The following is a 72,089-nucleotide window of genomic DNA, read 5'->3' as shown; positions in this document are numbered from 1 at the left end:
GCCCAAAAGGAAGATGAGACATTCTTCCAATGTTGGAAGTGGTTCAAGGATCTTGTTAGTTCATGCCCACAACATGGCTTTAAAACATGGTGCATAACAATTTTCTTCTTTGATGGACTGACATCTTACAGGTGCCAATTGGTCGAGATGATGAGTAATGGGGAATTCATAAACAAAGATGTCGATGATGTGTGTGATTATTTTGACAAACTTGCTGAAAACGCACAAGGACATCTCCCCAAGACCTAACACCACTTCTAAACTTTCTCAATCAAAGGAGAGAGGCAATGTATATATTTTGAAAGAGAAAGATGATATAAATGCTAAAGTAGCCAATCTCACAAGGAAAATCGAGGCCATGAAACTTAAGAAGGATAAGGCTAGGGAAGTTGTTTGTGGTATTTGTGCTTGCAACATACATAGAGCTAAAAATTGTCCAATAATACCTGCTTTTTAAGAGGTATTGAATGAGCAATCAAATGCTGTGAACAACTACCAAAAACCTTTTGGTGGGCCAACCTCAAATACATACAACTCCAATTGGAGGAACTATCCAAATTTCAGATGAAGGAATGGACAAACGGCTAATGCTCAAGGGGCTCTGTCTCAACTTTTAAATTAAAAAAAGCCTTAAGAGGATCCAGTTTTAAAACAGATCCAAAACCAAAAGCTTTTCAATTAAGGCACATAACAATCCTTCTAAGACCTTTCTAAGGCCATTCAACGGATTGAGTCACACATAACGAGTGGGGAGAAAGGGATGTTTCTAGCCCAACCCCTCCTTATTCCAAAACCACAATGTGAAATTAGTGACCCAATCTCTTCAAATCAAATGGAGTAAGACAAGTCTATCATCACTCTTAGGATTGGAAAGACAATTGAGAAAACTATTTCGATAAGGGTTGAAAAGCCTAAGAACCCCAAAACAGATGAGAACGATGGACCTAGCATTGCCCTACATGGGTTAGAACCAGAACCTTAAAGTAAGCTGATCACGTCATTTCCTCAACGGTTGATTGTAGCAAAACATCTCTCTAACTCTCAGGATATTCTAAAGGTGCTTAAGCAAGTGAAAGTCAACATCCCTTTACTGGATGCTGTTAAACAAATCCCTTCATATGGCAAATTTTTGAAAGATATATGCACTACTAAAATATGGCAAAACATTCAAAAGAAAGTCTTTTTGACAAAACAAGTAAGTGTCATCCTCAAGAAAAATGTGCTATAGGAATACAAAGATCTCGGTAGCCGAACCATTACTTGTGTAATTGGGAACTACAAGATTAAACACACACTTCTTGACTTGGGGGTGAGTGTTAACTTGATCTCCTACTCGGTCTACAAATAACTGGATTTTGGTGAATTAAAACCCACCCGGATAACATTACAACTTGCAGATCGCTCAGTTCATGTACCGAGAGGGATAACTAAGGATGTGTTGGTCCAGATTGACAAATTATACTATCCAGTAGATTTTATTATCTTGGATACTCAACCCATCATGGATAAGATCTCTCAAATTTTTGTCATTCTTGGTCATCCATTCCTTGTTACAGCAAATGCCGTCATTAATTGTAGGAGTGAAATTATGAATCTATCTTTTCAAAATATGACATTGGAGCTCAATATGGTTTTCAATATGAGCAAACAGATAGAGGATGATGATGATGCACACGAAATTAACATGATTAACTCTTTCGTGGAAGATAGAGCACTTTCAACTCTATACTCTGATACTCTAGAAACATGCTTGGTCCACTCCTGTGATTTGGGTGATGATACGATTAAGGAGATGGATGCCATGCTTGATGCTATACTAGTACTTGAAGTTAATCGGTGGAGGCCACAATTTGAAAAATTACCTCAAACCAGCGAATTGCCTTTACCGTCTAACCTCAAAGCACCAAAGCTTGACCTAAAATCATTGCCCACTGATCTTAAATATGTCTACTTAGTTAAGATGAGACATACCCGGTGGTGATTTCTTCCCACCTTGGGAAAGAATAGGAGAGTGCTTATTTCTACTCTCATTAGCATAAAGGAGCTCTTGGACGGTCGATTGCGGACCTCAAAGGAATTGATCCCTTGATTTGTACTCACTACATTCACCTTGAGGATAATGCGAAAACCTGCCGACAACCCCAACATCGATTAAATCTAAACATGAAGGAAGTGGTTAAAGCAGAGGTACTTAAGTTGTTGGATGTAAGTATCATATACCCTATATCTGACAGTCAATGAGTGAGTCCAACTCAAGTGGCTCCTAAGAAGTATGAAATCACCATTATAGCCAATGTCGATAATGAACTCATGCCAACTAGAGTTACTACTGGTTGGAGAATGAGCATTGACTACAGAAAGTTGAATACCGTCACAAGGAAGGACCACTTTCCTTTACCCTTCATTAATCAAATTTTGGAAAGGCTAGATGGTCATTCTCACTATTGCTTCCTTGATGGGTATTCGGGCTACAATCAAATAGAGATAGCCCTTGAAGATTCATATGTCCCTTTGGCACCTTTGTTTATAGAATGATGTCATTCGGACTGTGTAATGCCCGCACCACTTTTCAGCGATGCATGTTAAGTATTTTTTCTGATATGGTGGGATAATATTTAAAGGTCTTCATGGAGGACTTCTCTATCTTTGGTCCATACTTCAGTGAGTATTTAAAAAATCTAAAAAATGTGTTGAAGCGATGTGAGGAGAAGAATTTAGTTTTGAATTGGGAAAAGTGTCATTTCATGATTCCCAAGGGAATAGTGCTTGGACATATAATTTTGTCTAAGGGAATTGAGGTAGACAAGGTGAAAATTAACCTTATCTATAACCTACCTCCACCTAAGAGCATACGTGACGTGCGATCCTTCTTAGGACATATTGGATTCATCATACAATTCATAAAGGACTTTACTCATCTCTCTCATCCTTTATGCAATCTACTTCAATAGGATGTACCATACGAGTGGACTGAATAATGCCAGGAAGCTTTTACTAAGCTCAAGGGCATGTTAACTACTACTCCTATCATGCAGTTACCCGATTGAAGCATCCATTTTGAGATTATGTGCAACACGTTTGACTATGCTATTGGGGTATGTTAGGCTAGAGAAAAGACAAGAAGCCCTACGCTATTAATTATACAAGTAGAACCCTAAATCCTGCCTAAGTGAACTACTCTACTACAAAAAAGGAACTCTTAGCCATAGTGTTCGCTTTGGATAAATTTATTTGATCGAATCCAAGATCGTCATTTATACTAATCATATGGCGCTAAAGTACCTTCTCTCTAAGAATGATGCTAAGCCTCGCTTGATAAGATGGATCCTTCTACTCTAGGAATTTGATTTGGAAATACGAGACAAAAAGGGAGTAGAAAATGTAGTGGCCGACCATCTTTCAAGGTTTGATCTCCCCGATCTCCTTGAGACGACACCCATAAATGACATGTTCCCTGATGAATAATTGTTCAAACTCTCCCAACTACCTTGGTTTCTTGATATTGCAAATTATCTTGCCACAGGTTTTACGCCAATACATTAGACTACGCAAGATAAGAGGAAATTCTTCGCCGAGGTACATAAGTTTTTGTAGGATGAACTTTCTTTGTTTAAATATTGTCCAGACCAAATTCTAAGGAGATGTGTGCCAAACAATGAATATCAAAATGTCATCTCCTTTTATCACTCTCAGGCCTGTGGTGGTCACTTTTTTGCTAAAAAGACCATGGCCAAAATTCTGCAGTATGGCTTTTATTAGACGACTATGTTCAAAGATACTCATGAGTTTTGCAAAGATCATGAGCATTGTCATAAATTGGGAGCATTGTCCCATCAAAATATGATGCCTTTGAACCCCATTCTGATCATTGAAGCATTTGATTGTTGTGGAATCGCTTTCATGCGACCATTCCCTTAATCCTTTGGGAATATTTACATTTTGTTAGCAATGGATTATATCATTAAATGGGTTGAAGTGATCCCGTGTCGGAACAATGACCATCGAACGGTCATTAGGTTCTTAAAAGAAAACATCTTTTCCCGGTTCAAAATGCCTTAGGCCATCATTAGTAATGGAGGTTCACATTTTTGTAATAGGCGAATTGAGAATTTAATGAAGAAGTATGATGTCTCTCATAAGGTGAGCTCTCCATACCACCCATGGAGAAGCAGGCAAGCTGAGATTTCCAACAGGGAGATTAAACAAATTCTGGAGAAAACGGTTAACCATGATCGCAAGGATTGGTCAATCCATTTGACTGATGCTTTATGGGCATACTGTACAACTTTTAAGACCCCTATTGGAATGTCTCCCTTTAGACTTGTCTATGGGAAAACTTACCACTTGCGTATAGAGTTGGAACATAGAGCCTACTAGGCTATCAAAAATCTAAACTTTAACTTGGACAACGCTGACTCGCTGTGCAAACTTCAGTTGAATGAACTCAAGGAAATCTAGAATGATGCATACAAGAATTCAAGAATTTACAAGGACAGGATAAAGGTGTTACATGATAGGAACATCCTTCAGAAGTCATTCTTAAATGGTCAAAAATTGCTCCTGTACAATTCTCGGTTACACTTTTTTCAGGCAAACTCAGATCTCGTTGGACCAACCCTTTCACTGTTACTAATGTTTATCCTCATAGGGTCATCGGGATAAAAAACCCAACAAATGACAATATTTTCAAAGTAAATTGATATCTTCTAAAACTATTTGTTGAAAAGTTTGATTCAAAGGACATGTCCATACCTCTGACTGATCCTGTGTATCGGGATTAGCCTCCTAGTCGGATGGAGGTGCAGTTAGGTTTATTGCTTTCATAGGATTTAACACTAGGATAGTATTCTTTCAGTTGTTTAGTCGTTATGCTAACCCTTCTTCACATTGAGAACTTTGGAAGAGCCACAATTTGCCTTCTTCAGGTATTACCTTTCCATCACTTCTCCATTCTTGTCATTGTATCATTTGGATTGCATGCTTATATCTTTTATATTGAGGACAATGTAGATTTTAGGTTGGGGGGTGGGGATTAGATAAACTAATTAGTTTTTCTTAGTTTTAAAGCAGAAACTGTGTTAGTTTTTGAGCAAAAACTGTGGAAAATTTCAAATTTTCAAAGGAAAAACCTATTTGAAAAGCGATAGTTTGTGCATTCTTTAAGAATGTTTTGAGTATGATAAGATGAAGATTGAATTTGAATTGTTGGAGTTTAGTCAATTGAGTAGTCTATCACTTAAAGTTCTTGCACTCAATTGATTAAGAGGAAGTTTGAATATCATGTTGCTCTAAATCACAAGACACATTCAATTTGCTTTCTAAGAGTTATACTAGAATTACTTATTGTTAGCATGTGAATGATTGATAGATGTGAAGATTAAGTCTGAAGAATTTCATCCACCTTAAAAGAAGAAAAGAACCGATTAAAAATAGTGAGATCGGCAAAAAGGTCATGTATGATGAAAGGAATGAAAAGCCTGAAAAGAATAATGATGAAAAGAAGGAAAAGAATAAATAAATAAATAAAAGACTGCCAATATAAAATAAAAACTGAAAAAATAAGGAAAATGATATATGTTTGGAATCAACACTTGATTATTCAATTAATCTTAAGGTGATGAGCATGGCTAACATTATGAAAGAATAGCATATTTATGGAAAGTTGGAATTCACTGAGCACATTGGAATGACTTAATATATGAACTTATGCTCTTGAATGATTAATGAAGGACGTATTTGATTGATTGCTCACTTTGTTTGGCTTTAGGTTTTAAAATTTTCACTCTCACTTCTTTAGATTATACTCATTCATACTTATCTACACAAAAGATTGTTTTCTGAAAGAAGTTTTGAACTTTGAGAATTGAAAGATTATTTCACTCATGTTTTGCTCAGGACTAGTAAAATGCTAGTTGGGGAGTGTGTTGAATGTCAAATATTGCATATTTTATACATATTTGTATTGCGAGGTGAATATGAGAGCTTGGATTGAAAAGAATGCTAAAAGCATGGATTTGATGCTCAAAGAATCACCAAGGTAAATGATGGATCTTAGAAGACCAAGAACGAAGAATTCACATGCCAAAGATTCAAGGAAACCAAGTACAAAGATGCAGAAAAGATTTGAAAGAATGTAGAATTTGCAGTGGAAAAGCAGACAGTTCGGTCCGACCGAACCCATGTTCGTTCTGACCGAAATCTCATAAAACAGTCTAGTGGCCAAAGAGAGAATTCAGAGCTAATTCGGTTTGACTAACAATTAATTTGGTTTGACTGAGACCCAGTTCGATGCGACTGAAAGTACATAAAAAGCTCCAGCGAAGAACGATGAATTTTGGAGTTAAGTTGATTCGACTGTAGATTACTTCGGTCCGACCGAACCCAAGCTCGGTCCGACCGAAATTGAAAAACTGTTGAAACAGAATCCTTTCCAGTTTCAAATTCAACTTTGGTTTGACCAAAAGTAACTTCGGTTCGACCGATGCATAACCCGGCTGTGTAAATTGAGACGGTTTCGCGATCAGATTGCGAAAATTCCAAGTCAGTGCATAAGATGGAGCTTCAAAAGTATAAATAGAAATCCTTAGGACGTTCCTAGGTATCTTTTAGGGTACAAGGAGTGGAGCTAAAGGGTGGAGAGCCCCAAGCAAGAGTTTTTTTTTTCTTCCTTACTTTGTTTTTCATGTTTTGTTTGAGAGATTTTGGTTTAATCATGTCTATGGTTAACTAAACCTCTTAGCTAGGGCTAAGAGGTGGAGCTTGTAGCATGATTAAGATGTTTATCTTACTTTGATTCTTATTTATATTGAACTTCATTGATTTATAGTTGATTTTAAGGAATATTTTCAGTTTTCCATGGTTTGTTGTGACTCAAATTACAATAGACACTACGATTGCTTTGAATATCTTCTTTTCCTATTTGAGATTGTGAGATTGGTAAATCCTGCTGTTCACCATCATCTCCTTGGCATGGTAGGGTGGTGAAATCCCTTTTAAATCTTCACAATCCTCCTCCATTGAGATTGGATCAATGAAATTTTCAGAGATTTAATCATCTCTTCTTCCAACTGGATAAGATAGGATTCTGATTCCAATTTTGTTCTTTGAATCAAGTAAGGTAGCATCTTGATAGCTACAAGTGGATCCTTGGCACTTTAGTTCCCACCTTTTAATTGATAGTTTAAACAATATTCACAATTACTCCCTTTATTTCAGATTTCTAATTTAGATCTTCTTTTAGTTCTAGTTCTAGTTGTTTTAAAAAATGTACAAGATTAGTCCCTGTGAATTCAACATCGGTCTCACTGAGTTATTAGTACATCGCGACCCTACACTTGTGGTTGTGAAAAAGTTTTTGGCGCCGTTGCCTCGGACTATGGCTACATTTTTCTGAATTTAATTAGTATTAGAATTTGGTTAAGATTAGGATTAACTTTCTGTTTTGTTTCTTAGTTAGGATTTTTTCTGAACTTGTTTTTAGATTATAACTTGGTTTTCTATTTTGTAGGATTCTAATATAGCAATCTCTGATCGGGTACCCTTTTTCTAATTCTCTCTCTTATTATTTTTTCTTTGTTTCCCTAGTTTTCTTTCTTAGGTTTAGTTTTTTTAGTTACTCAAAAACTTTTTCACCACCCTAAGTGCAGGGTCGCGATGCTATAATGATCAGAGTGAGACTGAGGTCGAATCCATGAAGTCTAATCTTGTGCGTATATTCTGAGAGTAATTAGAATCAAAACTAGGAAAAGATCTAACCTAAATCAGGAAAGTATGGAGTAATTGTGAGATGGTGAATTTAGAAACTTAAGAATTTAAAGGTAGGAAACTAGGGTTTTCAGGGATCCACTTGCAGCTATTAGGATGTTTAATTATTCAATTCAAAGCACTGAATTGGAATTAGAGTCCTATCCTATCCAATTGGAAGATATTCAATAAACTCAAATCTGAACTTCCATTGACCTAATTCTCAATGGATGAAAGTTGTGAAGATTGGAAGTGATTCCATCGCCTAACCATGCCCAGAGACTATGTAGACAATAGGGTATACCGATCCAACAACTAATCATGGGAGAATTTGTGAAAGATAGATGGAATTCTATCACTCAGCCATGCCCAAGGGACGATGGAGAACAACAAGATTTCCTATTTTCATAAACTCTGAACAGAAAAAGAAGATACTTCAAGCTATTGCGGATCCACTACAAGCTTCACCTCTTAGCGCTAGCTAAGAGGTTTAGCCTATCATAGACATGATGAAGCTAACATCTCCTAAGGAAAACTTAATGAAAAGTAATAAAGGAAAGGAAGAAAACTGAAGAAGAAGGAGACAAACCCCTTAAAGCTGGTCGCCCTCTCTCTCTCTCTCTTTCTTTGCTCCACGTCCCAAAGATGCCCTTTTATTGTGGTCAGCCAGGCCTTTTATAAGGTTTAGCACACCTTCCAGAACGCTTTGTAAGAGCTCACTGCGTTTCTTTTGCGCAGTGATTTTTGGAAAGGAACTTGTGCCACAACTGAAATCTGTACTCATACCAACTAAACCTCCCAATCATCCTTCTTGGGAGTGGTTAGTCCCCTCCCTGCTCAGGTTTGAACGGCCTTGATCGGCCTGAATCTCCATCTGCAGCCCATCTTACAACGTGGAGTTAAATCCACCCCAGCTCCTGTCGACGCATCTTACGGATGAAGATGCGACCTGATCGAAGGTGAAAAACCTTAGGATCTGATCAAAATCGTCCTAGTAGCATGATGGATGCTTCCGATCATCCCTATAGACGGTGATGGATCCTCAGATTCATCCCAGCGGACGGTCGCTGAAATGTCCATCTGTGGGATTTCTTTTCCTACCTTTCTGATCTAGTCCGATAGCGAAAAGAGGACTAGATCTAGTTATTTTGCCTCCCACACTAGATGAACAGTCTGGATCTTTTAGATGGAGTCGGGAGGGTGGCCTGCCAACATCTTCAGCGCAACCCCTATTGTCTTTACGCAGCGAACTAAAAATGGAAAAGAGAACTCCTTCCGCTTCACATTTTCTTGTGGTCAAACTTCATTTGACCACTTCCCTTGGCCTAGTACATTGTAGGAGCAGCGTTGTGTGTGCGCTCACTATTTGATTTGGGGTCCACTCCCTATTTTTTGAGAAATCTACACCGCCCATTTGTTTCTTCTCCTGTATTGAGGGGTTGAGACCAAAATTAAAGCATATCCAGATATCAGGTGGGCCCCAAATCAGTGATGAACGGCTTTGATGATTCTTGAGTATTAAATCCATGATCTTATCATCCTTTTCAATCTAAGCTCTTAAATTTTCCTTGCAACACAAACATGATTAAAGTAGAGCATTAAGCATTATCATGTATATAAAATCAAGTAATAATTGGGGTCTAATTTGCAATATTTGACCCTCAGCAATGAGTGGGCCTTTCGACTATAGTCCTACCTATGTAAGAGCATGCGGGGCCCATTAGGGGTAGATTTGAGTGGATCCCATCTAGTCATATCCATATTAGATTTGTGGAGCCCATAGTGATTTTATTTGCAATCCAATTTAATTGTGAATCCTCTATAGTGAATAAATGATGCCCACACCATGGGTTGACTTGTTATTCATATTGTGGCTACCCATCAAGCCTACCTGTATTTATATGTAATGGTCGTACAATGGGCCAACCCTATGGTTTATGTCGTGTTTCTACCATTAAACCACTGTTTAGGTTCCATAGATTGCATGTATTGAGCCCATTGTAGGTTTGTGTTTGGTTAGTTGTGAGCTGCCCTCTTAGGCCTTACTTAGGGATAGTTGTAGGGCCCACTTTAATGACCATTTTGGGCCCACTATGATTTTTTGTGGATCCTACAATTTGTTATCCCGTTTGGATGTCGATAGTTGTATGTTTTGGCTGCTTAGGTGCAGGCTTGCTGAGTGGGCCCATTAGCTTGAAAGACCACTTAAGTATAGCCTTATGGGCCTTGATAAACTTGGTTTCCAAGTAGGTTCCACGTGTTATGAATGATGAATTTCCATTATCATGTGGTGAAATATTTTACATATGTGTTGGTACAATACTTGATAATTTATGTAGTATTACCTTAGTGATTTATGCGATGTTTACGCTTATAATTGCTATAACACTTCCTTTATGTTGACATGGTGCTTTATTTATATTGATGTGACACTATTTTATATTAGATGTAGCATTGCTTTCACATTCGAGTTAACATTGCTTTATATTGATTTAGCCTTACTTTATGCTTGATATGGTATTACACACCTTATGTATATTGGTTATGATCGTATGATATCATATCCAATTCATATCATGTGTGCATGACTTGGATGATGGCTAATTCATGATTTTTGGCTTGTCTATGTGTGGCAAGGCCACACTGATGACTTTACAACTTTGGGCATTTTTAGGGGACCCATAAGAGATGGGGCCGCTTTACATGCATGCACGACTTGCATGACATGGTTGCATGACTCGAATGATGGTCTCATGCATTCATACATTGCATGATATATTTGCATTCACATCCTAGCGATATGAGGGTTGTGATCACCACATGATTATCGTGGTTGACAGCTTTAGTATGGACATCGAAAATTTGGTTATCTTTATAGGCTACGTAGGATGTCCCTGAGTGAAAGTCCATAAACCCTGGGGGCCAAAAGGATGCTCCAGCGTCGAGACCAAGTGAATAACATGAGCGCCCGAACACCGAATACCAGTAGGCCGCGTTTTCCATTGTGTCGTGGTCGGTTTGGAAGGGGGTGTGACTTTACTTGCCCGAGTGAAGGGGGCTATATGCTAGGTTAAGTCTGACCAGCTCATAAAATGGGCCCGCTATTGGCAAGTCGGGTGGAGATTGACATACCACTAATGATGTGGATAGTGAGGTCTCTTCCACTCGATGTGTCATGCGCGTGATGGGGCGGCAGGCTAATGTCAGAGTTTACTTAACCCCAATGATTCCAGTGATAATACCTATACTGAAATGTGGACTTATCGAGTGGAAACTAGGGTGCCAAGGATCCACTTGTAGCTATTACGATGCTACCTTACTTGATTCAAAGAACATAATTGGAAAGTCCTATCTTATCCAGTTGAAAGAAGAGATGATCAAATCTCTAAACTGTTCATTAAATTATCCTCAATGGAGGAGGATTATGAAGACTTGGAAGGGATTCCATCACCCACCATGCTTAGGAGACGATGGTGAACAACATGATTTACCAATCCCACAATCTTAAATAGGAAAAGAAGATATTCAAATCTATTGCAATGTCTATTGTAATTTAAGTCACAACAAACTATAGAAAACTAAAAGTATTCCTTAAAATCAACTAGAAATCAATGAAGTTCAACATAAACAAGAATAAAGCAAGATAAACATCATAATCACACTACAAGCTTCTCCTCTTACTATCTAAGAGGTTTAGTTTACCATAGACATGATTAAACTAAAATCTCTTAAAGAAAGCATAAAAACAACTAAAGAAGAACAAGAAAAACTATTGGCATTAGCTCTACACCCTTTTTCTCCACTCCTTAAATACTAGAAGATACCTAGGAACGTCCTAGGGACTCCTAGTTATAGTTGTATAGTCCCATCTTACACACCACGGAATTTCCAGAAATCGCCTTGAATTTACACACTCCGCATAAGCCCTGCATTACGCTTCGGTTGGATCGAAGTTGGCTTTGGTTGGACCGAAGTCATGTTTGAAATTTAGGTGCAGAGTATTTATGTCAGACTGAGTCCAACCGAAATCTCCAACCGAAGTTGGCTTCGGTCGAACCAAAGTTGGCTTAGGTCGGACCGAATTAAGCCTGAAAATCCTGATTTCTTGCTGGACAGTTTTCTGCAATTTCTGTCGGATTGAAGCAACAAAAGGACATGTAAATGTAGTATTTTCCTGGTCCTCTAGGGATATCTCTATCTAGTTGTAACTTGAATACCCATCCAGGAAGCAATAGTAGGAATGACCCACCAACCTTTCTAAAATTTGGTTAACAAAGGGTAAAGGAAAATGGTCCTTGTGACGGTATTCAACTTTTAGTAGTCAATGCACATTCTCTAACTAGTAGTGACTCTAGATGGCATGAGTTCATTATCCATATTGGCTACAATGGTGATTCCGGACTTCTTGGGCACCACCTGAGTTGAACTCACCAATTGGTTATTGGATATAGGGTATATGATACCCACATCCAATAACTTTAACACCTCATCCTTAACCACTTCCTCTATATTTGTATTTAGATAGTGTTGTGGTTGTCTAGATGTTTTCACATTATCTTCAAGGTGAATGCAGTGAGTACAAATTAGAGGGCCAATTCCCTGAGGTTCGTAATAGTCCATCCAAGGGCTCCTTTATATTCTTTGAGAGTAGAAATCAACCTACTCACTTGTTCCTTATCCAAATGGAAAGAAATCACAACTGGATATATCTCATCTTAACTCAAATAAGCATATTTAAGATCAGCAAACAAATGTTTTAGGTCAAGCTTCAGTACCTTGACATTAGACAGTAGAGGATTTAAGTCAATTAGAGGTAATTTTTCAAATTCAAGACTCCACCGATTAGTTTTAAGTATCGGCGTTGCATCAAGTAAGGCATCCATCTCTTTAATCATGTCATTATCCAAATCATTAAAGTGCGCCAAGCACATTTCTAAGTGTCAGAGTCCAAAGTCAAAAGTGACTTGTGTCCCATAATTGAATCTATTAAGTAAATTTCGTGGACAGCATTACCAGCCTCTTGTTGTTTGCACGCATTGAACACGTTCAGATCAAGTGTCATATTCTCAAAGGGCGGTTTCATAATCCTGTTCCTACAATTGATAATGGCTTTTAACATGACTAAGAATGGGCGGCCAAGGATGACATGAATATGAGTATTAACATCAATGATAGGTTGTGTATCCAATACAATAAAATCAACTGGATAGTAGAATTTATTGACTTGAACAAGCACTTCCTCTATCATCCCTCTCATTATACGAATCGAACGATTATCGAGTTGGAGTGTGGCCTTGGTTGGTTTTAATTCACCTAGACCAAGATGTTCTTAGATCGGGTAGGGGATCAAATTCATACTTCCCCCAAATCAAGTAGCACATGCTCAATCTAGTGGTTCCCAATCACACATGAGATGGTTGGGATACCATAATCTTTATATTTTTAAGGCACATTTCATTTGATGATGGCACTCACTTTTTCTATCAAAAATATCTTTTTTTGAACATCGTGTTATCTCTTGGTCGTACAAAGGTCCTTAAGGAATTTGGCATATGATGGGATTTGTTTTATGGCATCTAATAAAGGAGTTTTGATTTTCACCTGTTTGGGAACCTCTAAGATATCTTGAGTATTGGGTGAAGGTTTTGGTGAGATCAACAGTTGTGGGAATGGAGCCACTAACTTATATTCTTTTTCTGGTTCTTTCTCATGTGTACCATTGCTAGATTCTTCTGAGTTTTTAGGCTTCTCAGCCCTCATTAGGATACTTTTGTCAATTGTTTTTTCCACTTCTAAGAGTTGTGATGGAGTTGGCTTGCTCCACATATTAGGTGGAAGTGTTGGGGTCATTTATCTCACATTACAGTTTTGGGTTAGGTAGAGGTTAGGCTAGAAGAGTCCTCTTCTCCCCAACAACTAGTTGTGACACTAATCTTTGAATGGACGATGCAAACATTCCCAAGGATGTTTTAATATCTTGGAATGCACGAATTCCTCTTAATCATTTTACCTTTGGTTTGGATCCTATTAGGTCTTTTTCTATGTTTATAATGAAATGAGGATCGAAGGAAGGGACCCTTAGAGATTTTTATTTGCATTAGCCATTGGTCCATTCCTCCAACTAAGGTTCGGGTGGTTCCGTTAACTAGAATTATACGTGCATGTTTAAAATTGAAGCACTAAAAGGCCTTTGATAATTGTTCATGGCATTGGATTGCTCGTGTAATAACTCTTAGAATGTAGGAATTGTCGAACACTCTTGCATCAAATGTATGTTACTTGCGCAAATACTGAAAACAGTCTCCTTGGGTTTGACCACTTCTACTTTCTTTAATTTCATGGCTTCGACCTTTCTTGTGAGGTTGGCCACCCTAGCATTAACTTCATTTTCTTCCCTTAAGGTGTACATTCCTCCATTTCCTTTGGATTGAGTTGACTTTAGATTGGTGGATTTGGCTGAGGTACCACAAGATTGCATATTTTCAACTAGCATATCAAAATAGTCCCAAGTGTTATCGGGATCCTTATTCATGAATTCCCCATCACACATCATTTCTACAATTTGGCGCATGGGTGAAGTTAATCCATCATAGAAAAAGCTTATAACCTGTCAAATTTTGTAGCCATAATGTGGGCAAAAACTTAGAAGATCCTTGAACCTCACCCAACATTAGAAGAATGTTTCTTCCTCTTTCTAGAAAAGTTCATGATGGCCCTTCTAAGAGTGTTAGTCTTATGAACCTATAAGAAATTTTTAAGGAACTCTCAGGTCATTTTATCCCATATCACAAGAGATCTAGCGCACTTTTAACATTACAGACCTAAACGAGTATCATGGGCCGAAGCTAGATGAGAACTCGATGCCGAGTTCTTTTGAAGTGGAAGGGACTGATGTAGAGTGGGTCATAAACACTTTCATGGCAAAGATGGATCAGAGAAGGCCCGATCGGAGGCGTAAATGATTAGATATGATTTTGGGTAGGAGAACCTACTTAAGCCAACCAACCCTTCTATGTCGGGTTGCCCATGCCAGATTTTTGAGATTCCAACATATCGACAGGAAAAAGTCCCATTTAGTTTCATTTTTACCATAAATAGTAATTTTTAGTTTGAGTTTTTAATCCTTTTGAGTTATAAAAATCATGCCCAAAATGAAAAGGGCTTAGAAAACTTAGGAGAATAACATGGTTGGGCTAAATTTGACACTTAATATTTTTAGCCGAAAACCATGAAGTCTAATAGGAATAGACATCATCTATAAATAGTAAGTTTACTATTTAAAATAAGTCACATTTTTGGGGTGTTTGAGTTGGAGTCTAGGTTTAAAACTGTCCTAGGTTTGAGCTCCTTATTTAAAGAGTTATAATTTCATCTTTTATCAACAATCAAAATATTTTGAATTTAATAAGAATTATTCATGCTTTTATCGCTCATAGATTCGAGGAAGTTTTGTGAGGAGTCTAGAGAGCTCCATGGATTATGGAAGTTATCCCCTGAGGAGAACGATGATCGACCTCATCACGTCCCTCCCTGCGCCAATCAACCATCGCCACTCCCCTAGTAGCCCCCTTCTTCACTTCAAAGTGTTAGACGATCCGGATCAAAATTCCTTTTACACTTAACCATCCTATAAGTGATGGTTTAAAGTGACAGAAGGATTTGATACTCGATACGCTTGTGGCATTGGCCAAGATCTAATCTAGTTCCTCCATTTTATTTATTCCGATTGATGTATAGTAGGGGAGGCCTAATCGAGCTGATGTGTCTGCTTCTCCTTACTTGTATTGGGTTCACTTGAACATCGCTCCGATTTTCAGATTTTCACAATAGCTCAAATGCTACAACTGAAATTGCGGTAATAACTACTTTAGTTGAAGTAGGAATATGCCAATATGTTCTAGAGGGGGTGAATATGACTTTTTAATATTTTATGACAATTTAAAATCCTATCATTCTTATCCTAAGAAAATATGCATGCATCAGAATTTCTTCAGAGTAACTCTAATGGCTTCCAAGCTTAATAGAGGATCCAATCATAAAACTATTTGAGAGATAAACAAGATTGAAATGAGTTTATGATGGATGTGACTGTGTGTGTGATGTGTGATCTCAGATAGTCAAGTATGAAAATATTTAAGAAAATCACATAAATAATAGAAGACAATAGCAATCTCAAACATAGTCATTTTTATAGTGGTTCGACTACTTGTCTACTCCACTTCCGGCAGATGCACTCAACCCTTGAGTATACCGGATCTCACTAAAGGAGGTTTCACAACAGGTTCACCTCAAACCGGAGGTTTTAAATCAAGTTCACCTCTAACCAGTACAACCTACACTTAAGCTAACACAACGTGTCTACACGACACACTTTATGCTTCCATGAGCAAGAGTCAACACACGTCACTCGACTTTTAGGCCACACAAGCCAAGGACCTACACAAGGACCTAAGAGTTTATACTTTTCACAGAGCAAGGGTCAACACAAAGCACCCCCACGTACACTCCTGCCGGAGGCCTCCTATAATGACTTGCAAGGGGTGAGAAACACCTTAGACCCAATCCTACAAAAGGAATGATCACAAGGGTTCTTTGGACTCTAATGACTTACAAATAAGTAGATGAGCCCCATTCAATACGTTGATAAAGATCTCCTCCTTTGATGATGAAGAATCTTCAGCTTCCTTGAACTGCAACTCAGAAGATGTACCAATACATGGCGACGGGTTGGGTCAAGGTTATGATGGAATCCTACTCTATTAAATTCTTTTCTATATAGGAGAAAGAGAGATTTCAATTATCTATGCATTTAAGGTATCCTGACTTAATGATCTGCCATTAAGGTGGTAACTGTAGGATCCTTGAATGCGGAAGTTCATTCCCCAATCCACTCTATTGAATGTCAATGATGAGGGTGGATTGGAGGATGAACTTCCATGAGAGAAAAGGCTCAGGGTATATGATCTAGGGTTAAACACTCAAAAGCACTCTTTATTTTCTCTATCTAATAATAAAGGGCAAGCTCTCATTAAATAGGCAAAAGGTTCCAATGGATATAAAACGGTCACATTTTTTACAGAGTTCGATATCATCGAGCGTATACTCTCGATAGCATCAACTGGCCGCTCAATGACACGAACTCAACTGTCAAACGCTTTTGAAAAACTTTTGCCAACTGGTCGAGGAAATCGAACGGGCATCGATGTCATTAGATTTCGAACTCCGATTTCATCGACACAAGATTCGATTCCTCAATATTTGAAAATGTGAGAGCACTTGCCTTTGAAATTTTCAGGTAAATGATATGATCGAGCAACACTCGATATCATCGGAATTTGAATATCGATGATATTGAGGGAAGTGTCAATTCATCAATAATTCTAAGAATTTTTCCTATAAGCTTACTGGACAATTTGTGTCCAAATTCGATGACATCGACCATGCCTCAATATGATCAATATTTGAATATCAATTTTATCGAGTGACCCTCGATCCGAGAAAAAAATAACCTGAAAAACTTACTAAATAGAAATGTGTCCCAATCCGATATCATTGAAGGGCATCCGATATCATCGAGATTTGAATTTCGAGAATATCGAGGAGCTCTTCGACATATCGAGGATTACATAATTTACCTTAGCAGAACTTGGGACACAACAGACTTAATATCGATTTTATCGAGTCCACTCGATGGACTCGAGATTCAAATTTCGATGATATCGAACCGTCTATTGATACATCAAAAATTCCGTCCAGAGATCTTTTGTGGTTGCTGGACATCTTATGTCCTTGTTTCGATAATATCGAGTGAGCTTCGAGGACATCGACAACAGGGTTTGATTTCATCGAACCACTTGTCGATAAATCGATAAAGGTAAAAAACTTAAGAATTTTCCTGTTTTTGAAAAAAAAGTTTTCTAGTAAAAAACCTTAGCGTGTTCTATTCAATTTTAGTGGTTTTAATTACCTAGTGTTTTGATACATGGGATGTGAGGCTAAGATTTACCTGTGGCGAGTTCGAGCATACATCCAGTTGAGGCAAACGCTTGATCAATCTTCCTACAGGGCTCCTCTGTCTGGCTGACTCAACGATCACGCTAATTGACAAACCAGGGCACTTTCAACAATCACTAGGATGTCCTTAGCAAAGGGTTAATCGAGAATATTATAGCCTTATTTGTGATAGATATGTTTTCTCGACGGATCACATGTAAACTTGCCCGGTATGTTATCTCATTAATAGGCATGACAAATATAAACATGTGACATATGATGGTTGATTCATCTTTGTAAAGGCAGGCATAAGTGTAAGTGCTATAGTTTATATCCCTGTCTGTTGTCAAATTTGTGGTGCCAAAATCACTGTTATATATAACTTGCATAAGTGAAGCTCTCTCAAGGATCAACATTCATAAACAAGCAAAGCTCACAAGACAAGACTCAAGCTGCAAGACTTCAAGAAGAGTACAAGGCAGTTTGTAAAGAATTCAAGACCCTTTCAAGATTGAGCTACATCAAGATTTCAAGATTGATCTACATCAAGACTTCAAGGCTCATACTTCAAGGTCTTTAGTTCCTAATCTTTCAATGTCCTTACTTCATGGTTGAGGTTTGACTGACCATAGGTTGACCTTAGAAGTAGGTCATTTCGTTTACATAAATCGAATGTTTATTTTACATAAGTTTGGTCTGTTCTTCCACTAGTCCTAGGCCTTCTTCGACTAGTCCTAGGCCTTCTTCGACTAGTCCTAGAGTTGCTTCGATCAGTCTAAGAAATTCCACGATCAGTCGTGAGTTTGTTACAAATTTCGGATAAAATCTGCTAGGCTTCGACTAGTTCAGGAATCTGTTCGACCAGTCGAAGGAACAGTGTCGACTGCATCTTCGACCAGTCGAAAAACTTCGACTCAAAATCCAGCGATGTTTTTCAGGTTCTTCGACCAGTCGAAGGAAACCTTCGAAGGTGACCTACGACCAGTTGAAGGAGACCTTCGACTAGTCGTAGAACGGTCAAAGCTTATCGCGCCTGATTTTTCAAATATCTGTTATTGCTTCGACTAGTCGAAGAGCTCCCTAGACCAGTCGAAGACGCGATCTGCTCACCTATAAATAGTGCACGAATCTTAGAAGAAATCATCGAATTAATTAATCCATTCAAGCCAATCTTCGTCGAACTTCTGAGAGATAATTCTGTGCTCCATCTAAGCTAAGTGTGCTTATTTAATATTCTCTTTCCTTAGCTTTATTTAATTGATTTTGTTTCTGCTATTCCAATCTAATTTGATAAGAGGAATTGTTATTCCTTTTCTTTGGAATCAAAATCAATTAAGGCAAGCCCTATTTGGTTTAATTTAAAATCTATTAGAATTAGAACCATTGTAATTGAGTACTGGACATTGAACTTGGACATTCAATCATCTACTTTGATTTGGTTCAACCGGGCTGCTACAACGAAGGAGATAATCAGGTATTTTACATTTAATTGTAAATTCCTTTCTGTTTTGGTTTCTTTCAAGATTTTCCAGAAAAATCTTGTTGTATTGGTTATCTGAGGAGAGCCAGGAAAACTCAGAAGTGGGGTTTTTTAATTGTGTAAGCCCACAGACAAAGACACAATTGTAAAGGTTTTGGGTGAACCTGGGAAAACCTATTTTGTTAGTGAACGCTAATATCCCCTGTGTGAGGATATTATGAGTGGAGTAGCATTCTGTGTGGCTGTTGTTTAATAGTTGGTGAACACACAGGCGAACCACTATAATCCCTTGTGTTGTGGTTGAATGTTTATACTTCTGATCTTTAATTATTCTTTTGTGGGATGTATGTATGGTGGTGAATGTTGTAATCATTTAATTCAAGCATTGTGAGAATTTTGTAATAATTTAGAATTTATTTTCTGCTATTCCTTTATCAGCTTGATATTTAATTTCCTTTAAAGGTTGTTCTAGCAAGGTTGCCCTGCCATTTTTATGGTGTATGGTTGTCCCTAGAACAATACATTTGTGATTACAATTTATTTCAATTTAGTTTGTATTTATTTCTATATTCCTCTTCAGTTTGAGATTTAATACAAAGATCTTTCTAGAAATAAGGTTGTCCTACCATAAAATCTGGTTTTTGGTGTAAGGTTGTCCTTAGAACAACATTTGTATTAACCTCTCAAGATTTGAATTTTGAGGTTATTTTACTTTCTTACATTGTGATTTATTTTGGCTATCATATTCTTTTTAATTCCACTGTTATAAGTTTTATTTGGCATTGTCCTATTCACCCCCTCTAGGACATATAGCTAGGCCTTTTCAAGTGGTATCGAGCCTAATAGCTCTTTTTAATTCTTGGATTTAATTCCCGAGCTAACGATTTAAGCTATTTAAGATGTCAAATTTTGATAGCCTTTCACCACAAGGCCTCCACCCTTTGATGGCTCCAACTATGCCTATTGGAAAGCCAGAATGAGGATCTTTCTCAAATCAATGGATGAGAGTGTGTGGCAAGCCACAGCAACTGAATGGAAACCTCCTATCATGGAAGTTACTGGGGTTGATGGTTCAAAATCTATGAAAGTCACACCATATTACCAATGGACCACTCTTCAGAAAAGTGAGAGTAGAGCAAATGCTAAAGCACTAAATGCAATTACTTGCGCGCTATCACCGGATGAGTTCAAAAGAATCATTTCCTGTGATACTACAAAGCAAGCTTGGGATATATTAGAAATGACACACGAGGGTACTACAATTGTCAAAAAATCTAAAGTCCAACTCCTCATAACCAGATTTGACGAAATTCATATGGAGGAAAATGAAATGTTTATGGACTTTTACACTAGATTGAATGACATTGTAAACTCAATGTGGGGTCTTGGCTATAAAATCCCAGAAAGTAAAGTGTGTGCAAAAATATTACGCTCACTTCCTGAACGGTTCAATTCTAAAGTAACCGCGATCCAGGAACTTCGTGATACGGATAACATGAGGGTAGAAGAACTAGTTGGTTCTCTATAAACCTACGAGTTAAACTTTAAAGCTCCTAAAGGTAAATCTATCGCACTAAAATCTTCTAAATGTAATTCAGAAGAAAATTCTGATTCAGAAGATGATATGGCTCTTTTAGCTAAGAAATTTTACAAGATTTTCAAAAGCAAGAAAAGGGTTTATTTTTAAAAATCAAATGATAAAAAGAAGTTTAGACCCAAATCTCGAAAATCTTTGAAAGATAGTCAATGTTACAACTGTCAAGAATATGGGCACTTAGCAAATAAATGTCCTAAAAGGGACAAACCCAAGAAGAAGGGTATGTTGGCTACATGGGATGAATCATCTGATTCTGAAGGTTCTTCTGAATCAGAAGATTCTGAAACTGAGTCGGGCAATGAGGTTAAAGCTCTTATGACTCTAGCCAAATTCACATTTTCAGATAATGACTCAACAAGTGAAGAAAATCTGAGTAGTAAATGTGAAAATGAAAATGATCTTCAAGACGCTTACAATGCCCTATATAAGGAAAGTTGTAAAATTGCTGTCAAACTTAAACTTCACAAAGAAAAGTTTTCTAAACTCAAAAAATGTTTTGAATCACTTGTCTTAGAAAAATCACAAATTTCAGATTGTTTTGAAAAATCAAAATGCGATTTGAAATTCCAAAACTCCCTAATTATTGATTTAAAATCTGAAATTGAGAAACTTAAAACTGAAGTATCTTCTCTTCTGAGTCTAAAGGACACATGGAAATATGCTCAAGGTGATCCAAAGTTAGAGAAGCTTTTATCCGGGTCAAGAAAAAGTGGCGATCTATCCGGGTTGGGCTATGATAAAAATCTACCTTTTAAACAAAAGTATATTCCTCCTATGTTTGTTAAAGGAGAGTCCTCAAACTCAAAAGGGAAAAGTACTTATCAAGATTTTTCTAGAAATTCAAAAACTTTTCAAAAACCTAGATGTAGCCATGTCAACTTTAATCAGAAACGAAATCCACTAGCTGAAAAGATAGTTGATTTACTCAAGGAGCTCTTAAAATCTAACTTTATAGGTCATTCCTACAAATATACATAAAAGAAGACCAACTATGTTCCTAAACCCAAAACAGTTATGAAATGGGTTCCTAAAGTTACCTGCTTGGTTGCTCACACTGCTTTCAAAGTAACAAGTCATTCAAAGTGGTACCTGGACAGTGGATGCTCCAGGCATATGACAGATGGCAAAGCTTTATTCATGGATTTGAAAGATATGACTGATGATTCAGTCACATTTGGTGATGGTAGCAACTGCAAGATTATAGGCCAAGGTACGGTTCAACTTTTTAATCTTCCTGTGTTTAAAAATGTTTTATATGTTGAAGGCTTAAAACATAACTTGCTTAGTATATCTCAAATATGTGATAATAACCATAGTGTTCGGTTTTCTAATCAAAGCTGTGAGATACTAAACAATAAGGGTTCTGTAATATTAACTGGACGTAGAACGTCTGAAAATTGCTATATTATTAGCGAATCCAGCTCATCTAATCAAACATGTTACATGGTCCATACAGACGAGACTGATTTATGGCACAAACGTCTTGGACATGTACATTATCGAAATTTATATAGATTGAGCAAACGAGAACTTATAAGAGGTTTGCCCAAACTTCAGAAATTAGAAAAAATATGTGGTGAGTGCCAGATAGGCAAACAAATAAATAACTCACACAAAAAGGTGAATTCAAATACCACATCAAGACCACTCGAACTTCTCCACATGGATCTATAGGACCTACCAGAACAGAAAGTCGTGGTGGGAAAAAGTATATCCTGGTAATAGTTGATGACTTTACCAGATTCACTTGGGTAGTCTTCTTAAGGAATAAATCTGAAACCCTTGAAGAAGTAAGAAAAGTTTTCAAAAGGATTTAAACTGAAAAATCTTCTCAAATCAGTAAAATTCGTAGTGATCATGGATCTGAATTTGAGAATATCAATTTTGAGAAGTTCTGTACCGACCAAGGAATATTACATGAATTCTCTGCTCCCAAAACTCCACAACAAAATGGAATTGTAGAAAGAAAGAATAGGGTGCTTCAAGAAATGGCTAATGTCATGTTGAATAGCATGAAGCTCTCTAAAAATCTTTGGGCTGAAGCAGTCAACACAGCTTGCTATATTATTAACCGAGTCTACACTAGCAAAGATAATAATAAAACGGCTTACGAATTGTGGTTCAATAAAAAGCCTACTGTTAAATACTTTCGAGTTTTTGGCAGCAAGTGCTATATTTTACGTGATCGTGAAAATTTGGAAAAATTCGATACGAAGAGTGATGAAGGTATTTTTCTAGGATATTCCTTAAACAATCGAGCTTATAGGGTTCTGAACAAAAGGACTGGTGTGATTCAAGAATCCATTAATGTTGTCATTGATGATCACTTAAACACGCCAATTTCTAATTCAGATAATGATGAAGTACTAATCATTGATAAACCCGATACTTCATCGAATCAGACTGATTCTAAGTTGAGGACTGTTAAAGATCATCCAACCACACAAATTCTTGGAAACCCTCTCACCGGTGTTCGCACCCGTAGACAACTTGAGGATATATGTAATTATGTATGTTTTACATCCCAAATAGAACCATCTAACGTAAAAGAAGCTTTTGTTGATGAGAACTAGATTGTTGCGATGCAAGAAGAATTCAACCAATTCATAAGAAATGATGTTTGGTATCTCGTACCAAGACCTAAAGATAAACACATCATTGGAACAAAATGGATTTTCAAAAATAAGTCTGACGAGTGTGGAAATATAATTAGAAACAAGGCTAGACTAGTGGTACAAGGTTATACTCAAATTGAAGGGATTGATTTTGATGAAACTTTTGCACCAGTAGCACGTCTTGAATCTATCAGACTATTTATATCCATTGCATGTTTTAGAAAGATAAAGATCTATCAGATGGATGTGAAAAGTGCTTTTCTAATTGGCGATTTACATGAAGAAGTCTATGTTGAACAGCCAATGGGTTTTGAAGATTCCAAAAATACTGATTATGTATATCGGCTTAAAAAGGCACTTTATGGATTAAAACAAGCACCTAGGGCATGGTATGAGAAACTAACGAAATTTCTTTTAAGTCATAATTTTCAAATGGGATCTATTGATAAAACTCTGTTTGTTAAAAAACATAATGATCATATCTTAATGGTGCAGATTTATGTTGATGATATCATTTATGGATCAACTTGTACTGACTTGACTACTGAGTTTGCAGATTTAATGAAATCACAGTTCGAAATGAGCATGGTTGGGGAATTGACTTATTTCCTTGGATTGCAAGTAAAGCAACAACCTAAAGGAATATTCATTTCTCAATCTAAGTATGCTTTGAATCTAATCAAGAGATTTGGATTTGAGAATGGCAAGAATTTCGATACTCCTATGAGTACTACCCTGAAACTCTCAAAAGACTCTAATGGTAAAAATGTTGACTCAAAACTTTATCGGAGTATGATTGGTAGTTTGTTATATTTAACTGCTAGTAGACCTGATATTTCTCTAAGTGTTGGTATTTGCGCAAGATATCAATCTGATCCAAAAGAATCTCACTTGATTGCTATCAAGCGAATTATTAGATATGTCACAAGTACTGTAAATCTCGGTCTCTGGTATCCTCATGAGACCAGTGTCCAATTAGCTGGGTACTCGGATGCTGACTGGGCTGGTAATCTAGATGATAGAAAATCAACCAGTGGTGGTTGTTTTTACATTGGAAATTGTCTAGTTTCTTGGTTTAGTAAGAAATAAAATTCTATATCACTTTCAACAGCTGAAGCTGAGTATATCGCAGCTGGTAATGCATGTACACAGCTTGTTTGGATGCAACGAATGCTAAGTGATTATGGAATTAAACAGGATTCTATGTTATTACATTGTGATAATTCCAGTGCAATAAATATTTCAAAAAATCCTATTCAGCATTCTCCTACTAAGCACATTGACATTAGATTTCATTATATAAGGGAATTAGTAAAAGAAAAAGTTATATCTCTAGAATATATTCCTACCGAAGATGAACGAGCTGACATTTTCACAAAACCTCTCGATAAAAGTAGGTTCAAAAAGATGAAATTTGATCTTGGCATGTGCATTTTAAAATGATTATTTATACCTACTTGTATTATAGTGTATATATTTGCTAGATTGAATTCTAATTTTTGTATAATTTGCAAGAAATATGAATTTTTGGTCATTCTTCGACCAGTCGTGAGTATTCTCGACCAGTCGACCTTCTACCAGTCGTAGATATCCACGACCAGTCGTAGAACTCGGGAATCACTTAAAATTTGGAGAATTTTACTTTCTTCCTTATTCCATTTTTTTCTCTCTAAGGAGCTGAGCTTCGACTTGTCGAACCCATCTTTCATGTTCTTCAAGGTTAGTGTTCCAAATCACGTTTTTCTTGCAGATTTGTGTCTAGATTGTTTTCTTTTCAAGATTTAAGCTTTGTATTTTGGATTTCATTGAGATTTGGGGTTTGGATTTTGAAAAATCTGTTTTGTGTAAACCCACTTCTTAATCCTTTGCAACTTCTTATTTCCTTGATATCCTTATTGCAAATGGCTTCTAGAGGTAGAAAAACTACTTCTTGTGGTCCTTCTTCTTCCTCCAGATCGACCATTATCTCTAAGCGTCATCTTCTTGTTCCTAATGATGATCTATCATATGTTAAGGACATTAGATTACGTAATGTTATTGTTGAACATCCTGTTGATGTTAATCATATTGCACCTTTTGACATCCTTCCTATGCTTGAAGCTGTAGGTTGGGTTAACTTATTACATTGGGGTGGGCCTGCATACCCGTCCATTGCCCAATCCATGTTTACATGTATTAGTGCTTTCTCACAGGATAATTTAACTTTTAAAATATCTACTAGAGAAGGGCCTTTTGACGTTGATCATCATTTAATTTCAGCCCTTATGGACATTCCTGTGAATGATGAGGGTATTCTTATCATAACTTAACTGATAAACCCTCAATGTCTGAAAAACGTATGCTCACTAGAGATTTGTGCAACATGGATGTTCAATGGACTCAAAAAGGGAATGCGATTCCCGCAAGGTATTTGTTACCCAAATACAGAATTCTCCACAAAATCTTTGTGTCTAATCTGTATCCTCGTTCGGGTAATAAATCTGACTTGACTTCGTTTATGGTTCGTGTTATCCATGCTATTTCTAATGGTACTCAGATTTGTTTACCATCCTTAATCTGTCATTTTATTCTTCAGTTTAGACTCCATCCTGGTCATAGTAACATTCCTTTTGCCTATTTAATGACTGTATTGGCTACACATATGTTAGTCGATATGCCGGTTGATGAGGCACCTATCCATCATCTGATTTTCAACAATACTAATATCAATAAGATGAAACTGGATCTCCTTCCTGAACAAGGTGGTGGTGGTGGTGGTGGTCATGAAGAAGCTGGTGATGACATTAATATGGATGACATTTTTGAGGAACTGGATTCTGACTCAACAAATGATCCAGATTTTGAACCATCTGATGTTGATGCTCGTCTTAGTGCATTAGAGGATAAAGTTGAGAATATAAATGTAAAGTTGGAAAACATGTCTGTTGCTCATGATTTACAATTCAAGTACATGCGCAAATATCTTAGGTGATTGAACAAAGGCATGCACCAACTTGATCCCTCTATTCCTGCTCCGTCATCTGGTTCTGACTAGTTTATATGAGTTTTCTGGTCTGTAATAACTTTATAACTTAGCACTTGGTTGACTGATTTTGAGTTGGATACTATCTATGTTTTATGTTGGATATTTATTCTATGTGAAGTTATGCTGTTTTGTTATATTCTCATAACTCCTCATGTTTACTCTCATATATCCCTTTATTTAGTTCTCCTTTATTGTTGTTTCCTTTGTCATATTATGACAAAAAGGGGGAGAATGGTTTGTTCTTAACGATGTGAGTATGTTTGAGGAGTAGCATTGATTATGTTACTCAGGGGGAGTGGGGGAGTATGTTTGAGCTTGTTGAATGAAACTGGTGCAGGTAAGCTAGTTGATATGACCTGGTTCATAACTCTTTAACCAGTTGTTTTACTTTATGTTTATCTTGGTTATGTGTTTTGTCACTAATTTGACAAAGGGGGAGATTGTAAGTGCTATAGTTTATATCCTTGTCTGTTGTCAAATTTGTGGTGCCAAAATCACTGTTATATATAACTTGCATAAGTGAAGCTCTCTCAAGGATCAACATTCATAAACAAGCAAAGCTCACAAGACAAGACTCAAGCTGCAAGACTTCAAGAAGAGTACAAGGCAGTTTGTAAAGAATTCAAGACCCTTTCAAGATTGAGCTACATCAAGATTTCAAGATTGATCTACATCAAGACTTTAAGGCTCATACTTCAAGGTCTCTAGTTCCTAATGTTTCAATTCACTAATTTGACAAAGGGGGAGATTGTAAGTGCTATAGTTTATATCCCTGTCTGTTGTCAAATTTGTGGTGCCAAAATCACTGTTATATATAACTTGCATATGTGAAACACTCTCAAGGATCAACATTCATAAACAAGCAAAGCTCACAAGACAAAACTCAAGCTGCAAGACTTTAAGAAGAGTACAAGGCAGTTTGTAAAGAATTCAAGACCCTTTCAAGATTGAGCTACATCAAGATTTCAAGATTGATCTACATCAAGACTTTAAGGCTCATACTTCAAGGTCTGTAGTTCCTAATGTTTCAATGTCCTTACTTCATGGTTGAGGTTTGACTGACCATAGGTTGACCTTAGAAGTAGGTCATTTCGGATACATAAATCGAATGTTTATTTTACATAAGTTTGGTCTGTTCTTCGACTAGTCCTAGGCCTTCTTCGACTAGTCCTAGAGTTGCTTCAACCAGTCTAAGAAATTCCTCGATCAGTCGTGAGTTTGTTACAAATTTCGGATAAAATTTGTTAGGCTTCGACTAGTCCAGGAATCTGTTCGACCAGTTGAAGGAACAGTGTCGACTGCATCTTCGACCAGTCGAAAAACTTCGACTCAAAATCCAGCGATGTTTTTCAGGTTCTTCGACCAGTCGTAGAACGGTCAAAGCTTATCGCGCCTGATTTTTCAAATATCTATTATTGGTTCGACTGGTCGAAGAGCTCCCTAGACCAGTCGAAGACGCGATCTGCTCACCTATAAATAGTGCACGAATCTCAGAAGAAATCATCGAATTAATTAATCCATTCAAGCCAATCTTCGTCGAACTTCTGAGAGATAATTCTGTGCTCCATCTAAGCTAAGTGTGCTTATTTAATATTCTCTTTCCTTAGCTTTATTTAATTGATTTTGTTTTTGCTATTCCAATCTAATTTGATAAGAGGAATTGTTATTCCCTTTCTTTGGAATCAAAATCAATTAAGGCAAGCCCTATTTGGTTTAATTTAAAATCTATTAGAATTAGAACCATTGTAATTGAGTACTGGACATTGAACTTGGACATTCAATTATCTACTCTGATTTGGTTCAACAGGGCTGCTACAACGAAGGAGATAATCAGGTATTTTACATTTAATTGTAAATTCCTTTCTGTTTTGGTTTCTTTCAAGATTTGCCAGAAAAATCTTGTTGTATTGGTTATCCGAGGAGAGCCAAAAACTCTTAAAAGTGGGGTTTTTTAATTGTGTAAGCCCACAGACAAAGACACAATTGTAAAGGTTTTGGGTGAACCTGGGAAAACCTATTTTGTTAGTGAACGCTAATATCCCCTGTGTGAGGATATTAGGAGTGGAGTAGCATTGTGTGGCTGTTGTTTAACAGTTGGTGAACACACAAGCGAACCACTATAATCCCTTGTGTTGTGGTTGAATGTTTACACTTCTGATCTTTAATTATTCTTTTGTGGGATGTATGTATGGTGGTGAATGTTGTAATCATTTAATTCAAGCATTGTGAGAATTTTGTAATAATTTAGAATTTATTTTCTGCTATTCCTTTATCAGCTTGATATTCAATTTCCTTTAAAAGTTGTTCCAGCAAGGTTGCCCTGCCATTTTTATGGTGTATGGCTGTCCCTAGAATAATACATTTGTGATTACAATTTATTTCAATTCAATTTGTATTTATGTCTGTATTCCTCTTCGGTTTGAGATTTGACACAAAGATCTTTCTAGAAATAAGGTTGTCCTACCATAAACTCTGGTTTTTGGTGTAAGGTTGTCCTTAGAACAATATTTGTATCAACCTCTCAAGATCTGAATTTTGAGGTTATTTTACTTTCTTACATTGTGATTTATTTTGGCTATCATATTCTTTTTAATTCCGCTGTTATAAGTTTTATTTGGCATTGTCCTATTCACCCCCCCCCCCCCCCCTCTGGGATATATAGCTAGGCCTTTTCAATAAGAATTCATGCCCTTACATTTATAACTTAACATGGATCACTCGAGAAAATTCAAACGCCAATACGCTCGGATGAGAGTAAGTTTAGTGTCATTTATTGTGACATGATATTGACACACGGAGGCCTTTGATTAGCACACATTAATATGCTTAAAATGAGTGCAAACACTTTCTATTCGTATATTTCCTTCGTGCACTTGTGGTGAACCTGACGACTCAACCGGCATGCTTTCAGGCCACAATATATAAAACATGTGGGGTCCTGTCGTTAATGGCCCAGATCTCGTGCATGCGAAAATAGGCATGCGCAATGAAAGAAGGATTACCAGAGATCATACGATGTTGGATCTAGCCGTCTTTTAGGTGGGGCCTATCCTTTGGTGACCCAAGCCAATGATCTAGATTCTAAAGGGACCCCTTATGGAGGCGGCCATGCATGACTATCTCTTCCCCATCAAATCAGACAATTGCAACCAATAGTCCTCATATTATGCTGGCCAAATCGAGATGCCACCATAATCAGTTGTGCAAGGCCATCATGGGGGCCACCATATCAACGATTCGAATCAGAAGAAGGCGCGCCGCACATGCAGACTTTGTTGGACCAATCAAACGTTTGATGGGCCACCGTAAATTTCCCCCTATTTGTTGTGCCCCACCAGACACGAATCAAACGCTTGATAGACCACAATAAATTTTCCCCACTTTGGTGTGTCTGACCAGACACGTTGCACCAAGCACGTGAAATTTCAGCTTCTCGTTTTTTTCAATGAATTTTTAACGTTTTTATAAACGTGTGACATATGATGGTTGATTCATCTTTTTAAAGGTAGGCATAAGAATTCATGCCTTTACATTTATAACTTAATGTGGATCACTCGAGAAAATTCAAACGACAATACACTCAGATGAGAGTAAGTTTAGTGCCATTTACTGTGACATGATATTGACACACGGCAGCCTTTGATTATCACACATCAATGCGCTTAAAATGAGTGCAAACACTTTATATCCGTATATTTCCTTTGTGCACTTGTGGCGAACTTGACGACTTAACCGGCATGCTTTCGGGCCACAATATATAAAACATGTGGGGTCCCACTGTTAATGGCCTAGATCTCATGCATGCGAAAATAAGCATGCACAATGAAAGAAGGATTACTAGAGATCATACGATGTTGGATCCAGCCGTCTTTTAGGTGGGGCCTATCCTTTAGTGACCCAAGCCATTGATTTAAATTCTAAAGGGACCCATTATGGAAGCAGCCATGCATGACTATCTCTTCCCCATTAAATCAGACAATTGCAACCAATAGTCCTGTTGAGAACTGGAGCCACATCTACAGCCGCGCATGACTGGTCGTGGGACCTGCTCGACCGGTTGTGGCCCCCTGCTCGACTAGTCGTGGACTAGCTCGACTCAAAGTCCAACGAGCATTAGTTTTTTGGTTTCGAGGTGCTCGAACGGTCGTGGGGTCCGCTCGACCGGTCGTGCAGTCTGCTCGGCCGGTTGTAGTTACACAGATTCATTTTCAAATATGATGCGGACTGTGGATTTTTGTGTTGCCTTTCGCAAGAGTGTGAAAGGGAGGTTGCCAAAACTATAAATTGGGGTCCCTAGGGCTATTTTAGGGTGAAGGTGAATATTGGGAAATATTTCCAAGGTGTGGGCAAGGGATTTTCTCTGTACTTCCAAGGGAGAGGTTAGTATATTGCCTTATAAACTCTGTTCATTTTTCATAGTGGAAGTTTGCATCCGTGGTTTTTTACCCTGGTTTGGAGTTTTCCACGTATATCTTGTATTGTGGTTTGTTTGCATTGCTTTGATCTGTTTCTAGTTTATATTTCTTCTTGTTTATCATTTGTGGGTGAGGCCTGAGATTGGATTTATGCTTACTGCGTTGTTGGCGTGCTGTGCAAAAACTGGTATCAGAGCTATTGGTTTAGTTTTTTTGGGAGAGATGACAAAAGAAGGGAAAACTAGAATTGAGAAGTTTGATGGTTCAAACTTTGCCTTCTGGAAGATGTAAATGGAGGATTATCTGTATCAAAAGTACCTCTATATTCCTCTAGGAGGAAGAGAGAAGAAACCAGAAAAGATGATAGATGATGAATAATTTTTACTGGATAGGAAGGCTTTAGGAACGATCCAACTCTCTTTGTCTAAGAGCGTCGCCTTCAACATATCTAAGATGAAAACTACAAATGAATTAATGGAAGCCCTAGTCACCATGTATGAAAAGCCCTCAGCATCCAACAAGGTTTATCTTATGAAATAGCTATTCAACATAAAGATGTCAGATGGTAGGAGCGTGGCTGAACATCTAAATGAGTTTAATACAGTCACGAGTTAGTTGGAATCCGTTGGCATTATTTTTGAGGATGAGGTCAGGGCTTTATTGATCTTATTCAGTTTGCTAGACAGTTGGGATGGTTCGATGATTGCTGTAAACAATTCTTCAAGGTCGACAAAGCTGAAATTTGATGATGTGGTTGGTCTAATTCTCAGCGAAGAATCGAGAAGAAAGGCATCAGGAGTTTCAAGGGATTTAGGGAATGCTCTAAACGTTGAAGGAAGAGGAAGATCGCTGAACAAAGGAGGAAATAAACATGGGCGTTCTAAGTTGAGGAAGAAGTCCAAGGGACCGAAAGACAAAGACGGGTGTTGGCATTACGGCAAGAAGGGACACATGAAATGTGATTGCAGGGCACTCATGAAATAAGAAGGAAGCTCTCAAGGTGGGAATGATTCAATGAATTTATCTGAGGAGAGTGACACAGAGGCATTGATCTTGTCTCTTGATGCGAGGAATGAGTCTTGGGTTATAGACTCAGGTGCTTCATTTCATGCCACTTCGTGTAAGGAAGTTCTGCGTAACTATATATCAGGTGACTTCATGAGAGTCTACATGGGTGATGATGAGCCGTGTAGTATTGTTGGAAAGGGAGACGTTCATATGAATCAGAAAGACGGAACGACGTTGAAATTAAAGGATGTTAGACATGTACCGAGTTTGAGAAGGAATCTGATCTCAGTGGGGTAGTTGGCCGATACCGGTTATGTGACGACATTCACCAGTGATTCCTGGAAGATCACAAAAGGTGCCTTGGTGATATCTCGAGGCAAAAAGGAAGGTACTTTGTACGTGACTTAAGGTTCGTATAGTTCACTCGCAGTCGCATCAACTGGAGTGAATGGGCAGTTATGGCATCAGAGGTTGGGACATATGAGTGAGAAAGGGATGAAAGTGTTATTGTCAAAAGGGAAGCTACCAGGGCTGAAGTCTATTGACTTGGAATTATACAAGGACTGCGTCTATGGCAAGAAGAAGAGGGTATGTTTTAAGAAAACGGGACGCACTCCAAAGACGCATCTATTGGAGCTGGTACACATTGATATGTGGGGACCGGCACAGGTATTATCTCTTGGTGGCTCACGTTATTTTATTTCTTTTATTAATGATGCTAGTAGAAAACTATGGGTCTATTTCTTAAAGTATAAATCTGATGTATTTGATGTATTTAAGAAGTGAAAATTTATGGTAGAAAATGAGACAGGTAAAACAGTAAAATGTCTTAGATCTGATAATGAGGGAGAGTACTGTAATAAAAGGTTTTGAGGTGTATTGTATAGTAAATGGAATCAAACATCAGAAAATAATTCCAGGGACACCGCAGCAGAACGGTGTGGCTAAGCGCATTAACAGGACCATCCTTGAGCGCGCCAGGAGTATGAGATTACATGCAGGGTTACCCAAGACCTTATGGGTAGATGCTATGAATACTGCCGCATATCTCATCAATAGAAATCCCTCAGCACCATTGGATGGTGGGCTACCAGAAGAAACGTAGACTGGGAAGGAAGTGAACCTTGCACATCTCAGAGTGTTTGGTTGCACTTCATATGTTCACATTGATGCAGAGCACTGAAACAACCTGGATGCGAAGTCTAGGAGGTGCACGTTTATAGGCTACGAGCAGCATGATTTTGGCTACAAGTTTTGGGATGTAGAAAACAGGAAAATTATTAGAAGCAAGGACGTACTCTTCAATGAAAAAGAAATGCATAAGGACAGTGTGCAGGAAAATAAGGCCGAGAAAAAAGAATTTGTAGAGATGGAAGAGTTACCGGACACGGGGTTACAGCGCCACAGGATAATCATGCACAGGAGCATTAAGAGGTAGAGCCGCATACACCGGTTGTGAGGAGGTCTACTCGAGAGAGGAGACCGACGGTCTGATACTCACCTTCCTTATATTATCTACTGCTGACAGATAACGGTGAACCAGAGTGTTTTGAAGAGGCATTACAGTCGGATACACGGGTTAAGTGGGAGTAGGCCATGGATGATGAGATGGACTCTCTTGAGTCTAATCTTACATGTGAGCTAGTTACTCTACCCAAGGGTAAGAAAGCACTTCATAACAAGTGGGTTTACAGACTGAAGGAGGAGCACGATGGTTCAAAACAGTACAATGCTAGGTTGGTTATAAAAGGTTTTTAACAAAAGGTAAGTATTAATTTCACTGAAATATTTTCACCTGTGGTGAAAATGTCTACGATTCGTATGGTCTTGAGTATAGTAGTTATAGAGGACTTACATCTAGAGCAGCTAGATGTTAAGACAACCTTTCTTCATGGGGACGTTGAAGAAGAGATATATATACATCAGCCGACAGGATACGTGACACCAGGAAAGGAGAACAAGGTGTGTAGATTGAAGAAGAGTTTATATGGCCTCGAGGCAGTGGTACAAGAAGTTCGACAGTTTCATGTCGGGAAATGGTTTCAGGAGTTGTCATGTAGACCACTGTTGTTACTTAAAGAAGTTTGATACGTCGTACATCATCCTTCTTCTGTACGTTGATAATATGTTTGTCGCCAGTTCAAGCATGAAGGACATCTCAGATCTCAAAAGACAACTGTTTAGAGAATTTGCCATGAAGGATTTAGGAGCTGCAAAACAAATCCTAGGCATGAGGATAAAGCATAACAGAGAAAACAAGAAATTAGTTCTGTTACAGGCAGAGTACATAGCCAAGGTACTTGATCGATTCAATATGGGAGGTGCTAAGCCAGTTAGCACTCTATTAGCCAACCACTTCAAGCTATCTAAGGAGCAAGGGGCAAAGACGCAGGAGGAATGAGACTACATGGCTAAAGTCCCATACATGTCAGCTATTGGGAGTCTCATGTATGCTATGGTGAGCACGAGGCCAGACATTGCTCAAGCAATGAGAGTTGTTAGCAGGTTCATGAACAACCCTGGGAAGGAACATTGGGAAGCTGTGAAGTGGATTCTTAGATACCTTATAGGTACTAAGGATGTAGGGCTGTGCTATGGTGGATCGAAAATCAAGCTACAAGGCTACGCAGATTCAGATTTGGCAGGAGATATCGACAGCAGAAGAAACACTACCGGTTATGTCTTTACTCTAGGTAGTGCTGTAATCAGTTGGGTCTCTTAGTTACAGAAGATAGTATCTATCAGTACGACGGAAACAGAATATGTTGCGGCTACAGAAGCATGCAAGGAGATGGTGTGGATGCAAGGTTTCATGGAAGAGTTGGGTAAGAAGCAAGCAGATTGTAAGCTGTACAGTGACAGTCAGAGTGCAATACACTTGGCTAAGAATTCAGTCTTTCATTCAAGGACCAAGCATATTGCCATCAGATATTACTTCATACGTTCGTTCCTAGAAGATGGATTGATTGCTCTGGAGAAGATTCATACAAGTGAGAATCCTGCGGATATACTGACCAAGGCAGTCACACGGGAGAAGCTGAAGCTCTGTTCAGCTTTGATTAGTCTTCAGGCTTGAAGACGGGGAGGTGGTGCACTTCGGATGAAGAAGATGAGGTTTATGGCGATGTGTGTCAAAGTGGGAGATTATTGAGAAGTGGAGCCACATCTAGGGCCCTGCACAACCAGTCGTAAGACCTACTCGACCAATCGTGGCCCCCTGGTCGACCAGTCGTGGACTGGCTCGACTCAAAGTCCAGCGAGCATTAGTTTTTGGTTCCGAGGTGCTCGACCGGTCGTGGCCCATGCTCGACCGATCATGGGGTTCACTCGACTAGTCGTGCAGTCTGTTCGACCAGTCGTAGTTACACAAATTTGTTTCCGAATCTGATGCGGACTGTGGATTTCTGTGTCGCCTTTCGTAAGGGTGCGAAAGGGAAGTTGCCAAAACTATAAATTGGGGTCCCTAGGGCTATTCTAGGGTGAAGGTGAATATTGAAAAATATTTCTAAGGTGTGGGCAAGGGATTTTCTCAGTACTTCTAAGGGAGTGGTTAGTATATTACCTTGTAATCTCTGTTCATTCTTCATAGTGGAAGTTTACATCCGTGATTTTTTACCCTAGTTTGGAATTTTTTCACGTATATCTTGTATTATGGTTTGTTTGCATTGCTTTGATTTGTTTCTAGTTTATATTTCTTCTTGTTTATCGTTTCTGGGTGAGGCCTGAGATTGGATCTAGGCTCACTATGTTGTTAGCGTGCTGCGCAAAAAGTCCTCATTTTATGTGGGCCAAATCGAGACGCCACCATAATCGGCTGTGCAAGATGCTAACTTTCTCTACAGTCCATCATGGGGGCCACCATATTAACGATTCGAATCAGACGAAGGCGCGCCGCACATGCAGACTTTGTTGGACCAATCAAACGCTTGATGGGCCACCGTAAATTTTCCCCTATTTGTTGTGCCCCACCAGAAACGAATCAAACGCTTGATGGACCACCGTAAATTTCTCCCACTTTGGTGTCTGACCAGACACGCTGCACCAAACACGTGAAATTACAGCTCGTTTTTTCCGATGAATTTTTAACGTTTTTTCACTTCGGCACCCGCGTGGCGGGCTTGAATTAGGTGAAGCACGTGTAACAGATAGTGGGTAAGGCCCTGACCGTGGGGCCCGCTCCATGTTTGTATTGTATATCCACGCAATCCATCCGTTTTTACGGCTCATTTCAGAGCATGGTCCTAAAAAAAAGGCATATCAAAACTTATCAGGCTCACAAAAGTTTTGGATCAAGCTGCCATTTATTTATTTATTTTCCTTCATCCATATCTGTGTGACCTCATCAATAGGTTGATGGGAAATAAATATTACAGCAGATCTTAGAAATTTTTTAATGGTGGGCGTTTAATCAAACCTGAAAAACGGATGGACGGCGTGGATACAAGATATACATCCAGGTGGGCCCACGGTCAGGGCCTCACCGACTAAGCTGGTACCCCTGCCTTACCTAATCCGCGCCAATGCGCACGTTTTATTGGCGTGTTATTTGTAACATGATAGTCATATCATATGCATGCAGCCGCCATCGTATTCGTGGTATATATTTATCTAAATCTAAACATTCCAAATAGTGGGACCCACTGTAGATGTGTCGTAGCCCGAAATCTCCTATTTATTGGAATTTGTTTAGCCTTTGTCTACAGATTTTTTTATTTTTTATTTTACCTTGGATTTTTTAAGACAATTTTCAGATGTTCCATCGAAGTATCTGAAGTTGAGTGTGATTTTTTGGCCTATCTCCATTTACTGTGTGTCCATGATTTGGACGGTTTAGTCACTAAATTTATGCTCCGTGTACAATTAATGTGCATTTGAGAGATCAACACTGCACGATCGATTAACAAACATTTTCATCCAATTTTAAGACGTGGTCTAAAAAATTAAGCAGATTCAAATCTCAGGTGGACCACACCATAGGAAACATTGATGATTGAGTACCTCTCCATTAAAATTTCCTAAGGGCTCTTAGTAAGGTTCTGCATAATGTTTATTTCCCATCCAACCTGTTGATAATGTTAAGAAGACCCAGATGGAGGGAAATATAAAGATCAGATTAATCCAAAACTTTTATTGCCCACTGAAAATTTTTTAATGGTCATTCATCACTGTTCCTAGTGGTAGAGATTTGGACAGCGTGGATATACAAAACATACATTAAAGTGGGCCCCACAGGATCGGGGTAAAACCCACTCGGGTAACGGCTAATCCTCTCCTCTCGAGATCAGGTTGGCCGGTGGCCAGATATTGTTATAATTATTATTTTGACGCGGATTTCCTGTGAAACCCATTCACGGGAAGTTCTGGGGCTGGAAACCTAGCTGGGCCCACGGTGATGTTTGTGACAAATCCACACCGTCGATCCATTTTTTGAAATTACGAGACCAAATTGAGAACGATCCAAGACTCAAGTGGGCGGTACTAAAGGAAAAGGTACTCAGGGAAATTCCTACCGTTGAAACCTCCCTATGATCGAAAGTGATGTTTACCTGCCATCATACTGTTAATAACGTCATTCCTACTGAACTAGAAACGCAAATATTATCATGATTCAAAACTTGCGGCCTCATGAATATTTTAACTGTGAAATTTCAATCCTCTTGTTTTCGGCATACTTGAGTATTGGATCAGGCTCATTTTTGGCCTCATGTCCTGAATTGAGAAAAAAAAAAAAAGAAGGTATGGACCGTGGTTTGGATTTCTCACAAACATCATGTTAGGAACCCAACTAGGTTTCCAGCGCAAGAACTACAGGAAATCCGCCTTATTATTTGGCTCTCTTTCAAAGGAGAAACAGCGACGGTCTTGCACTTGCCAACAACAGTTTACCCCACGTTTATGTGACATTTTGACCGTTCATCCACGGCTACATATCAAATTATGACTTGACCCTGAGAACAAGGCATATTCAAAACTCAGGTGGGCCACACCAAAAGAAAAAGTGGCCCCACAACTGTCACCTCCTAAAACGAGTGGCTACAACTATTCGAAGGAGTGAATTTTACGTGCAAATCACAGTGCCCTCAGAGCTCTTTCTTGCACGGTTCCTCACCACACCCTCCCTTTACTTTTTGTCTACCACACTCTCCCTTTACTTTATATATATATATATCAAATTTCTATTTGAATCATAGAAATTTATCTGGCACTGTAATGATTGGTATGGATCGATCCTAGGATCCTTAGGGTGGGACCACGCAGCTAATGGGTGTACACGGTCTATTACAAGATACGAATTACAATAAACAACTCTCTATGGAATTAGAATTACGTTGAGGGTAGGTTTCTCTCCGAATGATTGAGACGGTGCTTGGAAAAGTCATACGATGGTTGGATATTCACGTGGCCACTACACTTATAAAGTGCACCAAGTCTCCAAATTCATAACACTAAAATCGTCATTTAGGAACGGTTTAGGTGTTGTAAAAAACCTGGAACGGTTCAAAACCGTTTTGGGTAACGTTCCAAATTTTAGGGATGATACTTTAGGAACGGATTTAAACCGTTCTGTTGTCAACAGTTAGATTTCAGGAACAAAATTTTAGGAACAATTTTAAACCCTACTTTTCTTTATTTTTTTTTTTAATTTTTAAAACCTAGAGAAACTTCATTGATGGAGATCCAATGATAACATCTATTGCATCCTTTTGCTGAAGCATATACATCTAAACCTCAACAGTAAGATTATTTACAAAATATAGAAAAAGAAAAGAAAGCAGTAGAGACCATCTCAACACCAAAACCAAAATTACAAATTTGAAGAAATTCCCAAAAAATCCCTTAATTAAGAATTACAAAGTGGGGCCCAAGCATTCATCCCAACCCAATCAATCCTTTTTTGGCGATTTTGAAGCTTCCTCAGACTTCTTATGCAAGAGAATAGAGTTTATGTTTGGTAAAACACCACCATTAGAAATTGTCACACGAGCTAGCAATTTCTCAAGCTCCTCATCATTTTCGACAACCAAAAGAACATGCCTTGGAATCATGCGAGACTTCTTATTGTCTCTAGCAGCATTCCCATTTAGCTCCAAAACCTCAGCTGCCAAGTACTCAAGAACAATAGCCAAATAGACAGGAGATTCATGCAAGCTTGTGCCATAATCATAAGCCTCCACTTAGCTTTCTCTGATTTTCCTGTTCCATTCCCATGCCACACTCAAAGGAGACTGTCCACAGATTTTGACAAAACCCAGGCTATCTTAAGCACACCCAAAATGAACACCCATACCTTATGAACAAAGCAGTGCACAAATAGGTGATCAATCGATTATGCATCCTTCATACACATGAGGCAAATATTAGAAAGAATTAAGGATCTTCTTTGTAAGTTGCCGATAGTGAAGATTCTAGGAGAATATCTTATCATGCAGTTGGAAAGAATGAAGGGTTATAGAAAGGTGGAGAAAACCCTGTTATGGTTTTCTAATGTGTTAGTTTTTCTAAGCTGCAGTATAATGGGTGCTTTGTGTGGAATCCAGGTCCAGCAAGTGTAGGAGCCTTAGAGGCGTCATTAGGAATTGTTAGAGGAACACATTGATTAAATTCTCAGACCCTGATGGTGTGTGTGACTCCAATTACGTGGAGGCAACAACCCTTCTTAGGAGTTAGATTAGAATTTAATTTCATCCTGTCTCCAGAAATAATCAAGGGTGATTTGAGCAAATCTGATTGCTGCTCATGGAAAATCACCAATCTGAGTGAGGAAATGATGGATTATGCAATAGCATTCAAGTGGCATTCTTACAAGTGCACCTAGAAACAAATTCGAAAGCAGACAATCAGGAAAAAGAGAGAATTGTTAGAGATTGTCTCCTTGCAGTTTATGGGGTAGGGAGTAGACAGTTGTTTCTATGGCATGTGCAGGAAGTTTATTTTATTTTTATCATCAATATGCATCAGAATTTTCTAAAACTTACATGATTAACAGTAGTTTGCTTCTTATCTGTCACGCCCCAAACTCAGAAACCGGACTCACAGAATTTTCGATCACCGAATCCGGCGCCGACAGCCTCCATAGTGCCCCATTCTCGGCTCCCGACACCCATATGCCAGATTTCGATCCTACGATCCTACAAGGAGGATTTTCAATATGATTTTTTTTTGTAATGAAGCATAACCACAAGCATAACCAAGTCACAAAACAACATCGCCAGATATCCACTATATTAAAATTTTGAGTACAATGTAGAAAGGGAAATACAAGATGATTAAAAGAACTCCAAAATAATCTTCCATGCTCTTTTGCCCCAGCGCTGCTGCGATCCAAAGTCACCTACATGCAACGGTCATGCATAAGCTTACGAAAAGTTTAGAGGGTGGCATAAGTGTGTGCGCAAGGCAAGTGCTAAGTATGCAATATCAGAGTAATGTAGAAATATGCTGGTAAGTCCATGAATACTATCAGTCATACTAAGGCTATGAGATGCAAGGCATGAATGCTATCGGCCATACTAAGGCTATGCAATGTAAGGCATGAATGCTATCGGCCATATTAAGGCTATGCGATGCAAGGCATGAATGCTATCGGCCATACCAAGGCCATGTGATGTGAGGCCTATGTAGCCAAATGTCATATGTGAGATGCAATGCAAACATGCTAGTCCTCATCAAGTACATATATCAGTATAGTTCCTCTTTAGGATATCACCGGGGTCTAGTACACTCTACACTAACTGCCGCCTCCTTAGCCAAACAGTCTAGCGAGTGGAAGAGACCACACTATCCACTTGACTAGTAGTTTGCCAATACCTACCCAGCTCGTCGATAGCGAACCCATTTGCGAGATGGTCAAACTCAGCCTAGCTTACAGTCCCCTCACTTGAGCGGATAAGACCACTCCCTTCCAACTGACCACGACACAGTGGGAGATGCAGCCTACTGGTATTTGGCACTTGTGTGCTCATGAACCCACTCAGTTTAGATGTTGGAGCATCTCCTGGTACCAAAAAGGTTCTGAGAGTTTCACTCAAGGATATCCTATGTGCTCACAGTACTAGAGCCAATATTTCCGATATCCAATCCGTCCATCCACAATGTGCCTGTGGAGGCCACGCCCCTAATGTCGCTAGGGCATACAGTGATCATGTCACATAAATGCAAGATGCATGAGTCATACCATCCAGTCATACATCAGTCCTGTGTGTACCGCGCGATCATGTGGGGCACTCCATCTTATAAGGAGTCTCTTAAATGTCTTAGCCCAATGACATATGCTATGATTAAACACTCCTCATATCAAGCATGCATATGATGCGTATGGGCATGAATCATGGAGTTATACTAAGCATGTTATATGGCGATGAACTATCTTCATAACGAATATGCGCTCAGACGGCCTACACATAACAAGTATGGGCCCAACAATGGGCCTTAGGGAGAGTTACAATGTGGACATTTAACCATCATTTCTCTTACAATGAGGATGTCAAACCTCATTGCTCCAAAGGCATGACCCGCCATAATTATTATTACATATATCATGGTGGAATCACACATCGCAATGGACCTCATGTACATCACATTCAGCCCCACTCATGGTCCTTATATACATCACATTGGGCCTCAACCCATGAGCCATCAAATACATCACAAATGGGCCTCTTATACATTAAGTGGGCCACACTAATGGGCCTAATATACATCAAGTGAACCACATCAATGGGCCTCATATACATCAAGTCGGTCACATTGATGGGCCTCATATACATCAACTCGGCCACATCAATGGGCCTCATATACATCAGGTCGGTCACATCGATGGGCCTCATATACATCAATCGGGCCCACCGTTCTAGGTGAACTATCTACACCATACATCTATTTTTAGAGATCATTTTAGAACATTACCCAAAAAATGAATCATATCGGAAGATCATCTAGACCATACCACAAGTAGCAATGGAGATAATGATTTTCACAGTTAAAACTTCACATGGCCCACCATCACATTTATTTTCCATCCAATCTGTTCATACGGTCACAAAGACCTGAATTAAGAGGAAAAACAAATATCATATTGATCCAGAACTTCTGTGGTACCAAAAGGATTTCAATGGTAGCAATTCAACTCTCCACTATTTTTTGCAGTGTGGTCCACTTGATAGATCTGCCTCATTTTTAGTCTTAAGCCTTAAGACGAGCTTGTCAGTTGGATGGACAGTTTGGATGTAACACATACATCAGCGGGCCCCACAGAACTGATGATGTCATGGGGCCCACTGATGGACGGCATAGATGAAGCACATGTATTGAGGGTGGGGTCCACGTTCCTAGAAGATGGTGACCCCACACGTGCAGATTGGATCCCACTGTCCCAGGGACGAACGACATGGATTGAAGCAGCTATATAGCTGGCTGCTGGACAATGTACACCAGCCAATCTGCTTCCGATTTAGATGGCTCCCACATGGGGCCCACCATCATATATTATATAATATATATTATACTATTATAATGTTTTTATTTTTATTTTATTTATTTTTATTTTTAAAACCAGCGTCCAGGCCCAAGACGGCCTAGATGCAAGGCACATACATCATGGCAATCTCACTGTCCAGATGGACAGTGAGGATAAGACACATATGACATGGTGGGTCCCACGTGGGTGAGGCCACGACTGTTGGACAACATGGATATAGTACATATATCACGGTGGATCCCACCATCCCAGTTGGATGGTGTGGATGCCACATGTGCACCAAATCAGGGCCCCATCATCTTCACTAGACGGTGGGATGAAACAAATACAGCATGGTGGGTCCCACGTGTGGCCCACCAGCTTAGAAGAAAGCTAATATTTATGTTTTATCATCGCCTAGGCCGATCTAAACGGATAGCCAGTGGTGGGCCTCGGGCGTGGCAACGACCTGGGCCCCACTTGGACAGCAATGTGGTCCAATAAATGCACAGCGTGCATAAAATACTTGCATCATGGCGGGCCTGAAATAGGGAAGAGAGAGAGAGTCGTGTGATGGAGGGACCCTGATACTATGGGCCCTCCCTTCCATACTTTACAACATACATCAAGTGGGTCCCATACATGTGGGCCCACCAATCAAAATCAACGGTGGAGATTCCTTCTTCACCAAGATGTAAGGTCTAGATGACCCTTTACATACTAGGAAAAATAAACATCATGATGGGGTCCATGGAGAATGGCCCCATCATGGAATGATCATGTGAATCATGGTGGGCCATCGGCCACACCTAGGGTCTAAAGTGAGATCCATACCATCAATCGGTAGGCCCCACTTGACCCATTATCAAAACATGAAATCTAGGCATATAAAAAACCCAATGTTGGATCTTCTTAGTTTGATGGAATGCCAAACTCCTTGGCTCTCAATTTGATGGAGGTTGATGAAGGTTGGAGGGCTGAGATGGGAGACGAGAGGGGTAGGAAGTGAGCCACACACAAAGCTTATTTTCTCTTCTTAGCTACTGGGAAAAATGGTGGAGAATGAGTGAAATATGGGAGATGTATGGAGAGAGGGATGGGACGAGAGGTATGGTGGTGTAAGGAGAGATGACATGAGAGTTGACTTATGGGGGTTGAGGTGGCATGGGGTATGGTTTGCTTGTCTTTATTGGTAAGAAAGGGATGGGAGAGGCATGGGTTATATACTTGACTTGTGATTGATTGATTGATGTGATGGGTTATGGAGATTGTCTCAGAATTCACAACACACGGCGTTTCTTTAGAAAATATGTGGGCTCACAATTCCTGGCCTGGGTATCGCATTGGTGCACAAGACACGATGTTAGAACCGTGGCGATGGTGCAGTCGCTAGGGTACAAGTTTCGAGTCGAGCCGACTCAGAATCACAGGATGCGACTTAAGGTCATGCATAAATGCTGATTACAAGTCGAGGGTTGCCAGAATTCAACAAGGAGGACCGTAGTAGTCTACGGAATGGTACAGACTAGGATACGGGCCTTACAACTTTCCCCTCCTAATAAAAATTTCATCTTTAAAATTTACACTATCATCGCAACTAAGCATAACTCACAGAAGGAGAGAAATCATGACATCATATATAATCAGAGACAATATAAAGTACAATCAATCATCAAAGAGATGGGGATAACGCTTGCGAATGTCAGCCTCGCGCTCCTAAGATGCCTTATCCACATTATGATGACCCCATTGAACCTTCACCAAGGGGATGACCTTGGTCCGGAGGACTTACTCCTTCCAATCAAGGGTGTGAACTGGCTGCTCAATGTAAGAAGCGTCCTCACGAACCTCCAACGGCTGCCAATTAATAATGGGAACGATGTCTAACCCACACTTTCGCAACATAGAGACATGAAAAATATTGTGGACGCCAGACAACTAAGATGACAAGGTAAGCCAATAGGTCACGACGCCAACACGCCTAGTGATCTCGAAAGGTCCAATGAATCTTGGGGCAAGTTTGCCCTTCACTCCAAAATGAACCACACCCTTTATAGGTGAGACCTTGAGATATATATGGTTCTCAACGGTAAACTCCAAGGGATGACACCGATGATCAGTAAAACTCTTTTGCCAACTTTGAGTTTTGTGCATCCTCTACTTGATGATGTCGATCACCTCTGATGTCTACTACACAAGGTCGGGACTTAGGAGATGCCACTCTCCAACATCGTTGCAACAACTCAGAGATTTGCACGATCTGTCATATAACACCTCAAAAGGAGTCGTGTAAATGGTCGCCTGATAACTATTGTTATACGCGAACTCAGCCAATTACAAGTGCTCATCTCAGCTATCTGTGAAGTCAATCACGCAAGCTCTGAGTGTATCCTCAAGGATCTGGTTAACCCTCTCGATCTGCCCATCGGTCTGTGGATGATACGCGGTGCTGAGCTGCAAAATAGACCCCATTGTCGTCTGGAGCTCCTCCAAAACTGAGACGTGAACCTCAAGTCTCAGTCAGAAATGATCGAAACTGAAACACCGTGTAGTCTCATAATCTCCTTGATGAATAACCTCGCAAGCTGGTCCATAGTCTAGGTCACACGAATCGTAAGGGAATGCGCTGTCTTCGTCAGACGATCGACAACATCCGAGATGACGTCGTGACCATGCTGAGTCCTCGGTAAACCCATGATAAAATCGGTGGATACGTGCTCCCACTTTCACTAAGGGATACTCAACGGCTGCAAGGGACCAGGGGCTCTCTGATGGTCAGCCTTGACATGCTAGCATGTGTCATACTCGACCATAAAACTAGTTATCCAGCACTTCATCCTTGTCCAAAAATATCATGCCTCATATCGCAATACATCTTCATCGAGCCAGGGTAGATAGAAAACTGCGATCGATGTGCCTCGGTCATAAGATCTTTGCGCAACTCAGGAATATCCGGGACACATAATTGGCCTCTGAAGTGAAGTCCACCATCAGAACCAATCTATCAATTTGACTGACTCTCAGATGCTACCTCTGCTCGATAACTCTACAACGACTCATTTGCCTGCTGAGCCTCGATCACCCTTGTGACAAGAGAGGGTTGAATCGACAGGCTCGATAACTGCATAATAGAAGACTGCAAGCCGATCTCGAAGTCGAATGCTGACACATCCTCAAGCATCTTCCACTCTTGAATCATCATGTGCGCCACCGGGCCTGGTGGCTGACGGCTGAGGGCATCCACCACTACGTTTGCCTTACCTGGGTGGTACTAAAGATCAAAATGATAGTCCTTCAGGAGCTCCATCCAACGCCTCTGCCTCATGTTCATATCAGACTGAGAGAATAGATACTTCAAGCTCTTGTGGTCGGAGTGAAATTACGGTAAAGACCGCTTTAGTTGAAGTAGGAATATGCCAATATTTCCTAAAGGGGGGGGGGGGGTGAATAGGACTTTTTAAAGTTTTTATGGTTTATTTAAAATCATATTGCGCTAATCCTAACAACAAGCTGATATTAGGATTACTCAAAAGTAACTCTATTAGCCTCCAAGGCCGGTAGAGGATCTAATCACAAACTATTTAATAAGTGAACAATACGCAAACTAGTTTATGATGGATATGACTGTGTATGTGTGTGAGGGGTGATCTTAGATATTCAGATATAAAAATATTAAATTAACTTAAACAAAAGAATAACAATCTCAAACATGGTCATTTTTATAGTGGTTCGACTACTTGTCTACTCCACTCCCGGTAACCGCACTCAACCCTTGAGTGTACCGGATTTCACTAAGGAGGTTTCACAGCGGTTCACCTCAAACCTAAGGTTTTAAATCAGGTTCACCTTCAACCTTTACAACCTACACTGAGGCTGACTGTTTATGCTCTCACGAGCAAGGGTCAACACAACACACCCACTTTTAGGCACACTAGCCAAGGATCTTCCATAAGACCCTAACTGAGGTTTCACACAGTTCACCTCTAACCTAAGGTTTTAGACAAGTTCACCTTCAACCGGATGTTTATGCTCTCTACAGAGCAAGGGTCCACACAATGCACCCACCACGTACACTCCCGCCGAAGGCATTCTACGAGGGCTTACAAGGGTGAGAAACACCTTAGACCCAATCGTGTAGAGGAATGATCAAAGGGTCTTCTGGACTCTAGTTACTTACAGATAAGTGGATGAGTTCCATTCAGCTCGTTGATGAAGATCTCCTCCTTTGTTGATGAAGAGTCTTCTGCTTCCTTGATCCATAACTCAAATGATGTACTAATATATAGCGACGGGTTGGGTCAAAGTTATGATGGAATCTTACTCTCTAAATATTTTTCTTTTCAGAAGATAGAGTGATTCCAATCATCTATGCATTCAAGGCATCCCAGCTTAATGATTTGCCATTAAGGTACTAGCTGGAGGATCCTTGAATGCGGAAGTTCATTCCGTAATCCACTCTATTGATGAGGGTGGATCGGAGGATAAACTCCCTTGAGATAAAGGGCTTTGGATATATGATCTAAGGTAAAACACTCAAAAACACTCTCTTCTTTTTCTACCAGCAACAATAGATAAGCTCTCTCTATATAGGCAAAAGGTTCCAACAGATATAAAACGGTCACATTTATGACAGAGTTCGATATCATCGAGCGGGGTCGATATCAACGAGTGTATACTCTCGATTGCATCGACTAACTGCTCGATGACACAAACTCAAATGTCATACGCTTTTGAAACATTTTGCCAGCTGGTCGAGGGAATCGAAACACATATCGATGTTATCGGATTTCGAACTTCGATATTATCGATGGGAGGTTTGATTCATCGACACTTGAAAATGAGAGAGACTTGCTATGAAATATTTCAAGTTTATAAGAATAATCAAGGGACCTTCGAGATCATCAGAATTTAAATGTCGATGATATCGATAGAGTGTCGATGCATCGATAAATCCAAAGGATTTTCGCTTAAGCTTATTGGACAGTTTCTGTCCCTATTCGATGTCATCGAAACTGTACCGATATCATCGATATTTGAATATCGATTCTATCGAGTGCCCCTCGATCGCAGATAAATAATCCTGAAATAATTGCTGGAGAACTTAGGCATCCATGACTGATAACATCGAGAGACTTCCGATATCATCGAGATTTGAACTTCGATGGTATCATGAACGACTTCGATATATCGATGCACATGTGATTTTCTTAAGTAAAAACAGGGGCGCCAAAGATCTGTCTGTCGATATTATCGAGTAATCATCAATGGACTCGAGATTCAAATATCAATGATATCGATAGGTATATCCATACATCGATAAATCCGTCCAAAGATATATGTGATTACTGGACAAATTTTGTCCTCATTTCGATGATATCGTTTAAGTATCAAGGACATCGACATCACAAGTCGATTCTATCGAGAAGTGTATCGATAAAATTGATAAAGAAAGAAAACTTAGAGAATTTTTTGATTTTGAAAAAGTTTTCTCAACTTTAAAACCCTATGATGTTCTAGTTTGTTTTAAGGGTTTATATACCTAGTGTTTTGGGACATGGGATGTGAGGCTTAGATTTACCTGTGGCGAGCTTGCACACATCCGGTTGAAGTAGACGCTTTGAATTGATCTTCCTATGAGGCTCTGTAATCTAGCTGACTCAAGACTCACGTTAATTGACAAACCAGGGCACTTTCAATCTCCCCCTTTGTCAATTACGTAACAAAATACCAAAACACCCTAGGCCAGTATCTAGACAACTACATCCTAAATTGTGTGTACATGCATTTTACATAATTTTACAATTTCTAGTGAAATAATGTACACAACCTAGTATCTGCTCCTCCTAACTGCAAACTCTCCCTATCTTGGTGTAGCTGCTCCCCCTAACACCTACAACACCATTCAAGCAGATATACAATTTCCCGTTCGGGGTGTTTAACTGTTCTCCCCCCTTTTTTTTCAATCATTGGCAAAGGTTTTGCAGTTGATATTGACTGAAGTTTGAAGTATTTGGGAGAAAAGTAAGCAAAGATGTGTAATGATTAAATCATTTTAAGCAGTCATCATTTTCAGAAACTATCGATACATATCAGACAAAGTAGAGCAGTGATATAAGCAGATAAAATACTCATTAAAATCACATGCATTCTATGTCAGAGCCTAGATGAACTAGGGTATCTAAACTCATAGTCATGGCAGTAAAACTAGAATTATATTTAGCCATATCCAAAAGCATATAGATATACTACCCCAGAGAAGCAGTAAACTTCATGGGCCCCCAACACCAAAGTATATTCTTTACTTCGAGGATATCAATAAAAACTATTCACACTTGGTGGATTAGTAATGCATAATAGACATAAATATGAGCGAAGAGCATTGAAAAAGACATTTTATGCCCTTCACATTTCAAGGAGACTCCAGGTGTGTGATGCATTGGTTATACGTTAGACCATCAAAAACCTTTATTGTGCTGGTAAGGCATTGAGAATTTGTTGAGTACCATGTTGCTGAGTTACCAGCATGGTTTTGATCTCCAATAGACAAGCTTCATAGTCATCCAGCCGCTTCATGATGTAGGATTGTCTCTTAAGCTGATCCTGAATAGTATCTTGTTCGGGAACAACCTGAATGTTCTCAACAGAGACGGGACTGTGCACACGATAGCCTTTATCTGAGCTTGAATCAATTTTTCCCTTATGAGGCACTTTGGTAATGATATTACATATGTCTTCATGATTAAACCAGGCACACGGGTGTGTGTAAGTGCTATGGTTGAAAGCCCCTTTATGTTGTCAAATTTGTGGTGCCAAAAACACTGCTTGTACTTTGTGAAATTACATAAATGCAAATGTTCAAGACACAGTATGGATGAAGCGAGTCTCAGTGTATGGATGTTGACTACATTAGTGAAGCACAATGCTCAACTCAAGATATGTCAAGCCATGACATTGTCTCCCAAGATCGACTTTGAAAGACAAGACATGTTTACAAGTTAAGACTCAAGAATGTTCAACTGAATTTACAAGTTACAAATCAAGATTCAAGATTGTGTAATTGAAGCTTTTAAGGAAAAGCTACATCAAGATTTCAAGCTTCACTTTCTTTAAAGGTTACATATCTTAAGGGTTTAATGTCCTTACTTCACTATTAAGGTATGTTTGACCTTAGGTTGACCTTTAGAGTAGGTCATTTCGGATATATAATGCAAATATTTTATATTTGAGAATCTGATCTGCTCTAAGACTAGTCTTGGATCTTTCTCGACTAGTCCTAGCACTGCTTCGACCTATCTAAGATTTTTCTGGACCAGTCGTAAGTTTGTTGCAATAATTCAGAATTTTTTGTTAAGCTTCGACCAGTCCTGGGGTCTGTTCGACCAGTCGTATGAAGATTGTCGACTGTTCCTTTGACCAGTCGTGAACCTACGACTCAAACTACAGCAATGTATTTTGCTTGGCTTTGACTAGTCGTGATCAACCTAAGACCAGTCAAAGGTGTCCTTCGACCAGTCGTAGACTACCTACGACCAGTTGTGAAACTGTCTTATCTTATCGCGCTCAAATTTTCAAATATCCGTTAGTTCTAAGACCATTCGTAGCAATCTCTGGACTAGTCGAAGATGCGATTTGCTCACCTATAAATAGAGCACGAATCTCTAAATATTGAGGGCATCTGAAGTAATTGTAATCCGGCCTTTTGAGAGATAAGTCTTTGTGCTCCATTTTAAGCTATGTGTGCATATTTAATATTCTCTTTCTTTAGCTTTTTAAATTGATTTTATTTCTTATATTCCAATATGATCTAAAAAGAGGAAGTGTTATTTTCCTTTTTTTGGAATCAAAATCAATTAAAGCTAGCCCATTTTGGTTTAATTTAAAATCTATTAGAACCTAGAACCATTATAAAGTGAGTATTGGACATTGAACTTTGACATTCGAACCTTTACTTCGACTTGGTTCTTCCGGGCTGCTACAAAGGAGAAATCCAGGTATTTTACATTATTGTAATTTACATTCTGTTTTTGGTTTCTTTTGAAATTAAGCCAGAAAAATCTCATTGTGTTTGGTTATCTAAGGAGAGCCAGAAAACTCAGAAAGTGTGGGTTTTTGGATTGTGTAAGCCCAAGTTAAAAAGACACAACTGTGAAGGTTTTAGGTGAACCTGTGAAACTTATTTTGATAGTGAACGCTAATATCCCCTATGTGAGGATATTAGGAGTGGAGTAGCATTCTGTGTGGCTGTTGTTTAACAGTTGGTGAACACACAGGCGAACCACTATAACTCCTTGTGTATTGTAGTTTGAATGTTTGCTTAATTTTCTATCTTTTATCATTTAAGTTGTGGAATGTATGTGTGGATGTGAATGTTGTAATATTTACATTTCAAGCACAGTGGGGAATGTTGTAATAATTTAGATTTAAATTCTTACAAATTTTTAATTCTTTGTTATTTATTTATTCCTCTTTAGTTTGAGTTTTTGATACAAAGAACGTTCTAGAAATAAGGTTGTCCTGCCATAAACCCTTGGTTTTTATGGTGTAAGGTTGTCCTTAGAACTACATTTGTTTCAATCTCTCAATATTTGATTATTGAGGCTGCTTTTCATTTTAAGCATTGTGAATTGATTTATTTTATTTGGTTATCATTTTTCCGTTGTTATAGTATAAATTTGGCATAGTCCTATTCACCCCCCACCCCTTAAGACATATAGCTTGGCCTTTTCAAGTGGTATCAAAGCTTAATAGCTCGTTTTTAATTCTTTATTCTTAGATTCATTTCCTGAGCTAACAATCTAAGCTATATATATAAGATGTCAAATTTTGATAGCCTTTCAGTCACTAGGCCTCCACCATTTGATGGCTCCAACTATACTTATTGGAAAGCCAGGATGAGGATTTTCCTCAAATCAGTGGATGAGAGTGTGTGGCAAGCCACAGTGACTGAATGGAACCCACCTACCACTGAAGTGACTAGGATCAATGTTCAAAATCAATGAGAGTAACACTGTATTTCTCATGGACCACTCTTCAGAAAAATGAGAGTAGTGTCAATGCAAAAACACTAAATGCAATCACTTGCGCACTATCACTGGATGAGTTCAAAAGAATTATATCCTGTGATACTATAAAGCAAGCTTAGGATATTTTAGAAATGACACACGAGGGTACTTCGATTGTCAAGAAATCTAAAGTCCAACTCCTCACAACCAAATTTGAAGAAATTCGTATGGAGGAAAATGAAATGTTTATGGACTTTTATACAAGATTAAATGACATTGTAAACTGTATGTGGGGTCTTGGCAATAAAATCCCAGAAAGTAAAGTATGTGCATAGATACTACGCTCACTCCCTGAACGGTTCAACTCTAAGGTAACCGCGATCCAGGAACTTCGTAATATGGACAATATGAGGGTAGAAGAACTAGTTGGGTCTTTACAAACCTATGGATTAAATTTTAAAGCTCCTAAAGGCAAATCTATCGCTCTCAAAATCTTTTAAATGTATTACTCATGAAAGTTCTGATTTAGAAAATTCTGAAGATGATATGGCGCTTTTAACAAAAAAGTTTTACAAGATCTTCAAAAGTTAAAAGAGAGTTGATTTTCAAAAATCAAATGATAAGAAATGACTTAAATCTAAATCAAAAACTTGGAAATCTTTGAAAGATAGTCAATGTTACAACTGTCAAGAATATGAGCATTTAGCAAACAAATGTCCTAAAAAGGAAAAACCCAAAAAGAAGGGAATGTTAGCTACTTGGGATGAATCGTCTAATTCTGAAGCCTCTTCTGAATCAGAAGATTCTGAAACCGAGTCGGGTAATGAAGTTAAAGCTCTTATGACTCTAGCCAAGTTCACTTTTTCAGATCATGATGATTCAACTAGTGAAGAAAATCTGAATAGTGAACATGAAAATAAAGAAGATCTTCAAGATGCTTACAATGCCCTATACAAGGAGAGTTGTAAAATTGCCGTAAAACTAAAACTTCAAAAAGAAAGGTTTTTAAAACTTAAAGAAAATTTTGAGTCTCTTGATTTAGAAAAATTCTATATTTCAGACTGTTTTGAAAAGACTAAATGCGATTTAGAATTCAAAACCTCCCTGATTAATAATTTGAAATCTGAAAATGAGAAACTTAAAAATGAAGTATCTTCTCTTCTGAGTTTGAAGGATACATGGAGGTATGCTCAATGTGATCCTAAATTAGAAAAACTTTTATCCGGATCTAGAAAATATGGTGACAGATCCGGGTTGGGCTATGATAAGAATATACCTTCTAAATAGAAGAATACTCCTTCCAAGTTTGTAAGAGGAGAAACCTCAAACTCAAAAGGGAAAAGTACTAATCAAAGTTTTTCTAAAAATGTTAAATCTTTTCAAAAATCTAAAAGCAACTATGTTAATTATAAAAATCAGAACTGAAATCCTTTAGCTGAAAAGATAGTTGATTTACTTAAGGAGCTCTTAAAATCTAACTCAGTGGGCTATTACAAATACAAGAAGACCAACTATACTTCTAAACCCAAAATAGTTATGAAATGGGTTCCTAAGGTTACTTGCTTGGTTGCTCACACCGCTTTCAAAGCTACAAGTCATTTGAAGTGGTACCTTGATAGTGGATGCTCCAGGCATATGACAGGTGATAAGGCTTTATTCACCGATCTTAACATATGATTGATGGATTAGTCACATTTGGTGATGGTAGCAACTGCAAGATTATTGGTCAAGGTACGGTTTAACTTTATAACCTTCCCTTATTTAAAAATATTTTATATGTTAAGAGACTAAAACACAACCTGTTAAGCATATCTCAAATATGTGATAACAATCATAGTGTGAAATTTTCTAATACAGGTTGTGAAATTTTAAATAAAAAGGGTTTTGTAATATTAACTGGTTGCAGGACTTGTGAAAACTGCTATATTATAAGTGATGGTAGCTCATCTACACAATTATATTACATGGTCCATACTGATGAGACTGAATTATGGCATAAACGCCTTGGACATGTACACTACTGTAATCTATACAGATTGAGCAAGAGAGAACTAATAAGAGGTCTACCAAAATTACAAAAAGTAGCAAAATATGTGGTGAATGCCAGTATGGAAAGAAAACAAGGAGCTCTCACAAAAAGGTGAACTCCAATGCTACATCAAGACCACTCGAGCTTCTCCATATGGACCTTATAGGACCTACCAGGATGGAGAGTCGAGGAGGCAAAAATACATACTAGTAATCATGGATGATTTTACCAAATTCACTTGGGTAGCCTTCTTAAGGGATAAATCAGAAATCCTTAAGGAAGTAAAAAAGATTCTCAAACGGATCTAAACTGAAAAAGGCTCTCAAGTCTGTAAGATTCGTAGTGATCATGGATTTGAATTCGAGAATAGTAGTTTTGAGAAATTTTGTAACAATCAGGGAGTATCGCATGAATTCTCTGTGCCCAAAACACCACAACAAAATAAAATTGTGGAAAGTAAAAATAGAGTGCTGCAAGAAATGAGAAACGTAATGTTGAATAGTATGAAGCACCCTAGAAATCTTTGGGCTAACGCCATAAATACTGCATGCTATATTATCAACCGTGTGAATACATGTAAGTCTGATAATAAAACTGCTTATGAACTTTGGTTTGATAAAAAGCCTACTGTTAAATACTTTCGAGTTTTTGGCAACAAGTGCTATATTTTACGTGACCGTGAAAATCTGGGAAAGTTTGATACAAATAGTGATGAAGGGATCTTCTTAGGATACTCTTTAAACAATCGGGCATATTGTGTTCTGAACAACAGGACTGGTGTGATTCAAGAGTCTATCAATGCAGTCATTGATGATCACTTGAATACACCTGCCCCAAGTTCAGATAATGATGAAGTTCTTTTGATTGACAAACCGGATACTTCATCAAATCAAGTTAATTCTAAACTAAGGACTGTCAAAGATCATCCAACTAATCAGATACTTAGAAACCCTCTCACTGGTGTGCGCACTCATAGACAATTAAAAGACATGTAACTACGTGTGTTTTACATACCAGATTGAATCGGCAAATGTAAAAGAAGCGCTTTCTGATGAAAACTAGATAGTAGCTATGCAGGAAGAACTTAATCAATTTGTTCGAAATGATGTCTGGTATCTTGTTCCTGGACCTAAAGATAAACATATTATTAGAACAAAGTGAATTTTCAAAAATAAGTCTGACGAACTTGGTAATATTATTTGAAACAAGGCAATACTGGTTGTTCAAGGGTACACTCAAATAGAAGGTATTGATTACGATGAAACCTTTGCCCCAGTTGCTTGCCTTGAATCAATCAGACTTTTTATATCCATTGCATGCTTTAAAAAATTTAAAATTTATCAAATGGATGTAAAGAGTGCCTTTTTGAATGGTGATTTACATGAAGAAGTATATGTTGAATAACTATAGGGTTTGAAGACCCCAAGCTTACTGATCATATATACCATCTTAAAAAGGCTCTATATGGTCTAAAACAAGCTCCCAGGGCATGGTACAAAAAATTGACCAAGTTTTTACTAAGTCATAATTTTCAAATGGGGAGTGTCGATAAGAGGCTCTTTGTTAAGAAACATAATGATGGTATCTTAATGGTTCAAATCTATGTTGATGATATTATTTATGGATCAACATGTACTAACATGACTGTTGAGTTTGTAGATTTAATGAAATCTAAATTTGAAATGAGTATGGTTGGGGAATTAAATTATTTCATAGGGTTGCAAATAAAACAACAATCTGATGGTATTTTTATTTCTCAAACCAAGTATGCCTTGAACTTGATTAAAAGGTTGGCATTTGAGAATGGTAAGAATTTTGATACTCCTATGAGTATAACTTTGAAACTCTCAAAAGATTCTGCAGGTAAAAATGTGGATCCGAAATTATATCGGAGTATGATTGGTAGTTTACTGTATTTAACTGCTAGTAGACCTGATATTGCTCTAAGTGTTGGTATTTGCACTAGATATCAGTTTGATCCTAAAGAATCACACTTGATTGCTGTCAAGCGAATTATGAGATATGTCGCAAGTACTGTTAATCTCGGTCTCTGGTATCCACTCGAGACTAGTGTTCAATTAGTTGGGTACTCGGATGCTGACTGGGCTGGTAATCTTGATGATAGAAAATCAACCAGTAGTGGTTGCTTTTATATCAAAAATTGTTTAGTTTCTTGGTTTAGCAAGAAACAAAGTTCTATATCACTTTCAACTGTTGAAGCTGAATATATCGCACCTGGTAATGCATGTACGCAGCTTGTTTGGATGAAACGTATGCTAAGTGATTATGGAATTAAACAGGGTTCTATGTTATTATATTGTAATAAATCGACTGCCATAAATATTTTAAAAAATCCAATTCAGCATTCTCGTACCAAGCACATTAACATTAGATTTCATTATATTCGTGAATTAGTAGAAGAAAAGGATATATCTTTGGAATATATCCCTACCGAGAATCAACGTGCTGACATTTTCACTAAATCGCTCGACAAAAGTAGGTTTAACAAATTAAAATTTGATCTTGGTATGTGCATTTTAAAATGATTATTTATGCCTATTTGTATCATATTATATATATTTTGTTTAGATTTCAAATTTTGTATAATATGCTGGAAATCAGATTTTTGGTGGTACTCGACCTGTCGTGACACGACCGGTCAAAGAAAGCCACAACTAGTCGTAAATTGTGATGTTTGACCTAAATTGGAGAAATTTTCATTTCTTCCTTATTTCAACTTCCTTCTCCAACAAGCCGACGCCTGACCAGTCGAACCCACCTTCCAAATCTGTCGAGGTTAGTATTCCATTTGCTTATTTCTTGTGGATTTGTGCCAAGTTTTCTTCTGTCTCTTACTTGACGTTGTCTATTTCTAGTTTTGTTGAGATTTGGAGTTTTTCTTCACTTAAATTTGATTTGAGAAAATCTATTTCTCAATCCATTACAACACTTTGTTTCCTTCATATCTTTGTTGCATATGGCATCTAGAGGTAAAAAGACAACAACCTGTGGTCCATCTTCTTCCAACTCTACTCCTATTACCAAGCATCATATTCGGTTCTACGAAGAAGATCCATCTTATGTACGGGACATTAGATTAAGGAATGTTATTGTAGAATGTCATATTTCCGTAGATCATGTTGCACCGTATGATATCCTTCATATTCTTCAAACTGTAGGTTGAGATAACTTATTGCATTGGGGTGGGCCAGCATACCGGTCCATTGCCCAGTCCAAGTTCACTTACATAATTGAGTTTTCATTGAAAAATTTAACTTTTAAAATAACCACAAGAGAAGGACCATTTGACGTTGATTGTCATTTGATTTCAGCTCTTATAAAAATTCCTGTGAACGATGAGGGCATTCTCATCCATATCTTATCTAAAAAATCCTTAGAAACTGAAAAACGTATGCTCACTAGAGCCTTATGCAATTTGGACGTACATTGGACGCATAAAGGGAATGCGCTCCCCTCAAATTTTTTGTTACCCAAATATGGAGTTCTTCACAAAATCTTTGTGTCTAACTTGTATCCTCGATCGGGTAATAAATCCGAATTGACGTCCTTCATGATTCGTGTTCTTCATTTTGTTGCTAGAGTTGTTCATGTTTGTTTACCATCCTTGATTTGTCACTCCATTATTCAGTTTCGACTCTATCCAGGTCACAGTGACATCCCTTTTGCTTATTTGATGACTGTGTTGGCCACACATATATTGGTTGACATGCCTGTTGGAGAGGCCCCGATCCATCATCTGATATTTAACAATTCTAACATTAATAAGATGAAGCTAGATTTGCTTCCTGGCCAAGGTGATGGTAATGGTGGTGTTGAAGTTAGAAATGAGGAGGATGCTGGTGATCTTCCTCATGATGACATTAACATGGATGATATTTTTGAAGAACTTGAATCTGATTCTGCTAATGATCCAGATTATGAGCCTTCTGAGTTTGATGCGTGTTTACGTGCATTGGAGGAGAAGGTTGAGAATATGCATGTTTTTAATGTCACGCAGTTCAAATATATGCGCAAAAATCTTAGGCGTTTGAACAAGGGCATGTATTAAGTTGATCCTTCCATCCATGCTCCTTCATCTGGCTCGGATTAGTTCTTTTTATTCTACTGGACTGTAATAACATTATTACTCTTTTGCTCTCTCTGTTTATGAGATTGTTACTGGTTTTGACTTATCTTTGTTTATGGATTATTTTTTTGTCTATATCTTTCATTTTAACTCCTCCGCTATTTGATCATTGCTTCCTTTGTCCTATTGTGACAAAAAGGGGAGAATGGATGTCTAATGGATGTCTATGGTATTGGATTTATGTGATGTATGTTACTCAGGGGGAGTATGTGCAGTTATGTGCAGAGGTGGACTATATGATGAATTAATTATGAATGTGGGCCAGTTAATAATAACTAGTGCATGACTCTTTAACCATATATTCTTCTTTATGTAATATATCTTGAAAGTGTGTTTTGTCATAAATTTGACAAAGGGGGAGATTGTAAGTGCTATGATTAAAAGCCCCTTTATGTTGTCAAATTTGTGGTACCAAAAACACTGCTTGTACTTTTTGTGAAATTACATAAATGCAAATGTTCGAGACACAGTATGGATGAAGCATATATGGATGAAGCGAGTCTCAGTGTATAAATGTTGACTACATTAGTGAAGCACCATGCTCAACTCAAGATATGTCAAGCCATGACATTGTCTCGCAAGATCGACTTCGAAAGACAAGACATGTTTACAAGTCAAGACTCGAGAATGTTCAACTGAATTTACAAGTTACAAATCAAGATTCAAGATTGTGTAATTGAAGCTTTTAAGGAAAAGCTACGTCAAGATTTCAAGCTTCACTTTCTTTAAAGGTTACATATCTTAAGGGTTCAATGTCCTTACTTCACTATTTAGGTATGTTTGACCTTAGGTTGACCTTTAGAGTAGGTCATTTCGGATACATAATGCAAATGTTTTATATTTGGGAATCTGATCTGCTCTAAGACTAGTCCTGGATCTTTCTCGACTAGTCCTAGCACTGCTTCGACCTATCTAAGATTTTCCTGGATCAGTCGTAAGTTTGTTGCAATAATTCAGAATTTTTTGTTAAGCTTCGACCAATCCTGGGGTCTATTCGACCAGTCGTATGAACATTGTCGACTGTTCCTTCGACCAGTCGTGAACCTACGACTCAAACTACAGCAATGTATTTTTCTTGGCTTCGACTAGTCGTGATCAACCTAAGACTAGTCGAAGGTGTCCTTCGACCAGTCGTAGACTACTTACGACCAGTTGTGAAACTGTCTTATCTTATCGCGCTCAAATTTTCAAATATCCGTTGGTTTTAAGACCAGTCGTAGCAATCTCTGGACCAGTCGAAGATGTGATTTGCTCACCTATAAATAGAGCACGAATCTCTAAATATTGAGGACATCTGAAGTAATTGTAATCCGGCCTTCTGAGAGATAAGTCTGTGCTCCATTTTAAGCTAAGTGTGCATATTTAATATTCTCTTTCTTTAGCTTTTTAAATTGATTTTGTTTCTTGTATTCAAATCTAATCTGAAAAGAGGAAGTGTTATTTTCCATTTTTTGGAATCAAAATCAATTAAAGCTAGCCCATTTTGGTTTAATTTAAAATCTATTAGAACCTAAAACCATTATAAAGTGAGTATTGGACATTGAACTTTGACATTCGAACCTCTACTCCGACTTGGTTCTTCCAGGCTACTACAAAGGAGAAATCCAGGTATTTTACGTTATTGTAATTTACATTCTGTTTTTGGTTTCTTTTGAGATTAAGCCAGAAAATCTCATTGTGTTTGGTTATCTGAGGAGAGTCAGAAAACTCAGAAAGTGTGCATTTTTGGATTGTGTTAGCCCAAGTTAAAAAGACACAACTGTGAGGGTTTTAGGTGAACCTGTGAAACCTATTTTGATAGTGAATGCTAATATCCCCTGTGTGAGGATATTAGGAGTGGAGTAGCATTCTGTGTGGCTGTAATTTAATAGTTGGTGAACACACAGGCGAACCACTATATATTTTTATGTATTGTAGTTTAAATGTTTGCTTAATTTCCTATCTTTTATCATTCAAGTTGTGGAATGTATGTGTGGATGTGAATGTTGTAATATTTACATTTCAAGCACAGCGGGGAATGTTGTAATAATTTAGATTTAAATTCTTACAAATTTTTAATTCTTTGCTATTTATTTATTCCTCTCTAGTTTGAGTTTTTGATACAAAGAACGTTCTAGAAATAAGGTTGTCCTGCCATAAACCCTTGGTTTTTATGGTGTAAGGTTGTCCTTAGAACTGCATTTGTTTGAATCTCTCAATACTTGATTACTGAGACTGCTTTTCATTTTAAGCATTGTGAATTGATTTATTTTATTTGGTTATCATTTTTTCGCTGTTATAGTATAAATTTGGCATAGTCCTATTCACCCCCTCCCCCCCCCTGGACATATAGCTTGGCCTTTTCAGTGTGGGAGATCATTAGTAGAAGATAGCCCAGATTGTCAAGATAGCTTGGATATAAGACATGGGAATGGAAGTACAGTGATGGATTCAGTTGAGGACACCCAAATTAATTGTTGTAGAATAAGAGTAGGTAGGCAGATGTGAATACCAAGATGAACATCATACAAGATATTTAGCATGTATGGAGAAAGCATGTTGCCAGAGACTTCATAGGGATAGACATTTGTGCTGAAAATGCTATGAAGAATTTTCTATGCAGGATTGAGATATTTAACATGAAGGATATTCTTTGCATTTCTCGGTATAGTAGCACCATCACACAGTGCTCGAGTAACTTCACCCCATACACCAAGACCATTCATAATTCGTTCTGATATAGGTATTCTAGTGACCTCTACCCCAATTAAACGACTTATCAGTCTAGGAGTGATATGGTCGGTCTAATTTGCAATAGCTACTAGAACATTTGGAGGATTATTTTCAACATTGTAGATTAGACTTAAAAAACTGATGCACCAGATTATGCTGAAATCCTCCACCAAAATTCATGATATTCCCCCATCCAATCAATTCTAAGAGGTTGATGATTCTAAAAGGTGTAATGCTCTTCCTCTGAACTGACCTTTCTGCCACAAGGTTCAAGTTGAAAAGTGGATATGAGCCAGTAGCTTTATTCTTTCCTTTCCTGCTCTTCATTAATGGTTGTTGTGGAAGAACCAGATTTTTAGACATTTTTGTTTGAAGGGAAGCCTGTTCTGAGAATTATAATCCTATTCCAAGATCAACCAGTGAGTCTCTTTTTCTGTTCTTTTGTCTTTAATTTTTCAGTAACCTTCGATATCATCGAGCATCATTTTGATGACATCGGGGGTTCCTTGTTGATAATTTCAATGAAGATTAGAAGGAAGTTCAATCGTCCCGATGATTCAGCTTCTCGAGAGATCATCGATGGTATCGATTCTAGATCGATGCAATCGAATTGTTTACTTGAATTATCGATGGGTGTCTTAAAAGTGATTGCTGGACATATTTTGTCCTCATTTCGATGATATCGTTTAAGTATCGAGGACATTGACAGCACAAGTCGATTCTATTGAGAAGTGTATCGATAAAATCGACAAAGCAAGAAAACTTAGAGAATTTTCTGATTTTGAAAAAAATTTCTCAACTTTAAAACCCTATGATGTTCTAGTTTGTTTTAAGGGTTTATATACCTGGTGTTTTGGGACATGGGATGTGAGGCTTAGATTTACTTGTGGCGAGCTTGCACACATCCGGTTGAGGCAGATGCTTTGAATTGATCTTCTTATGAGGCTCTGCAATCTACCTGACTCAACACTCATGCTAATTGACAAACCAGGGTACTTTCACGGAGAAGAGCTCAAACCTAACCCCATAGAGATAGTGCCTCCACACCTTCAGTGCGAAGATAACTGGTACCAACTCCAAATCATGCATGGGGTAGTTCAGTTTATGGACCTTGAGCTAGCGAGATGTGAAAATGCCCTGGTTTGTCAATTAACGTGAGTGTTGAGTCAGCAAGTTAAGTGAGCCCAAGAGGAAGATCATTCAAGCGTTTGCCTCAACTGGATGTATACTCCGAACTCATCAAAGGTAAACTTAGCCTCACATCCCATGTCCCAAAAGACCTAGGTATATAAAATCCTTAAAAGTGGATAGAACAACATAGGGTTTAAAGTATGAAAACTATTTTGTAAATCAGGAAAATCTCTTAGTTTTCAGCTTTTGTCGATATATCGTGATCACCTCGATGAGATCGGACACTAGTTATCAATGTCCTTGAAATGCAATCGATATCATCGAATTGAGGACCACTTGTGTCTAGCAACCAACTTGATCTCTGGACAAAATTATCAATGAATCAATGGAACAATCGATATCATCGACATTCAAATTCTGAGATCATCGAGATAGGTCGATATAATCGAATTCTAGTCTGTTTGTGTCCAGCAAGCTTCTAAGGTAAATCATACATTTTTCGATGACTCGAAGAGAGCCTCAATATCCTCAAAATTCAAACTCCGATGATATTGATGGACCTTTGATTGAATCGAATTCGGACCAAACTGTCCAGCAAGCTTTTAGGAAATTTCTCTTTAAATAGTTCGAGGAATTGAGTCTCCCTCGATAATATTGATATTCAAATATTGATCATATCTAATCTAGGTCGATATCATCGAATTCGGACAATGTAATGTCCAACGAACTTATAGGAAAATCTATTATAAAAGATTGATGAATAGAACTAGGTATCGATATCATCGACATTTGAAATCTGATGACATCGTTGGAGGATTGATAATATCGAAGCCAGCTGTCTCATTCTTAGCCTGCTCTCTTGTTTTTCATTATCAAGAAATTGAATCGTGGTTCAATGAAATCGAAGTTTGAAATCCGATGACATCGAAGCATGTTCAATATGATCGAGCTATGTATAAGAGATTTAACTGTAATTGTCAGAAGAGTTCATATCATCAATCTGTCCCTTGATGTCTTCGAAAGTATACGTTCGATGATATCGAAGATGGCTCAATGGTATCAAACTCTGTAAAAAAATCTGACTATTTTATTACTCTTGGATCTCTTTGCCTATTTAAGGAGAGCTTGCTATTGGTTGCAGTATTGAGAAAATATAGAGAGCCTTGAGAGAGTCCTGTATACTATTTACCCTAAGCTCTTTTTCTCATAGGAGTTCTTCCTCCAATCCACTCTCATCATTAATATTCAATAAAGTGGATTGGGGAATGAACTTCCGCATTCAAGGATCATCCAGCTACCACCTCAATGACAAATCATGGAGCTAGGATACATTGAATGCTTAAATGCTTGTAATCACTCCGTCTCTAAAATAGGAAAATATTTAATAGAGTAGGATTTCAACATAACCTTCACCCAACCCATCGCCTTACATTGGAGCATCATAAGTGTTGCGGATCAAGGGAGCTGAAGATTCTTCGTCATCAAAGGTGGAGATCTTCATCAACATGCTTAATGGGGCTCATTTACTTATATATAAGTCATTAAAGTCTGGAGACCTTGCTGATCATTCCTTTGTGTAGGATTGGGTCACAGGTGACTCTCACCCCTTTCAAGTCTTCATAGGAGGCCTCCGACGGGAGAATACGTGTGGGTGCTATGTGTTGACTCTTGCTCTTGGTGAGTATAAACTTAGTCCTTAGTGTAGGTCCTTTACCTATGTGGCTTAAAACCTAGGTATTGTGTGTTAACCTTTGCTCTTGTGTAGGGCATAAACTCTAGGTTCCTTCTGTGGATCATTGGCCTGTGTGGCCTAAAACCCTAGATTCCTTGTGTGGATCCTTCGCTCATGTGTAGAGCATAAAACCTGGGTGCTGTGTGTTGACCCTTGCTCCTGTGTGGGGCATAAACTTGTGTCTCATGGAGACAGGTCTAGGTTCCTTGTGTAGGTCTTATAGTCAATCTTGTGTAGGTTGTGAAGGTTAGAGGTGAACCTGATTTAAAACCTCCTTTAGTGAGATCCGGTACACTCAAGGGTTGAGTGCGTCCACCGGAAGTGGAGTAGGCATGTAGCCAAACCATTATAAATGTCTGTGTTTGGGATTAATATTTTCACCTTACTATTTTTGTTTACTTCGAATGTTCTCATAAAGTATGCTCACATGATTATTTAGAACTGATAAGAATCACATCCCACACACACTCACAGTCATATCACTCATTCATCGTAGACTAAGCTTGCATACTGATTAAATACTGGATAGTCTTATGATTGGATCTTCTATTTAGCTTGGAAGCCATTAGAGTTCACTTGAGGTCATCTTGATAGGAGTTTGTTAAATCAGGATTATGTCAATAGGATTTTAAATCATCATAAAAAATTTTAAAGTCCTATTCACCCCCCTCTAGGACACTTTGACTTATTTCCACTTTACTAAAGCGGGCTTTACCATAATTTCAATTGGTATCAAAGTGGGTCTCTCTTAAGGACTTCACCGCCTAGAGAGTGATCTTGACAGAAGTTAGAATCATGGCCAAAGGAGAGGGCTCATCTGTAACTAGACCTCTTGTCTTTGATGGTTCAAACTGTGCCTACTAGAAGGCTAGGAAGCATTGTTTTCTGAGATCTTTGGATCATGATGTTTCGGACATTATTAAAAATAGATATGTGCCCCCAACCGATCAAGTGGTACTTGAAAATGGCACAACTATCTCCAAACCAAAATCCAAAGAAATGTGGATTGCATTTGACAAAGAAAAGAAAACCTCTAAAACTAAAGCAATGAATGCCATTTACTGTGTTGGGTCCCAAGAAGTTTTTAATCAGATCAGTATATGTGGAACCTCTAAAGAAGCATGGGACTTGTTGGAAACAAGTCATGAGGGATCCAATAATAAAAAGATCTAAACTACAATTCCTAACATCACAGTTTGAAAGTCTCAGAATGGAAGAGCATGAGACCTTCATTGAGTTCTTCACAAAATTGAACAACATCTGCAATTCCACGGGTGGATTAGGAGAAAAAGTTTCGGTCCCTAAAATATGTAGAAAAATTCTAAGATCCTTACTGGAACCGTTCAACTCGAAAGTTACAACCATTGAAGAATGTAGAAACATGGATGAAATGAAAGTAGAAGAACTAGTAGGTTCCTTACAAACATTTGAACTACATTTCAAGCAAACTCCTAAACTGTTGAGGGTCAAATATTGCATATCAGACCCATTTATTACATAGATTTACACACATGATACCGCTTAATGGCCTGATTAATCGTGTTTATAATGCAGAGTGTATGTACGAGCCTGGACCGAAAAGGGTGCTTAAAGCATGGACTTAACGCTCTAATGAGACCAAAGCGTGGGACGGACTCTAGAGACCCAAGATCAACAGAATTACACATCAGGGACCCAAGAAAATCAAGGAATTGAAGCTCAAGTGGCCTGAAAAGTGTCCAGAATGCAAGATCATAGGGTTCCCACCATCTGATCAGTTCGAAACTTCATACGTGGCCTGAGGACCATAAATAAACCGTACACGTAAAATTTCAGCTCCTGGATCACTGTGGAAGTGGCCCAACGGACAGATCAGCCCCTTTAATCATTATGTGGGCCCCGCCTGATATCTGGATATACTCCAATTTTGGTCTCAACGCCTTAAACTACGTGTCAAAATAGATGGATGGAGCAGATTTCTTACAAGCATCACCATGGGACCCACACATGCAGTGCACGTGCAAGGTGCACAAGTGCACCGGACGAGCATAGAAAATAAGGAAGTCGGTCAGCAGGCGCTGACCGACTCAAACTTGAACTCGTCACTTACGCAAACAGCGTAACGCTGTCCGGCTTGCAGTTGGGTGAAGTGGGCCACCATCTTGATTCGGCGGTCCAATCGGGACCATCCATTGTGTGCGTAGGTGGGGTATTTACCTCACCAAGGCGGCCTTTTGAGACCATGTAAAATATTACAGAATCCTGACCGTTAAAGGCATGATGAACGGCGGAGTGGAAGGTATTGTGGGCCGCATAGAATTTGGTCCAAAAGTAGTGCTTCCCACCTGGTTTTTCGAGTAGAATGCAGTGGACGGATTGGATTTTCCAAAAAGACAGTAAAGTGGGACCCACCATTGTCACACCTCCCATCACGCATCCCGCCAAATGGTCCTCATTGCACTGAAACTGCATTGCCGCATGCCTGTGATAGATCCGAGCCGTTCATTATGTAGGTCTGCCAAAAATCTTCCAAAGGACGTTGTCCTTTTGGAAGGAAAGCAAAGAAGAAGAAGAGGAGAAGACTCCGAGTTTGGCTGATGTGCGTGAAGAACGTTTCCGCAACCAACTCGTCCGCGGACTCCGGCCTTCCGCACGGACCTCCTGCTCTATATGAGGAAAAGAGGGACGATGGCCTGAGAGAGTTTTTTGGTAGTGTGCAGCCGAGAGTCAGGGAGCAGGGAACGTGAAGGTGCTGGGCTCGGTTTTGGGCGTTCAAGGAAAAGAAGAGAAACAGGGAGGGAAAGGGAGCAGAAGCTTTGCTGCTGGACGTTGGCTGGATAAAGTGCTGGACGGTGAATCTGGGAGTTTGGCAGGGAAGCTTGAGGTGGACGTCAGCAAAGGCAGAGGTTTCTTTTTCTTCTTGTTTTCTTCTTTTTTCCTTTTCTTCTTATTTGTATTTTAATTTATTTATTTTTTCCAGCCCATCCATGTCCGGCTGAACCTCTTAGCTAGGGCTAAGAGGTGAAGCTTGTAGCCTGATGGGAGAAATGATGCTTGTGCCTTTTGATTAGATTGAAGAGATTTTTTATTTAATTTTATGGGAATATTTTTAGTTTTTAATGGCATGTTGTGACTGAAATTACAATGGGCTTGCAATGGCTTTGAATATTTCTTTCTCTTATTTTGATTATAATGTCAGGAAGCCCTGATGTTCACCATCGTCTCCTAGGCATGGTTGGATGTCGGTACCCTTCCTAACCTTCATAATCATTTGATTGGTTGGTGATTAGTTTAAATTCTGTTATTTGCTCTGTCTCCTGGGCATGGTTTGATGATGGAATCCATTCTGATTCAAATACCTTTCATCCCTTCAAAGTTATATCAGAGGAAATTTAATTTAATTCCCAAGATTCCTGATGCAGGCATAAGATCTCCCTGATCTCTACAAGTGGATCCTCTGAATCCCTAGTTTCCTTCCTCTGAATTCCTTAAATTTTTAGATAATTATTCCACAATTATTCTTTAAACTTACATTCGATTTTGATTACATCTTAGTCTAGTTCTAGTTCTACTTGGTTTCAGATAACGTACAGGTATCAGTCCCTGTGGATTCGACCTCGGTCTTACCGAGTTTATTACTACATCACAACCCTATACTTGGGGAGTGAACAAGTTTTTGGCGCCGTTGCCGGGGACTGACGGTTACGATTCTTTGAAATTAATTAGTTTTAGAATTAGGTTAGGATTAGGATTTTACTTACTTTAGGATAGAAGTTTTTATTTTATTCTGTTTTTAGAACTTAACCTGTTTTCCTGTTTTGTAGGATCCTGACATAAGTTCTTAAATTGGTAATTCCTTCCTAATTTCTCTACTTTTTCTGTTTTTAGAATTAAGGTTTAAATCTTAGAAATTTTCTAACTCTAGTAACTTCTCATCTGTAGGAAATAGAAACTAGGTTATTTCTTAACTTTCTATTCTTATTTTAGTAACTTTCTAATTTTAACTCTTTTTTGTCTCCTAGTTTATTTTTAGATTATTTTTAGTTTATTTTTGTTTAGAAACTAACCTTCCTATTTTGTAGGCCTTTAAGATAGAAATCTCTAATTTGGTAATGTCCTTCCCTACTTTCTATTTTTCAATTCTCTTTTAGTAATCTACTTTCTAGTTTAGGACTCTCTTAATTTATTTTAGAAATTTTCACTTTCTTTTAGGAATTCTTTCTTTTAGAAGCTAGTTCACTTCTATCTTTCTTTTAAAGAATTGTTCTTCTCTTTTTAGAATCTAACTTATTTTATTTTATTTTGCAGGTTTTAACTCAGGACTCCAATTTGGTAATTTCTTTCCAACTCTCTCTTTCTTGCTAGATTTTCTTAGGGTTAAGTTTTTAATTGAGGGCTGCGAGTGTTTTCATGCCCAAGTGGGCCCGTGACGACACTCGACGTCTCTTGACTGAAGGAGGATTGGTTGAGGGGTTAACTATCCATCACAGGATTAGACACCGCTCGAAATCCCCTGAGTTAACTGAGGTTATGGCTGAAGACCAACCTCCTCTACTTCCACCTAGGGTGGAGGATACCCAAGATGAGAATGAGGTGCAACAGGCACCCCCGCCTCATACTTTACGAGATTATCTACAACCGGCGGGAGTGAGTATGCCCTCATGCATGATTTTTCCTGAAAATACAGGACAAATAGACATCATGCCAGGAGTTATCCAACTCATTCCCAAATTCCATGGACTTGAATCTGAAAGTCCATATTTACATTTGAAAGAGTTCGATGAGATAATAGCTACATTATGTTTTCCTAATGTATCTGAGGATACAATTAGGCTGAAACTCTTTCCTTTTTCCTTAAAAGAGAAAGCTAAGACGTGGTTACATTCACTGCGTCCTAGATCCATTGGCACATGGAACGACATGCAGAGGGAATTCATAAAAAAATTCTTCCCACATCATAAAACGATTACCCTCAGAAAAGCAATCATGAACTTTGCCCAAAAGGAAGATGAAACATTCTTCCAATGTTGGGAAAGGTTCAAAGATTTGGTCAGTTCATGCCCACAACACGGATTTGAAACGTGGCGCATTACAAATTTTTTCTATGATGGACTGACATCTTCCATGCGCCAAATGGTGGAGACAATGTGCAATGGAGAGTTCATCAACAAAGATGTTGACGAGGTATGGGATTACCTCGATAGTCTCTCTAAAAAAACACAATCATGGGACTATTACCCAATGGCGAACACCACGTCTAGGCCGACTCAATTAAAGGAGAAAGGTGGGTTATATCTTTTGAAAGAAGAGGATGATCTCAAGTGTAAAGTGACTACGCTCATAAGGAAAGTTGAGGCCATGGAAGAAAAGAAGGATAAGGTCAATGAAATTGTTTGCGGCATCTGTGATTGCAACATTCACACAACTGAAAACTGTCCTACAATACTTGCCTTTCAAGGAGTGTTGAATGAACAAGCCAATGCCGTAAATAATTATCAAAGACCTTTTACTGGACCTAACTCCAACACATACAATCCTGGCTGGAAAAATCATCCAAACTTCAGTTGGAGAAATGGACAAATGGCAACTCCTCCAGGTTTCTTCAATCAAAATCCAAATCAAGTGAAACCTCAAGAGGAACCGGTTCAAAATCCCATACAAGAGCTGGCTCAGGCAATGCGGGGAATTACAGATTTTATGCAAAAGATAGACTCTCGTATGATGGTTATAAAAAAGGGGATGCTTCCTGCACAACCTCTCCCCAATCCTAAACCGCAGTACGAGAGTAATGATCCCAGCTCTTCAAATCAAATGGGGCATGCTAAATCCATCACCACTCTTAGGAGTGGGAAGATCATTGATAAAACTCTTCCGGTTAGGCCCGAAAAGCCTCAAGAACCAGAAGAGGACAACAATGATGGATCCAGTGAGGCCCCACAAAAATTAGAACCGAAACTTCTAGAGAAGCCAGTTGCTCCATTCCCCCAACGGTTGGTTTCACCAAAACCTCTCTCTAACTCTCAGGATATCCTAGAGGTGTTGAAATAGGTGAAAGTCAACATTCCTCTACTTGATGTCGTTAAACAGATACCTTCATATGCCAAATTCCTGAAAGACTTATGCACGACCAAAAGACGAAAAATCATTCAAAAGAAAATCTTCTTGACTGAGAAAGTGAGTGTCATCCTGAAGCAAGACGTGCCGCAGAAATTCAAGGATCCCGGTAGCCCAACCATATCATGTGTAATCGGGAACCATCGAATTGATCACGCACTTCTTGACTTAGGAGCCAGCGTCAATCTGATTCCCTACTCGGTATACAAACAGTTAGGTTTGGGTGAATTAAAACCCACCCTAACCACACTACAACTTGCTGATCGCTCTGTTCGTGTACCAAGAGGGATAATTGAGGATGTGTTAGTCCAGGTCGATAGATTTTACTACCCTGTAGATTTTATCATCCTGGACGCCGAACCCATCAATAACATGAGCACTCAGATTCCCGTCATTCTTGGTCGCCCATTCCTTGCCACGTCAAATGCAATTATCAATTGCAGGAATGGTATCATGACGATGTCTTTTGGAAATTTGACATTGGAGTCAAATATTTTTTTCAATAACAGCAGCAACGCAGAGGATGATGACGATTTCCACGACATTAACATGATTGACTCTTTCGTGGAAGATACGACACCTCTAACCGTATCCTCCGACTATCTAGAGACATGCCTGGCCCACTCCCATGATTTTGATGATGACATGATTAGGGAGACGTGCGCCTTGCTTAATACTACACCGGTACTTGAAGTTAACCGGTGGAGGCCACAATTTGAAGAATTACCACAAACCGATGTAGTGCCTCTACCGTCTAACCTCAAGCCACCGAAGCTTGACCTAAAACCTTTGCCCTCTGATTTGAAATATGCCTATTTAGGTCAAGATGAGACATACTAGGTGGTGATCTCTGCCCACCTGGAGAAAGAACAAGAGAGTATGCTTATATCTACTCTCATTGAGCATAAAGGAGCCCTGGGATGGACGATAGCGGACCTCAAAGGAATCGATCCCTCGATTTGTACTCACCACATATATCTTAAGGATAATGCAAAAACCGCTCAGCAACCACAACGTAGACTAAATCCAAACATGAAGGAAGTGGTTAAAGCCGAGGTTCTTAAACTACTGGACGTGGGTATTATATACCCTATATCTGATAGTCAGTGGGTGAGTCCAACTCAAGTGGTCCCTAAGAAGTCCGGAATCACCATCGTAGCCAATGCTAATAATGAACTCGTGCCAACTAGAGTCACTACTGGTTGGAGAATGTGCATTGACTACAGGAAGTTGAATACCGTCATGAGGAAAGACCACTTTCCTTTACCATTCATTGATCAGATCCTGGAAAGGTTAGCTGGTCATTCCTATTACAGTTTTCTTGACGGGTATTCGGGCTATAACCAGATAGAGATAGCCCCTGAAGACCAGGAAAAGACCACATTTACAAGTCCCTACGGCACCTTTGCTTACCGAAGGATGCCATTCGGACTATGTAATGCCCCTGCCACCTTTCAGCGATGTATGCTTAGTATCTTTTCTGATATGGTAGGGCAATATCTAGAGGTCTTCATGGACGATTTCTCTGTTTACGGTCCATCTTTCAGCAAGTGCTTGGAAAGTCTTAAATGTGTGCTGAAAAGATGTGAAGAAAAGAACTTGGTACTTAATTGGGAGAAGTGCCATTTCATGGTTCAGAAGGGAATTGTCCTTGGGGATATCATCTCGTCCAAGGGAATCGAGGTAGATAAGGCAAAAATCGATCTTATCTCTAACCTACCTCCACCCAAGAACATCAGAGACGTGCGATCCTTCTTAGGACATGCAGGATTTTACAGGCGATTCATAAAGGACTTTAGTCTCCTCTCTCGTCCTTTATGTAATCTTCTTCAAAAGGATGCTCCGTACGAGTGGACTGAGCAATGCCAGGAAGCTTTCACCAAGCTTAAGGGCACGTTAACCACTGCACCTATCATGCAGCCACCCGACTGGAGCCTTCCTTTTGAGCTTATGTGCGACGCTTCTGATTATGCTCTTGGAGCGGTCCTAGGCCAGAGAAAAGATAAGCGGCCCTTCGTTATTCATTACGCAAGTAGAATTTTAAATTCTGCCCAGGTGAACTACTCGACTACAGAAAAGGAACTCTTAGCTGTAGTGTTCGCCTTGGACAAATTTAGGTCCTACTTGATCGGATTCAAGATCATTATCTACACAGATCATGCGGCACTTAAGTATCTTCTTTCGAAGAATGATTCTAAGCCCCGTTTGATACGATGGATCCTTCTACTCCAAGAATTTGATTTGGAAATTAAAGATAAAAAGGGAGTAGAGAACGTAGTGGCCGATCACCTTTCTCGCCTTAATACCTCTGAGTCCCTTGAGGCGACCCATATCAATGACATGTTCCCTGATGAACAGCTGTTCAGAGTCTCCCACTCACCTTGGTTCGCTGATATTGCTAATTATCTTGCTACAGGTGCCATACCGATACAGTGGACTACGCAAGATAAGAAGAAATTTTTCACCGAGGTGCGCAACTTTTTCTGGGATGATCCTTATTTATTTAAATATTACCCAGACCAAATTCTAAGGAGATGTGTACCAGACGATGAGCATCAGAGCGTCATCTCCTTCTGTCACTCAGAGGCCTGTGGTGGTCACTTTTCTACTAAAAAGACCACGGCTAAGATTCTGCAGTGTGGCTTTTACTGGCCCACTATGTTTAGGGACACTGATGAATTTTGCAAAGCTTGTGAGCGTTGTCAGAAATTGGGAGCATTGTCCCGTCGAAATATGATACCTTTGAATCCCATTCTTATCATCGAAGCATTTGATTGCTGGGGCATCGATTTCATGGGACCATTCCCCCAATCGTTTGGGAATTTGTATATTTTGCTCGCCTTGGATTATGTCACTAAATGGGTCGAAGCGATTCCGTGTCGAAAGAATGACCATCGCACAGTCATTAAAT

General features: G+C 38.7%; 1 protein-coding gene and 1 non-coding gene across 2 annotated transcripts; both read right to left on the bottom strand.

Annotated features, from left to right (window-relative positions):
• Window positions 1–38,760: 38,760 nt before the first annotated feature.
• On the bottom strand, window positions 38,761–60,585 carry LOC131218063 (uncharacterized). The gene is made up of 3 exons (XM_058212747.1): window positions 60,476–60,585; window positions 48,836–48,984; window positions 38,761–38,975 (listed from the first exon to the last, which is right to left on the bottom strand). Exons 1-3 carry the CDS (start codon window positions 60,583–60,585, stop codon window positions 38,761–38,763), a joined length of 474 nt encoding a protein of 157 aa, XP_058068730.1.
• A 7,447-nt stretch (window positions 60,586–68,032) lies between these two features.
• Window positions 68,033–68,139, bottom strand: LOC131219861 (small nucleolar RNA R71). The gene has a single exon (XR_009158502.1). It is a non-coding gene; the product is annotated as a small nucleolar RNA R71 (small nucleolar RNA).
• Between the last annotated feature and the right edge of the window lie 3,950 nt (window positions 68,140–72,089).

This window comes from Magnolia sinica, chromosome 11, assembly GCF_029962835.1.
Source record: "Magnolia sinica isolate HGM2019 chromosome 11, MsV1, whole genome shotgun sequence".
Lineage (NCBI taxonomy): Eukaryota > Viridiplantae > Streptophyta > Magnoliopsida > Magnoliales > Magnoliaceae > Magnolia > Magnolia sinica.
This window is presented reverse-complemented; position numbering and strand designations above follow the sequence as displayed.

Excerpts from the sequence above, each read along its gene's own strand:
- LOC131218063 (XM_058212747.1), bottom strand. The coding sequence starts at position 60,585 with ATGTCTAAAAATCTGGTTCTTCCACAACAACCATTAATGAAGAGCAGG. Across the intron at positions 48,985-60,475 it reads TTGAACCTTGTGGCAGAAAG|TCCCGTCTCTGTTGAGAACA; the intron begins GTCAGTTCAGAG and ends TCGTGTGCACAG. Across the intron at positions 38,976-48,835 it reads GCTGGTAACTCAGCAACATG|CTGAGGTTTTGGAGCTAAAT; the intron begins GTACTCAACAAA and ends AGTACTTGGCAG.